At 30.7% G+C, this 72,089-nt stretch overlaps 2 protein-coding genes and 1 long non-coding RNA gene across 4 annotated transcripts in view; 2 read left to right on the forward strand and 1 right to left on the reverse strand.

The window, feature by feature from the left end:
* Window positions 1-13,325: 13,325 nt before the first annotated feature.
* Window positions 13,326-34,010, reverse strand: LOC18106204 (tRNA ligase 1). 2 transcript variants are annotated; one of them, XM_024587739.2, is made up of 27 exons: window positions 33,622-34,010; window positions 33,198-33,545; window positions 33,027-33,077; window positions 32,650-32,732; window positions 32,300-32,399; window positions 31,784-31,862; window positions 31,206-31,329; window positions 29,268-29,374; window positions 28,761-28,889; window positions 28,304-28,368; window positions 28,020-28,184; window positions 27,657-27,817; window positions 27,508-27,539; window positions 26,803-26,963; window positions 25,855-25,934; window positions 25,610-25,675; window positions 25,224-25,513; window positions 23,469-23,576; window positions 22,335-22,432; window positions 21,243-21,303; window positions 20,127-20,203; window positions 19,949-20,020; window positions 19,782-19,858; window positions 16,449-16,529; window positions 15,537-15,639; window positions 15,218-15,376; window positions 13,326-13,901 (listed from the first exon to the last, which is right to left on the reverse strand). In XM_024587739.2, exons 1-27 carry the CDS (start codon window positions 33,766-33,768, stop codon window positions 13,509-13,511), a joined length of 3,417 nt encoding a protein of 1,138 aa, XP_024443507.1. In that variant the 5' UTR covers window positions 33,769-34,010; the 3' UTR covers window positions 13,326-13,508. The 2 variants fall into 2 exon arrangements, with proteins under 2 accessions (XP_024443507.1, XP_052303944.1); XM_052447984.1 differs by lacking the exons at window positions 32,650-32,732; window positions 33,622-34,010 and having other exon boundaries at window positions 33,198-33,263.
* Window positions 34,011-64,300: 30,290 nt separating this feature from the next.
* LOC127904454 (uncharacterized) lies at window positions 64,301-69,082 on the forward strand. Its single transcript, XR_008057654.1, has 3 exons — window positions 64,301-64,351; window positions 66,683-66,721; window positions 69,052-69,082. It is a non-coding gene; the product is annotated as an uncharacterized LOC127904454 (long non-coding RNA).
* Window positions 69,083-71,400: 2,318 nt separating this feature from the next.
* The window catches only part of LOC7467597 (glutathione S-transferase L3), a 2,859-nt gene continuing 2,170 nt past the window's right edge, over window positions 71,401-72,089 (forward strand). The window contains exons 1-4 of the mRNA XM_024587517.2: window positions 71,401-71,562; window positions 71,662-71,745; window positions 71,839-71,899; window positions 71,980-72,066. Coding sequence (XP_024443285.1) covers window positions 71,549-71,562; window positions 71,662-71,745; window positions 71,839-71,899; window positions 71,980-72,066 — 246 coding nt within the window. The 5' untranslated portion in view covers window positions 71,401-71,548. The remainder of the gene's footprint in view (window positions 71,563-71,661; window positions 71,746-71,838; window positions 71,900-71,979; window positions 72,067-72,089) is intronic.

Consider the following 72,089-nt stretch of genomic DNA (forward strand, 5'->3'; position numbering starts at 1 on the left):
GGCTAGTCCTGGACACTACTAGGTTAGTTTTGTCGTTACTTTGATTGGTTCTAAAATTTTACAAGTCAACTTTTATTTTTTTTCTTATTTTTTTCAAGTTTTCCTATCCAACTAGATGCGTATGACTCTGGTGTTTGTGTGTGTTCACGCGTGCGCTCATGATCATTTTAAGATTTTTTTCTAATAAGTATACATAGCATTATTATTATCTTCAAACATACTAATCCATTTTAAAATTATAATGCAAGAATTAAACTAAAGTTTTTTTTTATCACTTGAAGCTCAATACTTTTACACTTCAATAAATAATATTTTAAGATATTCTCTTTTCATGCTTGTTCAATATTATGCTCCATACTTAGGCTGCGTTTATGTGTTTGTTTGTCATTAAAAAAGTTGGTCAATGAAAAACACTTTCCAGTCAAATAAAAAATTAGCTTAGTTTCCAGAAAAGTGTTTTCCTTTGATTTTGAGCGGAAAACACTTTTCGAAAATTATAAAAAATTTAGAAATATCATATTATTTGCTGATTATATCAAATTTGGTCCTCAAACTTTTGATTGCTATATATATATATATATATATATATTGTTTTGAATAGTTGTTTTTCAATTTCATCCCTTAGAATTTAATTTTTATATTAACTTTAGTCCTCATTTTTATAATTGTTATTTGCTTTTCCATTATCATTTTTTAATTAAAATTTTTTATTTATTAAATTTGATCCTTATTTTTTTGATTGTTACTTATTTTATTTGAAATAATTTATGAAATGTTAATTATTATTATTTTAATTTCTTCATCTTTCAATTTTTTTATTTTTTAGATTTGATCTCTATTATTTTGATTATTATTTATTTTATTTGAGAGAATTTATGAAATTATATTTTTTTTCAATTTCATTCTCATTCAACTTTTTAATTTGTAAGATTTGTTCCTCATTATTTTAATAAACTTGAAAAAAAATAAAGCATTAATAAATTATTTTCCAGCTCATTTTCCATGACATAACCCAACACTGGAAATTGTTTTTCAACTTATTTTTCATTACACTACCAAACATCGAAAAATAATTCACTTTCCTAAAGGAAACTACTTTCCAGCAAACAAACAAAGCCTTAAAGTCTGCCCACTTGTATTGCGCTAGCTCTAAAACCGCAATCAAACATGTAATCAAGCTATACACATATAACAATAAATCAGGCTTGAGTTATGCAAATATTTTTAAAAAATATAGGATTTATGAAAAAATCATTATTGATAGGATGAAGGATTTTTAACAAATATCATTATAACTATTATTTATATGGTGAGTAATAATTGATAATATAGTTAAGAATATCAATCATTAATGATTTGTTTCCTTTATTAAATATAGGTTTATGATTTTACATCTTGATACATGAGAAGTTAATGAAAATTCATCATACCATCATGAATAAATCCCAAGAGGATGGTACGGTAGTTAGAATGATATGCTCCCTTTCGTAACTTTCTAGGCTCAAACCTTGGGTTAACACTTTGTAAATTCCTAGTCTCACTCTCGTTTTATTTATCTTGAGTTTTAAGTTAAATCATGTTTTTTACATGATTTTATCAATTAGACAAGTCAAAGAAAAAATATAAAAAAAAAAACAAAAATAAATAAATTAGGTTCACCCTAATCAATATGTCAAACTCGTGATCCTCCATATAAATTCTATTAGGTTTGAATTAATTTTTTTTATGGGATAAAAAATATAAAAATCAATTTATAATTAATTTAATATTAAATAATAAAATTTAATAAAAACCTAACATTATACAATTAAATTAAAAAAATAAAAAAACCAAAAGTACAACAAAAAATAATATTGACAATCTTGAATGATACACAAAATTAATAAAAAAAATAATAATTTGACAAATCCTGCAATTTTCCTCTATTATTCCAAGAATGATTTTTAAAATATAAAAAAATATAAAAAATATTAAATTATGCTTCTTTTATTTGTTTTTATAAAAGCTAAATAAAAAAACACTTTTAATTTACTTCAAGTGAACAATAAATATAGAAATAAGTTTCAGGTTCATGCGGTACCTTTTTAGACTTCAGTAATTAAGAAATAAGAATGGACTGTCTGTGTTTTCCTTGGCTTTTAACGTCAACTAAAGTCCTGCGATAGGGTGAGAAAAAACATGCTTGATTTTTAAGAAAATAATTAGGAGAGTAATAGCTGTTGTTTTTTTATTTAGAAATATATTAAAATAATATATTTTTGATATGAATACATCAAAATAATTTAAAAATATCAAAAAAACTTTATTTAAAATAAAATAAATAAAATAAAATAAATTTTTTTTAATAATATTTTTAAAATATAAAAACAAACAAGACTAAAAAAATATATTCAACGAACAAGATTATAACCTGCGTGGTGAGTTCCATAGCTTTTTAGTTTGTCTCTTTAACCACTTATACAAACTGGCATTCATTGATCATTTCCGCCCAAAAGGAATTGAATCTAAACCTCAAGAATCAACTCTCGCACTTTAATCAACTTAGTTATGAAACAAATTTGTTAACAAATACTTACATAATATATGAATTTAATTCATTATTCATATAAACAATTAAACAAACTCCATGCTTTTTAGTTGTTTTAGTAATACTTTCTAAATTTGAATTTTAAAATCATCATTTAAAATAATTTACTTTTTAAAATGTAGTTTGTTGCTGCAAGGAATAGGGCATTCTTAAAATCTTTCAAAATGAACTTAGTTATTGATATATTTTTTAAATAAAGGGAACCATACACATCAATTGAAACTAAATCCGTTTTTTTTTTATGAAATCTTAAAGACATGCCCCATTAATCTTGTTGATCTACGATAGAAAATGATTTATCATTACTAAATCTATTATTGGTGGATATATTTACTTAAATTTAAAAACATTGTCACACGTTTGTGTATGTATTCTAGAATGGACTAATACGAGGGTTGTCACAAATTACAAGTCGTTTAAGTGTTCAACCTCATAATAATTCTCTTTGAAATTTTTTTTTTAAGAAACTTTAATAGTAAAATTAATATATTAAAATTCTTATTAAGATCCTAATGTTTTTAGAAACAATTAAATAAAACTTTTTGACATAAAAACTCTATTTAGAAAAACCATTTTTCTAAAATATTTTTATTAAACAATTTAATTAAAATTGAATCCAATTATGATAATGAAAAATCAAATTCATGAATTAAATACTTTAATTCAATCATAATCCAATTAGAAAAATTAATTCTACAATTAATTTAATTTAGGTTTCAATTTTAAAATATAAAATCAACATTTTATAAATGGAGAGGTGAAATTGTAATTCTTCCTAAATATACCTATTGTAATAAAGAATAAGTGGTAGGGGTAACGATGTATTTTTAGACCCTAAAGCCATAATGTAATTAGGTATAAGGTGTAGGGATAAAATTATAATTGCACCCTCAAAAAACCATAAAGGAAGCTCTAGAGGCAGAATTGTACTTCTTCCCCTCTCCTTTCTTCTTGCTACCGAAAGTGGACCTATTACCCGTTGTTGTTGGTTATAATAGCAGAAGCACTGTCACTACTAAAAACAACACAAGGGGTACCCCTTGCACTACACAACCACCAACATGAGGCAGAAGCCTCGCGCTGGGATGCCAGTGACACCATTAACGCCTAGCGTTATTAGTGCGAGGCAGCAAGCCATGGCTGTTATCTCTACTTGATGGGTGTGTTGGCTATGCAAGCAGCACAACCAGGTGTGCCAACACTGCTGGTGCAGCCACCTAAACTTTTTTTAGTTTTAGTTTCCTACTAGATTTGCATATTCTAGCCAAATCTGGCTGGAACAATAGCCAAGATCTTTTTAAAAACAATCACGAGAGAAATTATTTTTTGCATAATTAATATCCAGTCTTAATAGAGCATTGATATGAATCTCATAATTATAACAACTTTATAATTTTCTTTGCAAAACATTTTTGTTCCATAGACTTTATCGTTACTATGGACTCATTAATTAAACATTAGATTCATAAATAAAATATAAATGAATATTAAAGATAAAGAAAGCTTTTATTAACAATAAATATGTTCTACATGAATAAAATCAGTGTTACGTGTAACTAACTGATTGGTTACAAGGCATATACACTAACTCTTTTATCAAATCCATTTTTTTTTAACCAATAACAATGCAGGTATGTACCCTAAACATTCGATAAAATGTTTAGTATAAACATGATGCTTATAAGGAGTTTGTTATCGAGTTTAATCCCTTTTACCATAAACTTTTCAAGGACAACCTTGCCTCTATGAAAGGTTCTGAAAAATAAAGACACGTTACAGAAATCAAGGATATTAAAAAATGAGGATGTTATTGAATATTTTAAGGTGAGTCTTGATTCCAATCCCTTACATTTTTATTCTAAATTTTTCTAGAATGTCGGATTTGAGGATCGACTTGTCCATGAATGTTGATTGCAACTTTATTTCCTCGGATTATTGCATCCTATTTTGTAAGTCATGACTCCTTCCTTTTTTTTTTAATTTTTATCTTTTGAGTTTAAAGTTATTTGTTTCTTCATTCTTCAATTGATAGAAAATGTTAAAGATTGCAAAAATTTTATAGCCTGAAGCAATATATGTTTCTTAGAACTTACATTTTAAAAGCCCCGTGTATATTGAGGATGAATTTGTTGTAGAGGTACAAGCTACTATGGTGAGAGAAAACAAAAGCAGATACATGTAAGCTACATTACTATTTTTGTTTATATACTGAAGCTATAAAGCAAAATAACATTATTCTACTTGGTATCTAGTTGTTGATTTATCAGAGTGAAATTCTTGACTAAATGCTTCAAGAACGATAATCTTCTTGTTATTGATAGAGAGGCTATGATGATTTTACCAACTCTAGCTATGGAAAATGTGGATTTTGTAGAGTGATAGAACCTACAGTACAACAAAGGGTAAAACTAGATATTGTCAGCCTTAAGAATTTTGAAGGTGTTTTACGTAGATTATTTTTTAGCTTATGAGTCTTGGTTGATAAGCAATTTTATGTCTATAGGTTTGATAAACTATTTTAGTTTATTTTATTTAAAGCCAACTATTTCCCTTTATCTCCCATCCCATGTATTTGTCGTAGGACCAGTAAGGTGTCTGGGTTTTTGATTAAGAGAGAGCAAGTTTACAGATTTGATGAGAAAAGCAATTTGATTGCAATGGAATTAGCGAAGTTACCTGAAATTTGCCTTTTTCTCTAGTCTTTTACTTGTATACTTGATGGATTAACATGTTTTATACATGTTATTTTTTTTTCCCTAAAACTCATGTTTAAAAAAGAATCAAAGGCAAGGTGATGACCCAACATTCCTAGGTTCAGTTATGCATTTAGCCTAAGTACATGTGGGCCTAGCAAGCTATCAGGCTCAACATCCCTAGGATCAACAACGTATTGAGCCCAATTACATGTTGGTTTGGAAGACTACCAGACCTGACATCCCTAGGCTCAACATCTCACCGAGCCTAGATGAATGTAAAACTGATGATTTTTTTAGGCCCTCTATTGGGTCATAATACTCTGTTTGTTTGTTTTCTTGTAACCCTTAACATAAAATGTTAAGGTTAAGGGTATTCGTCTCTCTACACCTCTAGGTGTATAAAAATCTTCAAAAAGACCTACCACTTATCCATTATTAATGATGTGTAAATGATATTTATCCCTCTTTAATATGTGTGTCAATGATTTTTTTCCTCCGTTAATCCCATCACGGTAAGATGATGTTTCAGCTCCTCTTCTCCACAAAATAACAAGACTCATGGGCTATAAAAACCTTATGAGTCCTTCAATGAAGGTAGGTTCACAATCTCATTTTTTACTGCATATTTATTTTCAGAATCTCTCTAAAAAATATCATTTCCTTTTTTCTCAAAAAGATACTTACATAAGCATCAAATAATCCTCAAATCCATAAAATAGAACCTTTTACAGATACCAGCCGCCAACCACCTTGGTTTACCATGCATCAAGCATCAGGCACTAGCCACCTTGGTTAAGAAGAATGGATCATATTGCTAAAACCAAAAGATTAACCAATTACCAACATATAAGCCTTATTCTTAAGTTACTTGGACTTTTTATGACATCATCACCGACATTGTCTGTGGGAAATTGATAAAAAAAAACCATCAATTGTTCTTTTATAACTAGTTTATTGACTCCCTAATCACAATCAAAGACAGATAATCAAGACACTCTTGGAATGATACGTGTCATAGACCTTCTTACAATTATAGGCTCATCTGTTCTAACAGATCTTCAGCAAATCTTCAATAAAGAGTAGGAAAGGTTATGTAGTAATTTGATCGCTCTTAGTTAGAGTATGATTTCTTCTGCTTGCCCTAAACTTAGTTATATGAGCAAATTTAAGCTATGTGTTTTCCAACTTCATGAATGCAGTTAGAGCCTCGAGATTTTAGAAAGCTTACAAGTGGAAATGTTAGTTAAAACTATAAAACGTGAAGTATCTTTGACAACCATCCAAGAGAAAGGAAAAAATCTCCCTCACACCTAGCACTCTAATGAAATGAAAATTTACTATGGCCAATGAGAATAAGAATGTGAGTTTCTTATATATGAATGACTTATTCAAAATGACTTTTATTTTTCCCAAGAGATGTTTGAAGGTCTCTTGATAACTCTCATTGGAAGGGATAAAACTGAAACCTTCATTGTGCGATTGCACAACTTACCTTAGAAGGGTTTGACATGGTTTTTCTAATACGATTACACAACTCTCCAATGATAGGATTAACATGACATCTCTCTTAGGTCAATAGCCCTGTAACCTTCCAAGGATGTGATTGACTTAGTCTTCCTAGTGCAATTGCATAGTTTACCTTGGAATGGATTAACTCAGTCTCCCTAATACGATTGCACAACTTACCTTGGAAGGTATTGACATGATATCCCTAATACGATTTCATAACTCTTCAAGGATGAGATTGACACATCATCTCTCTAAGGTAAATTGACTTAGTCTCTCTATTGTGATTACACAGTTTATCTTGGAAAGGATTAACTCAATCTCCTTAATGCGATTATATAATTTACATTAGAAAGGATTGACATGGTCTTCCTAATACGATTGCACAATTCTCCAAGGATATGATAGGCACTGCCTCAACAATAGGGATTAACATAGTCTCCCTAGGGCAACACCCTAGAACCTTCCAAGAATAGGATGGGCTTAATCTTCTTAGTGTGATTGCATAATTTACCTTAAAAGAATCAGTTTAGTCTTTCTAATGTAATTGCATAACTTACCTTGGAAGGAATTGATATAGTCTCCCTAGTGTGATTGCACACTCTTCAAGGATGAGATTAACAAGACCTCAACAACTCTAAAGGATTTTACTTTATCTCCATAATGTAATAGCACCAATCTTCATGTGATCCTAGGGGCATCTCAATGATCTGTTGGTAATATACATACTTGCAACCCAGATCTCTTCTTGGTTCCAAGCAAAGGGCAAATCCTACTAAGGTTAGACAAAACTCAAAGCTCAATTCCTGTTAAAATTTGATAAATATTTTTTTAAATATGGGCGTTAAACCTATACAAAATTTTCAACAATTTCCTAAGGGCTTTTGGATCTTGCATGGAATTTTTTACTGTAAGCGTAGGACTCAAACAAATTGTTTAGGGAATTCCCTCAACATTTTTCTAAGTATAGGTGTAGGATCCATATAAAATTTCAAAACTTTTTCTAAGGGCCTCAAACCCTTTTTTTACTATAGATGTTAGATTCATATAAACTGAACAAGTCAACGTAGAAATGGAATGTAAAAATCATATTTATAATGAGAAGTATTACATAGATAAACCCTACAGGACCGAGGTTGTCTTCATGAGAGGAGATGAGAAGTGAAGGCTTAAATATCTAGCATGGACTTTTCAACTAGATATTCTCTATGTTGGGCAGTAACAATCCTAACAAGGAACACATCTACCAAATCAGGCACCAAAATTGGATGGAAGGCAGCATTAAAGTCCACTTACATTTCCCTTAATTGGTTGAAGAAATACAAGTTGGACATGACAAGAAAGATCTTGTCCCCAATTGTCTCGGATAAAGATGCAAATCCTCCAAACAATTCCTAGAACTCCCTGAGACGGTTCCTTTAGCTACACCCAAAAAATATAGGCCTCTTTCCTAGCAATAAGAAGCTCAACCCTTAGACCGTATTGGGTGGTCTTCGCCTAAAAAATCTCTTGTTTCAAGCTATCCACTTGGTTATAAGTGGCTTGAAGCAGTTTATCAATGGAGCCCAATTGAATAACAATGCCTTGTATTTGTTCTTTCAGTGATTAATAAGCCACATTGAGGCTTCTTAGTTCGGCCTTCACAACAATTTTCTCCTTTTTTAACAGTTGAAAGACAACCTGGTTTGCTTTATTTTTTGCAATGGTCTCTCTTACGTTGTTCCTCTCGGTTATTCGTGCTTTTTGGAATAGGCACAAAACATGAAAGTCTATAAAAAACAAGTGTTAGGAACAATGGTCATAAAAACCAAACTAAAAAAAGAAATGAGAAAGTTCTTTACATTAAAAGTTATTTATCCAGTTAAGGCCAAATAACAATTATAGTTCTCATCAGACATCATTGAGATAACTAATGGAATGGTGAGGATCCTCTCCAGCAGTCTCACCACCTCAAGGACAATATCTCCAAGGCCTAACCTTCTACCATCATCAACCTTCATGAATTGCATCTCCTCATCAGTTAAGGTGAGGAAACTAAAGAGAGCTCAACCAAAAATGAGGTCGACTAAAGCATCATCAAATTTAGCCTCCTCAAGAAAAGCCTAGGTAGAGGGCCTAGTTGCTGCAACCTCTACAGGCAAAGTTGGAAGTCAGAGTAGAGGGAATGCCATCATAGGAGCCTTTATAGTCGAGGCTAGAACACTAGGCCTAGTAGTGCTCTCTGGCCATCATATTGATTTCATACTCAATTGAGGTTGATGCCAATACAACACATGTTTTCTCCTCATTCGAACTCAAATGAAGTTTACTATCAACTTCAGGGGGAGGTGCCCTCTAATAGTAAGAACAACCCCATATCTGTTGTATCCTACACTATCAATCGCTTGCCTACTCCTCTACTTGATGGTAAGTCACCCTTTGAAATTTTGTTTGGTAGATCTGCTAATTATGCTAATATTTATCCTTTTGGTTGTCGAGTATATCATTGTTTACATGATTATATGGCTTATAAATTTTCACCTCACAGTGTTCCTTGTATTTTTCTAGGTTATAATCCATTTCATAAAGGCTTTTGTTGCTTAAATCCTTTTACTTCTAGGATCTACATCACTCATCATTCATAATTTGATTAATTATATTTTCCATGCAACTCTACCTTTCAAGCTAAGCCCCTCACCTCTTCAGACTATTATAGTTTTCTATAACCGAGTGTTTCTTTAACTACACTTCCACTTCTGTCCCCTAAAGACCCGAGTTCCACAATTACCCAGTCCTCTACCAATCCATATGCTATTTATATTGATCCATTTAATGAGTTTTTACGGGTCACTGACCCCCTTGCAAGTTCTTTTTCATCCATTTCAGCATCTAATTCACATCCTCATGTAGTAGCAACAGACTCTTCAACAGAATCGTTATCTTCTAGTTCAAATCCACTCAGTTCTCATCCAATGGTTACGCGTGCTAAGACTAGTATTTTTAGGACTCGTCATCCTACAAATCATACTGCCTTATGCTTTTCCAGTCTTATTACAACTCTATTAGCCTCCACTGAACACAAAGGGTTCAAATTTGCTGTTAAGAATCTCGTCTGGCTTACTATCATGATTGAGAAATATGAGCTCTGCAAAATAATCAAACTTGGGTCTTGGTCCCTCATCCTGCCAACACCAATATTGTGGGCTCTAAATGGGTATTCCGAACCAAATATCATTTTGATGGCTACATTGACAGACTCAAGGTACGTCTTGTCGTAAAGGGTTATACGCAGGTACCTGGTCTTGACTACACGTATACCTTCAATCCTGTTATGAAGGTTGTTATTGTTCTTGTTTCTCTTGTTGTCACCCATCAATGGCCAATTCATCAACTTGATGCCAAAAATATCTTCATCAATGTCACTCTCAATGAAAATGTCTATTTGAAGCAGCCTCTTGGCTATGTCAATCCTTGCTTCCCTAATCATATCTTTCATCTCAAAAAATCCATTTATGGTCTCAAGCAAGCATCTTGTGCATGATTTCACTAGTTCAGCTCCTTTCTTATCTGAATTGGGTTCACTTACAGTCGTGTTGACACCTCTTTATTTGTTTTTCATAAGCAATCTGCCATTATTTATCTATTTCTTTATGTTGATGACATTATTATTACTGGAAACAACATGTCTCTTCTTGAGAGTTTCACTCGTAAACTTCATTTTGAGTTTTCTACTAAAGATTTGGGCTCTCTTAACTACTTTCTTAGACTTGAGGCCATACCTATTACTGATAAACTTTTTCTCAACCACCTCAAATATATGCGTGATATCCTGAGTTGAGCTAAGATGCATGACAACAAACCTGTTGCTACACTTATGGTTGTCTCTCAATATCTCTTTGCCAATAATCCTTTATTTTCTGACCCCACCTTGTACAGATCTCTTATTGGTGCTCTTTAATATTTCATTATCGCGCGACCAAATATTTCTCATGTTGTTAACTCTGTCATCCAATTTCTACATGCTCCCACTACTAACCATTTTCAAGTTGTCAAATGCGTTCTTCGATATGTTAAAGGCACTTTTTATTTTAACATTAGTTTTCAACGCTCTACCGCATCTACAACTCTCACTGTCTACTTTGATGTCGACTGGGCTGGTTGTCCTAATACTCGTCGTTCAACTTCCGGGTATTCTATTTTCCTTGGTGATAATTTAGTTTCTTGAAATGATAAAAAAATGACCAACTGTCTCCCATTCCATTTGTGAATTTGAATATCATGCACTTGTACATACTACTGCTGAACTCCTTTGGCTTACTCATTTGTTGTGAGATCTTTGGGTTTCTATCTCTAACCCACCTCTTCTTTTATGTGAATTACTTTTTTTGACTATTTTCGTACCAAGCTTCACGTGCAATCAAATCCCACACTTAGCTTGATAAGGGTGTTAACATTAAGAAATATGTCAAAGATATAATTGCAGATTATGTTGAAGCTAATTAATTCAATTACAAATTATCTTGATGACAATGTAGTCTTACCATTGTTAGAAGCATTGACCCTTGATTGATTCTAAAAGATTATTTTCATTCTTTTAAAGATTACAATTAATTTACATGTAATTTTGTAACTATAAATAGAATATTTCACCCACGTTAAAGGTGTGGTGGTTTGTAAACACTCTCACCACCCCCTCTATTCTGAGACCCAGTCGAATGAGCCTTTGTCCCTACCTTTTCCTTTGGTCTCATGTTGAAACCTTAACTCCTTTTTAAAGGCAACAACATCCTTGTTTTTATGGATAGGTTCGAGCCTTTTCAAATCCATTTCTGTTTAGAGTAAAAAAGAAGAAAAAAAGAAGTTTTTGGTGGGAAATACCTAGAATGAGAGTTTCTTCACAGATTAAGACAAAGGTGGCTCGGGATTTTCAGTAAAACTGTTTTTCAGAAATTATAAAAAGTGAAAGTAAAAGAAAAGATATAAGCAAAAACAACTAAGGTTATAAAGGAAACAACTTTTTATCATCACTATTAGTTGAATGACCTTTCATATCATCTCAGATCTCCATAAGTCTATTTAATTGTTGCATTAAATGCACGTCGTCGTTTTGTTTCCTAATGGACACCCCATTTTAAAGAAGATAGATCAACCTGTCATCTCCTTCAAATAAAGACAAAACACATGGTTGCAAAAAACCCTAACAATTTTGCAAAGACAAATCTCATGGGGAAAGTAAATGATCTTTTATTAATGGGAAAAACAACTCAAGTAAAAAGACTTTCATTAAAGCTAATAACTTTTCAAAGTCTTTGCGTATTAAATACGCAAAGACTTGGAGGGTTATTGATGGATTATCGTGTTTTATACACGTTTCTGCCTAAATTCATGTTTTAAAAAGGATCCAACATCTCTAGTCTCAGCTACACGCGAAGCCCAAATACATGTAAGTCCGAGGAGTTGTCAGACCCAACATCATTTAGCTTAATTACACGCTAAGCCCAAGTACATGTGGGTTCGATGAACTGTCAGATTCAATATCTCTGGGCTCATCATTACACTGACCCAATTACACATGGATTTAGTAGACTGCCAAACTCGACATCCCTAGGCTTAGCATCTCATCGAGCCAGATAGATGTAAAATTGATGATCTTTCTAAGCCCCCTATTGGGCCTTACTACTTAGTTTGTTTTCTTTCCCATAACCATTGACATAAAATATTAAAATCAAGAGTATTCATCTCTCTACACCCCTAAGTAGAACCTGACATTCATCCTTTATTAATGATGTGTAGAAAATATTTATCCTTATTTAATGCATGTGTCAGGAATATTTTCTCTCGTTAGTCTCATAAGAGCAAGATAACACTTCAGCCCCTTATTTTCACAAAAAAACAAGACTTATAGGCTATAAAATCCCTATGAATCCTTCAATAAAAACAAGTTCACAATCTCAATTTTTACTACATATTTATTTTCAATCTCTAAAAAATAGAATTATTCTCTCTCAAAAAAATACTTGAGCATAAAAGTCAAATCCATCAAAATAAATTTTTTACGGGTTTCAATCCCTTACAGACATCAAGTACCAGCCATCTTAACAAGAAAAAATAAAAACAAAAAAAATTAACCAACTATCCAATATATAAACAATTTTTTTAATTACTTGAATTTTTTAGAATATCATTAACTCTCTTATTTACACGCTCTTAGTGCTTTGTGAGAGTACTCCTCTTTTAGTTTATAGTTAATTATTTTTTGGTGACAAAGCATTGGTGCGAGTTGTCGCATTCAAGGCTTCTCATAATGTTCAGAGTTCGCTCCTAGCATGACCAACTCTGCCTAAAGAGTCGGATTCACTTGAGGCAAAAAAGAGCTGCAATAAAATGAATTGTTAGTCTATATACATCACCTTGTCTAAGTTAATGGACTTGCCGCAGTATACATTATTTTGCTCTCGGAAATACCCGACTAGTTGTGTTTGTTGAGACTGAACCAGGAAATAGCGAACATAATAACAAAACTAATCATCATGATCCGGAGAATGGCTTAGCAAGCATAAAGAAGTCGAGAAATGGCACGACACATAAATAACAAATTCTATTACACTGTTATTCTTACAAATTCTATAACCCTTATTTCCTACAAAATTTTGTGAGAACTTTTGCACTCATTTTTTACAGAAATGCAATCAAAACCTTACCACGACCAGTATACTTCAGGAAAAGAATGATCAAAGAACTCAATAAAATTCTAGTTCACCAGATATGATGATGGGTGGATTGATTTCAATACGAATTGCTTTCCCCTCCAGAAGCAATTGAGGCAATCTGTTCGCCTCCTTGGCCGCAATTTTCTCTCCAGTCCATAAGGTAACATGCGGCCACTCATTTTTGGGTATAACTTTTTCGCCATCAACAGAACCAACTTCCGCTTCTAGAGCAGCCATTTCATCAGTGAAAAGAAGGGCAGTCAATTCCACAGGGACCTTCTGATGGAGTAAATGCCCATATCTAGCTACAGCCGTAACGCCATGACTTCGCTTGTGGGCAAGAGTGAGATGAGCCTTCTTCAAGTTGTGTTCCATGTCCTTGTCCTTGAGAAAGCTTTTGACCTTGGGGTTGTTCTCAACCAACTATTTCAATAGACACAAGTCAATGTTAGACCAGAAACTATAGCTTCTACAGCCATAAAACAAAGAAAGAGAATGCCCATTTCCAGATAGAAATAGTCTAAATATGACTTGTACAATGGCAGGTTTTTTTTTTCATTAAGGAAAGCCTTCATGGATGAATAAGGGGAAAGAGAAGAAACACAGGGGAAATAAGGAGGAAGTTATATGAGCTTCCAAATTTAGCTTTTGTTATGTTTATTATTACCTACCGACAGAAATATGGACTGAAGTTGGGAACCCATCTGATTTGTCTCACTACGCAGCATATCAAGCCTTACTTCATTTTTAAACTTGATTCGGCATATACTTGGACAATGAGATTCTCACAGGCTTGATTTATTAAAAAACTACTCCCTCCAGCCTCTCGTACAAGCATCTAAAATTCTAATTACAAAGTCTGAACCTTAACAGATACCAGTCCCTGAATGTCAATGCTCACACATTAAACTAACTCCCTCCAGTAGAACTAGTGAATTTTCACTTTAACATCCTTTTTCTAGTTCTGTCCAATTTTTCCAACTTCATTGCAAATTTTATATATATATATATATATTCCTTTCTGCATCGTGGAACTAAATAAAACTCTGGTTTCCTTTATTTTTTTTCAGAGATCACTAGAGGGGAGAGGCGTAACAGGTTTTAGCAGTGTGATTTTTACAACAGCAATTGGGTAGAGAAAAAATTCTTCTGGTATATTTTTTTGGCTTTTCAATTAGCCCTACAAAGGGTGTTTTAGGTTTACATGGTAAATAACCGACACACATCACCACAGTTTTATGGAACGCATAGCACCTATTTTGTAAACTAGCTTCGGATGATAAAAAAAACTAAAGTTTCACTCCCGCACAATTATTGGTGAATATTTAAGCTGAAGAAAAGGATGGAATGATGAAAAAATTTGTCATGAAACTAGAGTTCAAGATCTAATTATGCATTCCTAACAGGTATCATGAGTGCACATTGTCTAATTGTAGGAACTAAAAATGTCATTTAAACCACAAACCCAGTGCCCTTAATATTTAAGCTGAAGAAAAAGGATGGAATGATGAAAAAATTTGTCATGAAACTAGAGTTCAAGATCTAATTATGCATTCCTAACAGGTATCATGAGTGCACATTGTCTAATCGTAGGAACTAAAAATGCCATTTAAACCACAAACCCAGTGCAAGAGTGAGCGTTGTCTAATTTTAGGAACTAAAAATGTCATTTAAACCACAAACCCAGTGCCCTTAACAGAGAGACTCGGAAGAAAATAATAACACAACATTATGCTTGCCTTATCTAGGAGACTGGAGATTTCTGTAGCAGGCAAACTGACAGCAGCAAAAATAATTGTGCCAAGTTTCCTCATCTCTGTGCTCGGTGGAGTGTATTCTCCCTTGATGATATTCTGTAGCTGTTCTGACACTTGCTTTACTGCAGACTCAAATGGAACCTGGATGGATATAAATTATGAAGAAATTAATTAGTGCTCTAGGTATTTCATTGGAGCTTGAGTTCTGTCCTAGAAAGGTGAGGCGGATGGTGATTTCCAGTCAATAATATTTGGCGACCCAACAAAGATAACAAGCACAGACGAAATAGAAGATGCAAACCTGAATGGAATTCAGGTGCTCAGCACTACCAATTAAAACCTCACGCAATTGTTTCTCCCACTTAACCCACTCCTTTCCATATGAACCCTTGGTGGATTCCAATCTAAGCACAGAACAAACAACAAAAATGTAACTATCCTCACTCAAAATGAGATAACTGTTGAAAATATTTTTGAATAGAGGCTTATTATGTACTTTCTATTGCACGTTAGATACACTAAAAAGTAGAGTCTAATTGAGGTCACCTGTCATTATTATAATGATGACAACTAATAATGATGCTAGAAGCCCTTTGGTAATTATTGACAGAAGTAGTGACGTGAATGCTGTGATAACTACAGCATCAGGCAAAAATAGGAACTCTTCACCAGAGAATGAAAGACAGTTTTTACTCTTACGTAGTTTATTAATTCTGTTTATTGATAATGGAGTATTGGTCAACACTAAGTCTTCCGGATAAAATAGTGATAACTCATTGTAATCAACAACAAATAAGAGTTCAATGCGATGACTGTCTAAATTGGTGCAAGAGGAGTTGCTAGAATAGATGAGACAACACCGCATAAGATTCTGAAAAAGTGGTGTTGGGGAACGAGGGTGGGGTGCTAACAACTAGAAGAAACTAATTTGCAGAAAAGATTTATTGGTGTTTAAGTATTACACATGTAAAAATCAAATGAATTTATACTTTGTTTTTAATTCATTATTCTATTCCAAGCAACTTGGCAAAAAGAAGAGTTCTGTCTCTTAATGCTCAGTTTTTCTTATTATAGGTTTCAGTTAGAAATTCCATGATGCATGCATCTAAGAGGAGCAATGAGTAACATAAATGCATGCCATGCCTCAAATAGATCCTACTATGCATAACATAAAGCAAACTATCTGGGCATTATACAAATTATAGATGCACACCTTCCATGTGCATTAGTATGCAGTCTGTATAAATTTATCCCCTCTTCTAGAATCAATCTCACTGGATCTGGCAGAGAACTCCTGCAAATGAAAAGGCAAAAAACCAAACAAAAGATTCAACATTCAAAGTACAGGAAGTAAATGAAACTAAAATAACTGTAAAACAAACGCAAACACAGGGGAACACAAAAATGGGGAAAACAATAAAAAGAGCCTGCATCTGTAATTGTCTTACGAAAAAATATGAAATCATTAATGTATTGAAAACCCACTCTTGGAGATGTCACGAAGCTGGGCTACTTGTGAAAATCTTATGCCAACTCCAATCCATCTTATGACCTCTGATTGAGACATTGCATTCCAGTGCAAAATTGTATTTCACCATTTTGCTATTTCCACGGTTCCATTAGTTTCAAATGTCAACATGCTACATAGACATGAAACTACTGCACTCTTCATGCTTATGGATATTTAGCTTTCTAATTCATTTAAGTTTGTGCAATTAGATTTCTTCTCGTTCACAATTTACTGTTAAATATAGACAGAGGTACAATCAAAGGACAGTTTGTTTTCTGGTGTTGTTATTCAAGGCTTGTCAAGATTGGGTCAAATATAATTCGGTCAGCACATACCAGGCATTGTCCACAATGCTAGCATGATAGTAGTTCACATATCCATGTTATACTGTAGGTCGGATTAAAATTTATTTTGAAAATAACAAAAAATGTTTAAGACATAGAGAACTATTTGGTATTGTTATTAAATTCGGCCCAACCTTGCAAGCTCCTCGCCCGATTCATTGCTTAACCCGGGTTTAAAATTAAATCGTGTTGGAGTTTTTCTAATGTGACCTAGTTAACTTGGCCGATCCAAAAATATCCCGACTAGTAAAAAAATCCAAGGGTGAAATTGAAGGGAAAAAAACAAAATTGACAGAAAAAACCCTATCACCTAGCTCGAGTTTAAAATTAAACTGTGTGGGAGTCTTCTTGACGTTACCCAACTGACTTGACTAGTCTAAAAACAACTCAGTTGACTAGTAAAAAGATTGAGGATAAAATTTTTAATTGGGTGCAAAGCACCTACTTTAATTGGGTGCAATGCACCTACTTTATTGTTCATCTAAATGTAAAGCAAGTTCTTTTATATGGACCTACTTTATGCTGCAAGGCTCGATAATATTTTTTGCTTAAAACATGAAGTTTAAGAGTCGCAAACGCTTTTGAAAAAGGAAGAAAAATTGTGACTCAAGTCATAGACCCGACTAGGTCAAATAAGTTGGTTTTATTTTAATTATATAATAAAATAATAGACAACGACACCAAATAGATAAATTGAAAAAAATAATCACGATAACTTCGAAAAAGGATGTAACTCAACTTCCAGCCAATTAAATACGGAAAAACAAAAATGAGTAAACCCGAGTTAGCATAACAAATTTGTAACCTGAGCAACAAAAGTCGAGCCAACCCGGGTTAATCATCCAAACTTGAAATCCAAATCATGAGAACATGATAGCCTAATAGAAAAGGAAATGAGAAAAATCACAAAGCTCGTTCTTTTCATAAAATCAATGCTGAATAATGAAATCAAAAATGAAAATTGGTAAAACAAAAAAACAAAAAAAAAAGGGATATCAACCCTAATTAACTCTTTAAATCCATGACACGGCTTATTAGACTGGAAGTCACCTATCTGGAAAAACCATGAAGTTCAATTCTTAACTAATCAAATATTGAAGGAAGAAATTGAAAAAAAAAATCAATAATACAAAAGAACCCAAAAAAAAAAGAGCAATTAAAAGGATAGGGATCAAATTGAAATAAAAATAAATAAATTGGAAGACAAGTATAAATGTTTTATTGGACAGTGAAATTGAAAAGAAAAATCAATTTGATAAAGACCCAAAAAATAATCAAAAGAATGAGAACTAAATTGAAAAAAAAATAACATCACAAATTAGAATTAAATGATGAAATTGAATACAAATTTTGAATGTCCAGCACAAATTTCAAGGGTAGAGACGAGGGAAAAAGAAAAGCACCTCCAACAATAAACCGTTCCACCACTGCTTTCACGCACCATCCCAATAGGAATAAGACTCTACGACAATTCTAATGACATAACAAAAGGAAGTTTTTGCTGCTGGTTAACACCGCATGCGCCACCATAAAACCATGGGGGCCTCCCACATGCTAGCATATAGGTTATACACGCCATCCACTTTTGATTGTTTAATTATATTTTATATTTATTAAAATATTAAATCACCCCTCAATCAACTTGATTATAAATTACCCCTCAAACAGGTTGAAAATACAAAAAAGCCTCTTTTTCTAGTTTTAAAAATTTTGCTTTCAATAATATTTTAGTCATTTTACTATACTTTAGAATTGTGAAAAGACCAAGTAATCTCCCAATCTAATAATGATTAATGAACCTTGTGAAAAGACAACACTATCCACAATAGCCAATTCAATGATTTTTTGTGTGAAGAGCAAAACCATCATTAAACTATTACACTGAACGTTAATCTCTCTCAATGTGAACAGTGTTTTTCCCTCCCAAATTAGTTTTTGTTAATTTAGAATTCTAGACTCTTTACTTCAACTGCAAGTATAGAGGACTCTGCTTATGCATCACAAGAGGAAAGTGAAACATTTGCATGTTTGATACGAGTATAGAGATAGGCTACATAGGTACTGCAAGATATTAATATGTAATTTTGTTAGTGCTTTTTTCCAACAAGAGAAGTATATGCTTGATATTTGTGTACTCTAGTGCATAGAGGTCACCTGGTCTGTAAAGAATTTTCTGCATTTATCAAGGCACTTAGTTTTTCTGTTATTGTACTAAACTAGCTAGCTATCTGCCATTGAGATGTAAATTGTAATGGATTTTTAACTTCTTGGGCAAACCTTGAAAATGATGATCACTTACCACATGAAAGACAAATGAATTAAAGCACATGCTTTGAGCTGGAGTTGCTGATTCTTTATAAAAATAATGCAATTTTTACAAGAACAGATTATTTTTAACGTGAAAATTATGTGAGAATCATATGTCTGATTCTTATCATGAGGATGATAACTTAGAAGAATGAAACCACTGGACATTCATTATAGGAAGATGGTGCATGCCTAAGGGCACAAGACATTGAGTTATGAACAAACTGGGAGAACCTCACTTCTAAAAAGAAAATACTTGAGATTAGAGCAGTGACCTTAATAATAGAAGTGAGATACAGAAAAGAAAAGAAAGAACCAGAATTTGAAAGATGAGATAATTAACAATATAGGAGAATCCAAATATCTCACATTCAAGTTTTCTTACCTATCTGGTCTCAGCAATGGCATCTTGACAAGAGAGCCAAAACGTTCTATTAGTTCACTCTCAAACTCTGTGCGGTTCTGAAAAAGAGAAAGGAGAAGACGATAAAAAAAAGATGATTCAAATGCTGGAACACCCGGAGGCCAGACCACGCCAACATAAAACAGTACCTTGCCATCATAAAGGTGATAAAACATAAGCAGCACAAAACCAGCATTTGGAGATGATTTGTCCAAATTCCCCTTTAAAAGTCCAAAGCAAAGAGGAACGTGTTAAAAAGATGAGAGACAATATTTTACATTTGGGTCTGGTAAATTTACCAACCAAAGGAGTATAAATGGCATGTACCGGATGATTAACACGTTGAAGTACACGGAACATGAAAACAGCTAATGCATCAAGAGAAAATGGATTTGAATCCGTCCCTGAAAAGTAAACAGTGAGGAAAAAGCATTAATCACTGACAAAAAGAAATTATTAGTTAAATACAAACAATATGAAAAATAAATCACAATGAAAAATCAAAAGCAAAGATTACAACTTTCAATCTGATTGCTTAGGTTTATATGTAAAGTGAGGAGAGATTTGAGAGGATGTGATAGCCGAGTAATCTAAGTTGGTGCCTTCCAGCTTATATAAAGTATAAGCTTATAAACATGAAAATTACATTAAAGTCCCTGACTGATATACTTTCATTCCTGATCAAGTTGAATCGACCATTTGAAAGTAATACTCGAAGAAGATTAGGAGTATTGAAGCACTTGAATGTCCAAGTTTATTGAAAACATGTATGACAGTGAAGTATTGTAGCTGATACACAGAGCAAAGATAAAGGTGCAGAGCCCATTTTACATGAACTTGATGGGATTCACTGCAATTTGTATTTCTAGGTAAATGGCTAGCACACATATTGAAAATTTTATTATCTTCAAAAGAAAAATTTATAAGTTTGAGCAAGCACTCGTTATAAAAGAACTAAAAGCTATGAAGAATGAAAAAACAAGACTAGTTTTTATTTTCTTTCATAGTAGGCTAGAGCACAAGATGCTCCACTCAATAAAACAACAAACCAAAAACACAAAAAAATGCTTCTGCAGGCCATACCAGAGCATTCAATCAGTTGCAATGATTTATCCTAGACATGAAGGCATTTAACGTTCTAAAAACTAAATCTATCTAAAAGGAAGAACATGCATATAACCATATCAGTGGAGAGCTTTCTAAATGTGGGGTTTTAACCAAGAATTCAATGCGCATTCTGATTTCACAGCTTTGTAGTCTTAAAAATGAAATTCACCAAACCATCATGAGAAACAATAGCAGCCCACTAAGAATACAATTACAAATAAGCATCCAGCTAAATCTTTACCAGTGAATAATGACAGAGAAATGCTTTGAAGTCTTACTATTCACTACAGATGGAATGCAAAAATTAAGATAATTGGTACAAGAGGGAACGGTAACCTTCTGAATCAGGTATGACCGGAACAGCAGAGGCTTGGGTGCTCCGGCACATGCCTTCGATCTGAACAATAGAAAAGCCGATCATAAGACATGCATGTCATTTGAAATTCAATTAACAAAGAATCCAGTCATTGGTTCAGCAACTCTCTCTCTCAGAGGCGCAAAAATATACTAATATAGGATAAACAAGATACTGCCCATCTATGGAGGAAAAGAACAGGCAGTAAGATCACTAACTAAAGATTATCTGAACTAAATGCAATGTAAATTATCTATGAAGTCTAAGCACTCTCCGTAACAGAGTTGAGCAAACTCTTCCTCAAATGTTCTTCTTTTGCCCATCCAACACAACTCAAGGTATTGTTTTGCTAAAAATGCACAGCTTGGCGTGTCTTTTTTCCTGTACAAAAAGCACGACCACTCCAAGCACTAACTCTCAATCAACTGACTCTGCCGTACCCAATGAGAACTCAGTAGTCCCATATACCACAACTTATACAAGCTTATGTACTTCGCAGAGTAAAAGCAAATGATTAACAAATGAACTTGGTGCATAAAATACTTATTCACATATATGTTAGTACTTTGAATATTATCTAGACTCAAGAGTTCTCCCTAAGTTGTAGATTATCTAAATGGAGCTTTAGTCCTCCATATAGAATTCCAAGGAAAGTTGGGTCCTTCATAAACACCTTCAAATATCAACAAAGCCTGTAACAAAATTTAACACTGGACTTTGCCACCTTCAGTAAAGTTGCAAATCACCTTCTTATTCTATTCCACATTACCCCTGGTGCTAATGATTAATTCAAAGAATTTCTACAAAAGATTCCATCTCTAAACATGGTGCAATCCTGCCAAAAGCTACTTTTAAAGAGGCAAAGCCACAATCTCAAAAGAAAAACTCCATATAACATCTTTGTCTCCAGCCAACTGAAATGTTCAGGAAACTACATCTTCAAAGATTCTTCCCACACCATCGTGCATGCCAAAACAAAATAGCACCCTCTTTGCCAGCTCAAAAATAACAAAGGATGAAACTGCTTCCATCCTTTTCCACTAAATTTTTGTAATCAAGTTAAATCAGATTACCTGTCTCCAAACCTCTTCATTGGGTGCATTTTTGTCTGCAAGTATTACAGAGTATGGTTTTTTCCGCCGCTCATCAGCAATCTTCTGCCAGTACTTTCCTGTTGAAAGCAATGAAATATAAATTAATAAGTATACAAGTAAAAAAGCAAACCTTTAAGAATGATGGTTAAAATATTGGAAATTAAAGAGAATGCTATAACCATGAACAAAGAGAAGCAACCATAGCAATCAACTAAAGGTTAAGATATTGTATTCTTATTAGGAAATTCAAGCTCATTTCCCTCCATAATCATCCATTTGGAAAACTAATGTTCAAAGAGCAATTTTTCCTTCAGACATCTTGACCTTTAATAATTCCATAATAACAAAGAATACTTTTAGTAAAATAAAGTATTGGTCATTTAATTTATGAAAGTATGCTTCTTTTGCAGTAGTTTTGAAGAATATAGACTGGAACTCTTGTATCTTGGAATGCCTCTCTGAAAGCAACTATTGTGGACAGGATGGACTTTTGACCTATTTGCATGGTTCTGCTTTCAGGGCATTTAGATTAAGCTCTTTAATGTATCTTCTGTCAGATGGGTTTACCCTGTTGTATTGATTGTCTTGTTTTTTCCTTATCTGATTTCTTTTTCCCTGTTCTAGATAATATATTATCTTACACATAATTGATGCTTCCTTCCATAATATTAACTTACTGTTATCCAAACTAAAACTCACCACCTCTCAAATTTTTGAAACTTTGAAAAAAAAAAGGAATCACAAATAATATCAGATTTTTGGGGTATAAATTTACATTAACGCATTCATGCTAGAAGGATTTCCAAGCAGCTGTGACAGAAGTTTTGAAATCAAGAAGATCTTACCACATGATCTCTCCCCATGATTGGGGATCCACCTAAGGGAGGATTCAATTGATGCTAAATTCTGGTTAGTTTACAAAAATTATAATGTAGAACAATTAATTGCAATGTTTTAAGATAAAAGAAAATTGTATTAATAGAGAAAGGAATTGCAAAATCTTGATGGAGAATAAGCCATCCTTCCAAATAAAAAAGCAAAGCAAATATCATAAACAAACAGCTCAATCCCACTGAATATCAACTGAAGGAAAATTTGCTCAAAATCAAATACCTTTAATAAGGTCACCCATCAAACTATGAACCGGGCGATCATCTCCAAGACCTCCAGGGGCATTTAGTAATTCCTTGCAAAGTACAGACTTAGCGCATCCTGGAATTCCTGGAGACGGAAATTCAAAAGCATACAACAAAGTGAACCCTCACTATGAGAGAATAAAGAAGCAATCTCAATAGAAGTTACAGAGTACAAATGAAAGGGATTGCATGCAATGAAGGTAAACATCAAGTTTCATTCAAAAGATTGTCAATGAAAGACATTGGTTTTGAATTGCAGACACAATGTCGCGAATGAGTCATTAACAAATTTTAGCAATAGTCTCTAAAATAAGGATTTAAAAGAAATTTCACTAAAGAATGTATGATAATTTAGACAAGCTTGCAGTATAATTTGCAAGAAAAACATGCACTCCTTAACTTATTACATGAACAATAATTTAACAATTAATACATTAAAAGCTGGGTATCTTAGGCAACAGTGATGGAGGTGCCCAGCTGTCAACAAAGGACTGGGTGAAAGAAGAGCACAACAGCTGGATAACACCTATTTCATGAAAAATTACAATTTGATCCCTATACCTTCATATTTATTACATTCAGGTTACTATGTTTGTAATTTCTTCAATAAGAATCTTAAAATTAAAAAAAATAAATATGACCCTAGCGATTGAATAGTTATAAATTAATGGAATTCCTATTTTTAATTCAAATACAAAAAAATGTATTCATAATTTTTTATTCAAGTGCAGCTAAAGTCAAGTTAATGAAATTTTTAAAACCTAAAAATTAAACATTAGCCCATGCACTTCATAAACTTGCTCTTGGAATCCTTGCATTCAAAAACAGAAAATTGTATTCATAATTTTTTATTCAAGTGCAGCTAAAGTTGAGTTCATGAAATTTTTAAGACTTAAAAATTAAACAATAGCCCATGCACTTCATAAACTTGCTCCAGAATCCTTGAACTCAAAACTAAGGTCCTTCTTCAAGAACACAAGTTTCAAATTCTCAAAAAATGTCTGAGGTTCTTATGTGGGATTCAAATAGGACTACAGTTCTGGAAAAATTAAACTGTTTGGCGCCCGAGTTTAGGTTCTAGAAGCATCAGATTTAAAATTTAACCATATGCCAAAACATCAGGTACTAAGAAAATAATTTACTGATAATAACAATAATTGTACATAAATCCCAACAACCTAAGACAGTAAGATTTTACAACTATGATGCACAGAACATAAACTGTAACTGTAAGAAAATGATAAAATGATTGAGACATTTAAGTGTAACAGCAATGAAGCATGTCAACAGCTAGAAATGTATACCAGGTTCTAATGTAACAGGATTGCAAAATCCTCACACATAACAATGTTAATTACTATCAAATTCCACATATACAATACAATTACTTCTATATTTGAAAGTTGAATTTTCTAAAGTATACAGTTTTCTAACATGAAATGGAAATTAAAACACCAAGAACTTCAGTGAAATTGCTTAGTTCCTGACATGTAACTTAAAGAGCTACACAAGGATAGCTCCATATTGAAAAAATATAGAGAGACGTAAAACTAGAAAACTAACAATATCATGATAAATTTCTTTTAATTGCCTCCAAGATATTCAAAACTATAAAGTTGTGAAAAATCAGTGGAGATCCCATTGACCTCCTATTAGCTAAATAAGTGGTCCCCATAAGTTACCACAAAAAATTGTACTGCATGCTAAACATCTAATAGGGAGGTATGTTTACCTGGAAAGAAGACAATCAAACCCTTATCCTTTTGAACAGTTTCCTTGAATGAGGAAATAGGACTTGGGGACACCACCTCCTTATCCATCTCAAGATCACCCTCTTCGTCCCTACCTCCTTCTATGATGGCCATGAAATCTTCCGCCCTAACAAAGCTTCCAGCAGATCCTATCAAAACTTGGTTCTCTGGACTTCGACTTGCGTATTGTTCAAGGAAAGATTCAGCCTCAGTCAGGTATATTGAAGATGACAACTGCTTCTTTCCACATTTTCTTCGTATGTGTACAGCCCTGAACATTGAGGGAGAGATTCTATTCACCAATCATGTATACCAGGTATGAAAAGAATAAGCTGCATCAGGGATTACAGGGTACTTCTCACAGTACCATTCATCTAGCATCTTGCTGAGTTCTTGCTGTTTTCCTGCTGAAGTTCCCCAGATTTTCATCTGCCTGTAAAATAAATAGAATAGATTTTTGGTGAACAATCTGGGGATGAAACTTTAAAATTTAAATTTATGGCAGTACAAACAGAAGCAGCAACAAAAACAACCAAGCCCAAATTACATATGGGAGCATATGCACTTGCAAAGTTTCCAGCACAAATTACAGCAAATTAGAACAAAACTAACCTTAGATAGTATGCCTTGTAGGCAGATGGGCCATCCTTGAAAAGAGTTGACAAGCCATTGCGGATCAAAAAGGTTCTCAACTGCATTAAAGGAAAGAAAGAAAACAAGATTCAGATGCACATCACAATTGAGATCACATTAAGCCAATAGAACTCTAAATCATTATTGAGTTCTCCTCCAGTCAGTACCATATTGCTTAAATAAGCTTACAAATTCTACATGAATCCACATGTCCACAAATATAGCAGATTTACATTTACTTGTGGAAAATTTAATTATCAAGAACATAATTTTTTTTCAGTATAGCTTAGAAAAGTTTGATTCTTCAAGTTTTACTGAAAAAATATTAAAAGAGATTTTCCATATATCCCTTTTTTTAAGGACACGCTGAGCCTGTTTGGTTCATCTTTCCTAATCTCTCTTCATCTTTTCTTATTTTCAATGCAGATTTAAATGGGGGCACTGTTTCCTAAATTGGAAAAACATTCATTAATAATGTTTTCTTATATTTTTTTATGCTTGAATAAATTTAAAGTAGAGATGAAAGGTACAAAATTGTTCTTGAAAAGTAAAGGCACCATATTAGTATTAAGCCAATTTAAAAAAGAAAAGCAACTTCATAAAATACAAAGAAAATAACCAGAAAGGAAAAGTGCATTGAGGAGAAAGGGGGAAAATTACTAAAATTGAATTGATAAATTCTACGATTTTTGTAGAGGAATAATTGAGCTATTCTGTAAGTTTTATAAATTAAAAAAAAATGTTTGTAGAAATCCTCGTGATAATCTATCTGTTTTAAAAAATTAAACAAACAAATGCAGCACTTAACAAAAATATATAATTAAAAGCATCATTGCTTTGCAAGTTTCTAACCTCCAAACATGAACAAAACTTTTATACTTTCTGATACAATTTAAATCAAATAAAAATATGTTGAAGAGCACATACCTTGTATGTAAGAAATTTCAGTTTGATCATCAAATTTGCATCATCATCAGCTAAACCATCTTTTGCTCTATCATTAACATTTCCATCTATGTTGTTGTTTTTTGCAATTTCAGCAGCTCTCTCCTTATTAGCCTTGAATAAGTTAATGTCAACAAAAAACCCTACACCCATAAAAAGGTGTTAGAAGTAATGTGCATAACTCATAAGCTCCCGCTTCCCATTTTCCCCCAATCCTCTAAAAACCCAACAAATCCACATGAGAAATAGAGTGTGTGTGTGTGTGTGATAACATTTCATATAATATAGAGATTTTTATAAGTATCAACCAAACATTTGTCCCCTTTCATTGATTCATTTCAGTTATTGAGCATAACAAATGGGCAATGGGGCTTATAAATATAAAATTGCATCTTGATTAACTCATGTATTTCTCGGCCTTTATACTGTTTGGAACATCCAAGTTTGCACCGTCAATTATGTTATATTCTCTAATATGTCTTGGGAAACATTTGAGTACTTTGCTTCACATCCAAACAATGCTTAAATCACTATCAGATAGCATTTTTACAAAAAAGCAACTCATCAAACATTTCCAAATACAAGACTTCATATAAGCATAATAATAAAAGATATGTATTACAACTGAAATTTTGGAATGCAACCTAAAGTTAAATCGTCCTTGTTCACAAGATTCAAGAGTTTTACCTCGGTATAATGGCCATAATCCCGGCTTGTACCTACAGCATGGAAATCGTTTAATTAGGCAGCATGGATAATAAGATAAAAGCAAACATTATTTGTGAAAAACTAATGATCTTAAAACAAGAATTTAGATTGTATGTTCAAACAAAAACCTCATCTCTTTTTGATATCGCCGAAAAGCAGAGTCACTGTGGACATGAATGACCAATTTATAGAAAAGATTGTCAACAGATACAGAACCGATTTTGTGGAAGTTATGATAGCATTTAAAAGCAGCTGGTAAACGCCTTTCTCTCATCAAACGAATCATTTCCTAGATCAATCAAGAATTAAAATTACAACTTCAGAAACCAGTACCATATGCAGCTTTTTAACACTATATTGGCTCCACAAAAAAGTTCAATTAATTCACAAACCATGATAGCAGTCAACAATGTCCCGAAGGATTGCATTATTTTGAGAGCATGAAAATTAATTATGAAGCAACATTTTATAATAATATTGAATGGCCTCACCTGCAACTTTGTGGTAGAAAAATCAGAAGGGTGAGCTTGTAAAAATTTTGAGACAACAGATCTGTCGGCATTTTTTGAATGACTATCACCAGATTCAACCCCAAACCAGTCTGAAAAGTTAGGGCAAAATGAAGAGCCAACACTCTGAAGGAGGGCTTTTATTTGCTGCAGCAGTGTTTCACAAATCAAATAGCAATGCATTCAATTAAGTTACTTTTACAATCTAATTTTCTAAAGCAAATATAATGCTTTTTTTTGTCAGGTTGAATATAACTCTGACTCACCTGTTTTTCATCTGACCTATTTGCAGCACAGATTTCCCTTAGACTTGGCCCCAGGTCAAGGCCAGCTGGAGTATAAAACCAAATTAGATGTAATTCCGAAATATCAAAAAGTGAGTTTCATTTATTGTGTCTGTGCAGTGATCACAAGGGTAGAGAAGGGGAAGGGAGGGCATTGCATTGACCTTTCAACAAAGACACAAAAAATGGTGAACCAATAAATGAGGATAGGCATGGGTCCATTACAAGCATTTTATGTCTATACACGTCTCCAAATGCACATCAAAAACTGTAGGGACCATAGTAGGATACACAAGTATCATCTAAATGAAAAATATTATGGGCTCGTCAACTTCAAAAAGTAGAACAGTAAGTAAATCAAAAGATGACTAAGAGTCTCCAAATGACCATAAAAAATAAAAAGAGATGTGAACACAGTACACAAGGCAAAGCATCATACCTCCCTCAACTGGTGGAGGAGGATATTCTCTCAATACCTCCTCCATGTGCTTTGAGCTCTCATGACCAACAATACGAGCCACAAGACCCTCCAAAATTTCACCCTGCACTTTTATATGGTCTATTGAACCTGGATAACCATAAAAGCTGATTACTGCTATCAATATCTTAAGTTAGTTAAATTACATTTTCAACTCTCATTGATTATGACGTAACTTAAAAGCATGAAAATAAATGTTTGTTCTGAATTATCAATAATTGATTCTGAGCACGAGCACAAGCACACCTCACCCTTCCATCCCAACAGTGCATAGATTTTATGTATACCATTCACCTTTTCATCTGTTGTTAAAAAATTATGTTGTTTCCCACAACCATCCCTCATGCACAATTTCATGACAGTCGAAAACAGAGAAATTTCAAAAATCCCTGACTTTATTAGTTCACATATAATTCAATAATCTAAAATCACAACATAATTGAAGCACATTCTACTTTAAAACTCCACCTGGCACAGATATATCAGCAACTTCATCAAGAGCCCTACATACAGTTGTTGCCAATCCTTCCTCACACAATGCATCATAGGCCGCAAAAAAGGATGTCACTGATTTCCTTGATTAACAAAGTAAATATATAAATTAAAAAATGTATCTCAATTAGTTTTCATGACATATAAGATCACACACTGAGTAGTTCAAAAGTCACTTGTAATAAAAATTTCTTCAAGTGAGTTACCTTTTATCAAACATTAATTGGGGCTTAAAAAATAAAGTACTCAACAATTTCTTTCAATGACTGTTCCAACAGTAGCCATTTATAACATTAGTGGATTTAATGATACCAAGACTAGTGGTGCATAAAAATTTCCATTATCCTTCCAGTGTACCATAATAGTTATATTGCTAAATTACGATGATTTGAACTTTCTTCCAGAAAGAAAATATGATTACAAAAAGATTATAAATAGATTTTCCTTTGGTTTCTTGTGTCAGATGCACCCTAAATAGGAAAGAAGAAAAGTATTTTGTTGGTCTTCAAAACAAATGTCAATGGCATTTCTATACTGGCGAGAACTTAATTCTTCTTTGAGAAGATGAAAAATAAGAAGTCTGCCAAGAAAAAAAAATTGAAACGTACATTCCTAGATTACAAGATCTGATTTTAAACTTCATTTCTGGAGAAAAATAAGAACCAAACAAGTATAAAGAGATTATTTTTTGCTTTCTTTTTACCATGTGCAATAAAAGAAAAGAAGTGTAATTCTGGTACTCAAGACAAGATATTATATGGCATTTCTACACTGAAGAAACCTAATTCCCTCTTTGAGAAGAAAGAAAGAAAAAAAAGTTAGCCTAGAAGATAAGATTAAAAGTAAATTGGAAAACTTGGAAATCCTTCCAGCCTACAATTCCCTTTTCCAGGAAATCTCTTTATTGTAATTTCCTTAATCTTAAACTTCTCTTTATTGTAATTTCCTTAATCTTAAACATAACTTGAAAGAAAAGGAAAGGAACAAAGAAAATAGAAACAGAAGATAATGAAAATATTGTGGCATAACCAGAAAATAAAATGAATGCCTGATTTAGCAATCATAAAAGGGCAGACAAAAAGTTTCCTCTTTGTACCAAGTCTTCCATTGCAGAAACCAGCCAGGCAGCTACATAGAAGAAAAAGGTCTGATGCAGCCATCTGGTTGTATGTTTCAGCATTTTACACAATGTCTAGCCATATTTCTAAAATTTTCAGCCATCAACTGTCAAAATTTCTTCCAGCAAGGAAAATTTAAGTTTACCACTTAGAATGCAGTGCTTTAGGATTTCTTTCAGTTCTCAATTAAGAGCTCAATTTTGAGGCTTTTGTGAAAATTTCCTATACACAAGATGAAAAGCTTCCCAATGAAGGAAATTCTCAGTTAAGAAAACCCGTGCTGGCTTACAGCTCATCCTTAGCAACATTGCAGGGACCTCAAAAGTGGAGGGACAGGTGAAGTTTCTTGACCAAAATCAACCAGTCATACAAAAGAAAGTTTTGTAATTTTCTTTTTTTATGGACATTATATTGGTCAAATTAATCGTATTTTGTATTGCTGGAGTCCTAGTGCCCCATCCTTGCTCAGTGTTAGTTTCTTTCTAATCTTTCTACTCTTTTGATCGATAAGAGTTTCATCTATAATTCTCCCTTGGTGATATCTCATGTAAATCCTCTTTGAACTCTATTCCAAAATCTGATTCCCTTCCTTCCACCCAGATTAATCAGATGACATTTCTTAATTCTGACCCTTCCTCAATTGTTCCAACCGCTTTGAAATTGTAAGACAGACACATCTCAGAATTCCAGAGACTATCTTCTATCAAAGCTATAACAACCATTATTTGAGAGATAAATCACTAAATTAAACCAATTCTTACAACAGACTAAAACAATACAGATTCCAGACCATTACCTTGTTGAGAACAACCAAACATGATTTGTTGGAAGGCGCCATTTCCGACAAAAGGCAATCACTTCAGGAGTTGAGTAGAACTTTGGCTTTCCATTGCCCAGTTCTGTGACTGCCGTCACCACCACTGCAGCAAGAACACAGGACATAAGCATTAGTAAAGAAATTCCACAAGCCCAAAGGAGTTAGTTAAATGTAGCCAACATACTGGAGAAGGGAAAATATGTGTCCTCACAATAATCTGACTTGTCAATTCAATTTTAAAGTACACATCATACTGCCAATTCCATAATAATGACAAAGTCACAATTATTTGCACCCACTATTCATCTTCTTTTGAAGTTCCTTGCCAAAATCTGAGGCATAATAAAACCATGAATACCAAATTTTGACCATCCAATCAACACCATAAAACTTATGCTCTCACTCCAAACCAGATCAATCAAATAATAACTTCCTAATAAAAGTTCAAACTTGCAATGAATTCTATAAAAGAATAATGATGGGAAGTAGGTGTCTTAAAGATCATGTGAAGTATTCTTGGAAATTCTAAGTCAAAAAAATCGGAAGAAGCACACTACCATAATCTTCTCGAGGGCGTTGCCCATGGTCTCCTAGAACAGCAGTAACTAGTTCCATTGATATGCACATGCGGTTTATCTGAATGGAGGAAATGATACTGTTAGTTCTGACAGGTGCACCTTAATGTTACTGTTTTGATGGTGAGCCACAATATAATGATAAGATAATAGGAATTATGCTCAAATAGTAGAAAGATGATGCACTAGGAAAAACGTTGAACCAGATGAGGAATCAGAAATCAGCAAGCAAACCAGCATTGTAATTAGATAAGGAAAGCTGGAAAGAAATGGAGCCTTAAAATTGTTGATATAAGCATTGTTCATAAACATAAATGCCACAGACAAAAGGGAACATAAATGATGAGAAGAAGAGAGAGAAACAGAAACTGTGTAATTATCATCAAACAACGTAGGATTGACTAAAAAAATGTTTTTTTTTAACAGGTCAAAAAGGGGCGTGAAGAATCTATTCTCTTTTCCATTTTTAGCTCATTCTAAATCTTTTTCCAATATTACCTCAAGAAAATCATTGAACTCCACTTGCTTCTTTCCAGCTGCAGTTCCCCATGCCTCTTGAAACATCCGTCCAAGAACAAAGACACCAACAGCAGTGTATCTACATTAGAAAACTATGTTCAGCAAGCTACATCTTATGCAATTAGTAAAAGTAACCATTGACGATGGAGTATGAAAAATGTGGTAAAGTCAGTGCATGAAACACACCTGCCCACCAATTAAGCAAAAGCAGATAATAAGATGAGCAATCGAGTAATAAACAGCACCAGTATAAAATTGATAAAACAGTACACTAGAACCGCTAGACATGGGGAGAGAGGAGAAGAGGGTGAAGGATATTTTGCACATACACATTCCCAAAACTATTTTTGGCATACGCTCCACCTTCATGACCCGCATACATAAAAAGTGACCCAGAATGTTTAAGAGTTACCTGTGGAAAAGGCCATTACTAACAAAGCCAAGCAGTCAAGCATATCACTAAACTAGAAGAAAACATCCAAAGAACAATAAGCCAAAATTCTGGATTAAGATAACATCTACGAAAGACTGGAAAAATCTAACTGTAGTTTGAAGGATTTTCACTTCATGACCAATCCAAAGTGCCGAATGTTGTCAATTCCATAATGTGTGGGTTTTGTGGGTTTTGCTAAAACAGACAAAAGAGGCAGAAAATAGCGTGTAAAGTCAACAGCTTTTTAATACAAAGGTTTTACAGACCCTTTACCTCCAAGGTTCCCAACCCTTTAGACACCACCTCTATCATCCTGGCCCTAATCTGCGCATATCAAAGTGGAAGAAATAAATTGGTTAAAGCTGCGACGAACAAGCAACAAATTATCTAAATCATAAAAAAAATGAAAACAAAGAATCAAAAGAGAGAAATCAGCAAGAGTACCTCTTGATCAGACTTTTCATTTTCAAATTTAGGATAGAAAGTGGCTCTTATTTGAGCAAGTGAATAGGTCGAATCGTCCAATGTAAAATTCTCCAACAAATTACCCTTGAATATTTTGCTCAAACTTGCACTGCTTTTTGGAGTTGTTTCGGACACATTTTCAACATCAGCATTGGCAATTGTTTGATAAGACTTAGGCTTCGAAATAGTTTTATGTACTTCGTTTTCAGCTATTATACTCAACCCACCCATTCTGTTAGTGACTGCTTCAGCCACCGCACTTGGCATCGATGAAGAAGAAGCCGCCTTATCGGTATCTGCCTCGGCTTTACACTTTTGTTGTCCTCTCTGCAAAAACCCCAATTCATCCAACAAGTATAAACAAAACACTATCAATTATTATAGAATTGGGATTTGTGTGTACCTGAGGCATGATTATATTGGGGTGAGAAAGAGAAAGGGAAGGGAGAGTGAAAAGGCGAGCTATGGATATGGAGGCTCGAACAGGAATGAAGTTTGTAGAATAAAAAGGGAGAGTGAAAATGCGAGAGCAGAGGATCCTCTGCTTCATCAGCCGCTTAAACGAACTCAAAGCAGACCGAGTGGATGTGATTGATTGGCGCGGTGAAAGAGTTGAATGTGCCGGCGGAGCGTGGTGGAGGGTTTTAATAGTAAGAGCGGCTGAAGCGGCGCTGTATTTTTGTTTACAAGACCTTCTCCTCGTGAGCTAAGGTAATCGGTTTTGCGATCGGTAGCAACTTCATAACTTTGACAATTGGCGTTCCATTTTTCTTATTATTCTGGTTTCTGGTTTCAGGGCATCCGTTGCAGGGTTATATATATAATTTTAAATTTTAAAATATTATACACTTTATTAACAATACTCTCGTTTTGGAAAATACGGTAGCTTTCTCCACGTCTTTTAAACTTATCCCATTAATTATTAATTAAAAAACTTTAAAACGTGTGGGATATTCTGTAGTAGATTTTTTTTTTTTGTTATTTTTTTTTACATGTTTTTTTTTTGCTTTTTTTTTTACCCAAAATTGATTTCTTCTTTTTCTTTTTCTTTTTTTTAAATTTTTTTGTTTCAAAATTATCTTTGCTAATTTTTTTAAATTTTTAAATATTGAGCTGGTTAAAAATTTAACTATGTAATTTTTTTATTTAAAACATTGTGGATTGCTATAATATTCTCATACATTGTTTTTTATTTATGATTTCTTTATTCTTTTTTTTTTCAAAATAATCTTTGTAGATTTTATTTTTTTATATTAAGTTGGTTGAGAATTTAGCTTTGTAGTTTTTTTATAAAAAAAAACAATATGGATTGCTACAGTGTTTCCCCTACATAGTTTTTGTTTTGCTGCAGTGTTTCCCCATATATTTTTTAAAACAATTATCTTTATCGAATTTATTTTTTCAATATTGAGTTGGCTGATAATCTAGCTTTAGCTTTCCCCATATGTTTTTTTTATTTTTTTATTTTTCTTTTTTTCCAAAATTGTCATTTTTTACATATTTTCTTTTTTTTTTGTTTTGTTTTTTTTAGAATTATTTTTTTTATTTTATTTTTTTACTATTGAGTTGGTTGAAATTTTAGTTTTTTTGTCTTTTTCTTTAAAACACTATAGCTTTCCCTACGTGTTTTTTTTTCCGCTTTTGTTTCCTTTTTTCTACTTTTTTTTTCATTTCTTTTACCTAAAATTGCCTTTTTTGTTTTTTTAGATAGTTTTTGTCGGGTTTTTTTATATATTGAGCTGGTTGAGAGATTAGCTTTGTAGCTTTTTTAAAAAAAAAAATACTATGGATTACTACAGTGTTTCCCTTACATGGTTTTTGTTTGGCTACAGTGTTTCCCCCACATGTTTTTTTTAAATTATCTTTGTTAAATTTATTTTTTCAATATTGAGTTGGTTGAGAATTTAGCTTTAGCTTTAGCTTTACCAACTTTTTTTTTTTCATTTTTTTAAATTTTCCCCATGTTTTTTCATTATAATTATAATTATAATTATTATTATATTGTATTATATTATATAACTGTTTTTTTCTTTTTATTTTTTTTAATGAATTTTTTTTGTTTGATTTAGTTTGTTAATGTTAATTTTTTTTTTTTTAGTTATCAGATTTTCATGATACAAATCTCGGGTTTGATGGGTTAACCTGATTTGACGAGTTATTTTTTTCATTTAGTTTAGTTTGTTAAAGTTAATTTTCTTTCTATTTAATTATCAGACTTTCATACTTTAATGACACGTATCCTGGGTTTGACGGGTTAACTTGGTTTGATAGGTTAACCCGGTTAATTCTAGGTAAACCCGTCATTTTTTTTTTCTATTTAGTTATCAAACTTTCATGACGCAAATATCAGGTTTTACGGGATAATCTGGTTTAAAAGGTTGACCCAATTAATTAAATGTTTTTTTTTTCTTTTTCTTCATTAGTTTTTTCCTTCTTGTTGATTTTTTTCTTTGTTTTTTTAATTAATCTATTTAATTATCACACTTTTATGACACGACCTTATAGCCAGACCCACATCCAGTATTCTTGGGTCCGGTGTTACAGCCAGACTCACTTAAACTTGGGTCGTGCAAGTTTAATTTTATTATTAATATTATAAATATTACTCTTAGGCCAGGCGTTGCAGCCAAACCCAAGATTCTTGGGTATAACTTTACAGAAAAACCCAAGATTTTTAAATTTTTATCTTTTTTAATATTTTTTATGCAAAAAAAATGACCCGCGGCATCGCGCAGGTATCAAAGCTAGTTAAAGAACTCTAAAACGCGTGGGATATTCACTGTAGCAGGGTTTTTTTTTTTTACATGTTTTTTTTTGCTTTTTTTTTTTACCCAAAATTGATTTCTTCTTCTTTTTTTTGTTTCTTTTTTTAAAAAAAAAATTTTGTTTCAAAATTATCTTTGCTAATTTTTTTAAATATTGAGCTGGTTGAAAATTTAACTATGTAGTTTTTTTCTTTAAAACATTGTGGATTGATATAATATTCTCATACATTGTTTTTTTTTTTTATGATTTCTTTATTCTTTATTTTTCAAAATGGTCTTTGTAGATTTTATTTTTTTTATATTAAGTTGGTTGAGAATTTAGCTTTGTAGTTTTTTTAAAAAAAAAAACAATATGGATTGCTACAGTGTTTCCCCTACATAGTTTTTGTTTTGCTGCAGTGTTTCCCCATATATTTTTTTAAAAAATTATCTTTATCAAATTTATTTTTTCAATATTGAGCTGGCTGATAATCTAGCTTTAGCTTTCCCCATATGTTTTTTTTTATTTTTTTTTATTTTTCTTTTTTTCCAAAATTGTCATTTTTTACATATTTTCTTTTTTTTTTGTTTTGTTTTTTTCAGAATTATTTTTGTTGATTTTATTTTTTTACTATTGATCTGGTTGAAAATTTAGTTTTTTTGTCTTTTTCTTTAAAACACTATGGCTTTCCCCACGTGTTTTTTTTCGCTTTTGTTTCCTTTTTTGTACATTTTTTTTTCATTTCTTTTACCCAAAGTTGACTTCTTTTTTTTTTTTAGATAGCCTTTGTCGGTTTTTTTTATATATTGAGCTGGTTGAGAGATTAGCTTTGTAGCTTTTTTTTTAAAAAAAAATACTATGGATTACTACAGTGTTTCCCTTAGATGGTTTTTATTTGGCTACAGTGTTTCCCCCACATGTTTTTTCTTTAAAATTATCTTTGTTAAATTTATTTTTTCAATATTGAGTTAGTTGAGAATTTAGCTTTAGCTTTCCCCACTTTTTTTTTTCTTTTTTTTAAATTTTCCCCACGTTTTTTCATTATAATTATAATTATAATTATTATTATATTGTATTATATTATATAACTGTTTTTTTCTTTTGTTTTTTCTTTTTATTTTTTTTAATGAATTTTTTTGTTTGATTTAGTTTGTTAATGTTAAATTATTTTTATTTAGTTATCATATTTTCATGATACGAATCTCAGGTTTGATGGGTTAACCTGATTTGACGAGTTAGTTTTTTTCATTTAGTTTAGTTTGTTAAAGTTAATTTTCTTTCTATTTAATTATCAGACTTTCATTCTTTCATGACACATATCCTGGGCTTGACGGGTTAACTTGGTTTGATGGGTTAACCCGGTTAATTCTAGGTAAACCCGTCATTTCTTTTTCTATTTAGTTATCAAACTTTCATGACGCAAATCCCAGGTTTTACAGAATAACCTGGTTTAAAAGGTTGACCCAATTAATTAAATGTTTTTTTTCTTCTTTTTCTTCATTAGTTTTTTCCTTCTTGTTGATTTTTTTCTTTGTTTTTTTAATTAATCTATTTAATTATCACACTTTTATGACACGACCTTATAGCCAGACCCACATCTAGTATTCTTGGGTCCGGTGTTACAGCCAGACTCACTTAAACTTGGGTCATGCAAGTTTAATTTTATTATTAATATTATAAATATTACTCTTAGGTCAGGCGTTACAGCCAAACCCAAGATTCTTGGGTATAACTTTACAGAAAAACCCAAGATTTTTAAATTTTTATTTTTTTTAATATTTTTTATGTAAAAAAAATAACTCGCGGCATCGCGCGGGTATCAAAGCTAGTAATACTCTAAAAGGTGTGGCGTGGAGGAAATATTGTAGCTTTCCCCACGCCTTTTAGACTTGCTCCATTATTAATATATTATATTATTATTATTATTTTTTATAATTATGAAATGCTGACTTGTTTTTTTTAATCAATTTTTTTGTTTAATTTAACTTGTTAATGTTAAATTTTTTTTTTATTTCTTGCCCCATTATTAATATATTATATTATTATAATTATAATTATTATTATATTATATTATAACATATACTAAAAAGTAAATGAAACGCTGAGCTGTTTTTTTTTTTCTTTTTAATTTCTTTTTTGTTTTTTTCTTTTAATGAATTTTTTTTGTTTAATTTAGTTTGTTAATGTTAAATTTTTTTTATTTAGTTATCAGACTTTCATGACACGGATCCCGAGTTTGATGGGTTAACCTGGTTTGACGAGTTAACCTTGAATTTTTTTTTTTAATTAATTTTTTTCATTTAGTTTAGTTTGTTAATATTAAATTTCTTTCTATTTAATTATCAGACTTTCATGACACGTATCACGGGGTTGACGGTTTAACCTGATTTGACGGGTTAACCCTGTTAATTCTGGGTAAACCCGTCAATTTTTTTTTTCTATTTAGTTATCAAACTTTCATGACGCGAATCCCAGGTTTGACGGGTTAACCTGGTTTGAAGGGTTAACCCAGTTAATTCAGTTTTTTTTTCTTTTTCTTCATTAGTTTTTTTCTTCCTATTCGTTTTTTTCTTTTTAATTAATTTATTTAATTATCACACTTTTATAACACAACCTTATAGTCAGACCCACATCCAATGCTCTTGGGTTCGGTGTTGCAACCATACTCACTTAAACTTAAGTCATGTAAGTTTAATATTATTATTAATATTATAAATATTACTCTTGGGTCAAGCGTTGCAGGTAGACCCAAGGCTTTTAGGTATATCTTTGCAGAAAGACCTAAAACTCTTAGATCTTAGTCTTTTTTTATATTTTTTATGAAAGAAAAAAAAATTAACCCGTGGCGTATGCCTTTGTTTTTTTTTTCTTTTCCTTTTTAAGCCTTTTACTGTGGACTATACGGTGCAGTCCACAGTGAAAAAACTTATGCCTTTAGTTTACTTTTTTTTATCTATAGTTTCTTAATATTAAATTTTTTATGTTTAATTATCAGACTTTCATGACACAGATCCCAGGTTTGATGTTTTAACCCAGTTGATTCAGATTTTTTTTCTTTTTCTTCATTAGTTTTTTTTCTTCCTGTAGGTTTTTTTCTCTTTGCTTTTTTCTTTTTAATTAATTTTTTTTAAATTTAGTTCATTAATATTAAATCTTTTTTCTATTTAGTTATAACACTTTCATGACATGAATCTCAGGTTTGATGGGTTAACTCAGTTGGTTCAGATTTTTTTTCTTTTTCCTCATTAGTTTTTTTCTTTCGATTTCATCTTTTAATATTGTAAGCAGTCTACAGTGAAAAGAATGATGCCTTTAGTTTTTTTTTTTGCTTTTTTTTATGCCTTTCACTGTGGACTGCACAGTGCAGTCTACGGTGAAAAGGCTGATGCCTTCTTTTTTTTTCTTTTTAATTAATTTTTTATATTTAGTTTGTTGATATTAAATTTTTTTCTATTTAGTTATCAAACTTTCATGACACGAATCTTAGGTTTGACGGGTTAACTCAGTTAATTTAGATTTTTTTTCTTTTTCTTCATTAGTTTTTTTCTTCTTATAAGGTTTTTTTTCTGATATTTTTTCTTTTGAATTAATATTTTTTTATTTAATTTAGTTCATTAATATGAAATTGTTTTCTATTTAGTTATTGGTTGATGCCTTTTTTCTATTTAGTTATCTTAGGTTTGGCAAATTAGAGAATTTTTTTTTCTTTTTGCTTTTTTGCTGTTTTTATGCTTTTGACTGTGGACTGCACAGTACAGTCCACAGTGAAAAGGCTAATGCATTTTGTTTGTTTTGGTTTTTTTTCCTTTTTAATTAATTTTTTTCATTTAATTTAGTTTGTTAATGTTCAATTTTTTTCTATTTAGTTATCAAATTTTCATGACACGGATTTCAGGTTTGACGGGTTAACCTGATTTGACGGGTTAGCCCAATTAATTCTGGGTAACCCGTCAATTTTTTTTCTATTTAGTTATCAAACTTTCATGACACGAATCAAAGGTTTGACGGGTTAACCTGTTTTGAAGAGTTAACCCAGTAAATTCAGATTTTTTTTCTTTTTCTTCATTAGTTTTTTCTTTCTGTTGGTTTTTTTTGTTTTTTTAATTAATCTATTTAATTATCACACTTTTATAACACAACCTTACAGCCAGACCCACATCCAAGGCTATTGGGTCTGGTATTGCAGTCAAACCCACTTAAACTTGGCAAGTTTAATGTTATTATTAATATTATAAATATTACTCTTAGGTCAGGCGTTGCAGCTAAACCCAAGACTCTTGAGTATAGTTTTGCAGAAAGACCTAACACTTTTAGATCTTAGCTTTTTTAATATTTTTTATGCAAAAAAAATTAACCCGCGGCATCACGCGGGTCATGTAACTATTACATAGAGCTAAAATGTGTGATATTTTTACTGTTTATATAAACACTATTCACTCTTTTACATTTTATTGTTGATTACAATAATGCAATTTTTTAAAAATTTTATGTTAGTTCTTAAATTTGTTTTTTCTTTGCACAATTGAGTCATTTTAAGATCAAATTAGAGTCAAATTGCATGTTTTTTTTATTCAAGGGATGGTTGAATTGAAAGAAAGATGGATTGAAAATTTCAGTCAAAAATTCATTTAAGTCCCCGTCTTTTGAGATATTAGGTGACGGATCCCTTGAATTTTATAAAATTTAATTTTGGTATCAAATTTCAGTTTACTCATTGTTTAGTCCTTTTTTGATTGGGGGGAGTTAAAGGAGGTTGTTGAATTTTGGCTTTGAGATAAAAAGTGTCCGTTAGTGAGAAATCTGGCCATCAAGATGGTTGTTTTGTGTGTCAAATGATTTCATATAATGAAAGGAGTTAAGATTACGTGTTTTTCACCTTGAAAACACCTAAAAAAATCAAACATAAGCTCAGGAAGTTTTTTTGTTTTGGGTGGATTTCGGGTTTTAGGGTGGTTTTTTATGTTTTTTGTGGTCATGAATTGGTTTAACAAGGTCTCTACGGTGTTTCCTAGGTGTTTTGGGCAAAAATTGAGTTGAAAATGAGTTTTGAGGTAAAAAAACAAAAGACCTTGTTTTTCCGGTGACTATCGGGTGAATTCTAGAGATAAACAAACAACGCTTATTTTAATTAGTTTTTCAAATAAATTTTGGGTTTGTATTTTAATTAGTTTGTGATGATTTTTTAATGATATTGAGTATGTTTAGTTTTTAAAGAGGTAGATATGATTTATCTGTAATTTTTTTTAATTTTATATAAATTAATTTTTTTATAAATATTGATTTTTTTATAAGATTTTTCATGTATGTGTAACCTTGCATTTTTTTTATTCAATAAATTTAATGTGTGTGTTGGTTTCTAATACAAATTTTATGTGTTTTTCTATTATAAATTTATTTTGATAGAGTAATTCATTAAACACAACAAGATAAATAACCTATGTTGCGATATTAAATATTTTGATCTTTATTTGTCACTTATTTTTTTACAATATCTCAATATTGATTGGTGTTTTATTTTGTGATTGTATCTTTTTTTATCATGTAGTTAAATAAAAATAATTTTGGAAAAAAAAATAATAATCCCACTGGAGTTCATAACTTGGTTCATAAGTTTGACGTACTAGCCTGAGTTACCCAGTTCATAGGTTTGACGAGTTTACCCACTTTTTTGAATTTTGGTTTGTTAATTGTTTTTAATAGTTTTTTTCTCGATTTTATCCTTCAATATTGGATTAGTTTGGAAATAAACTGCATGATTTTATTATTTATTTATTTTGCTTTTTTTAGGGTTATTACTATCTCAAATAAGTTTTTATTTAGGTTGGTGCTCAATTTTGTGACCATATATTTTTATCATATATATATATATATATATATATATATATATATATATATATTATAAAAAATAAATTATTAAACACAATGAAGTCCATAACACGGTTTACTTAGGGACTAAAATCGATATAATTTGTCATTGTCTTAATAGTTTTTGTGAAAAGTTATCATTTTGAAGTTTTGTTAAAAGCTAAGTCATGTTTTTACTAGTCATCAAGATTGCATTTTGATCCATAAAATCAATCAATTTAATTCGGCTCAACTCCCACGCAATTTGATTTGAAACTCGAGTTAGATAAAGAGCTAGCTTGCAAAATTTCAAAATTGATCCATTAAACCACATTTAATAACACAATTAAAATATTCTTCGTGCTCTTAATATTTTTTTATATATTTAAAAAATTTATCTGACCCACAGCGAAGTGTGGAACAATGAACTAGTTCTCCCTATATCATATCTACTGTACTCTCATCATTTCAGCGTTGATACCAAGTGAAACTTCCAGTTGATATACTTACAATCAACCAAGATGCTTGCTATCCCCTTCCTGGTAGCAATCCATACCAGACCAGCTTCTAAAATATTTAAGCTTTTTCATAGAACTATCTATTTCCTTGGGAAGCTTTGTTATGACTTTTACACCATTAGCTAGAGCATTGATAAAATGATCTTCATCAAATACATCTGAAAAGTTGCTGTAACAAAAAAAATCAAAAGAAAGAAAGAACTATGGCATCATTACACGAGAGGGGCCAACAGCTTGAAATTTTTACTGGTCTAAAATTACCTAAATCCTGCCAATACGACTTTTTATCTAGTTTTGGAACAACAAGAGTGGCATTTATGATATGTGCAGTAGCTACCATTACCCTTGGGTCCTGACGCGAGACTCAAGAGAATTAGGACAAGATGTCGGACCCATTAACTTTACGTCCTGACACAGGACCCAAGAGAATTGGATTTTTACACCGGATCTATTAGCCTTGGTCCGAACACGGATGCATTACCTATGGGTCTAGACGTCGGACCCAACAACATTGGATCCGGACTCTGTACCCCAGATCATTGGGTCAGGCGGGGCTGTAAGACCTAAGTGATTTTAATCTGCGCCCTTGACACACTCAAGCAACTTGGCTTAGGCGCCTCTTTCCGACCCTAATTTTCTTGGGTCTAGAAGGGGACGCCTAACACAATTTAATAATAATAATAATAATAATAATAATAATAATAATAATAATAATATTATTATTATTATTTTACCCTTAAAATCAAATCTATGTTTTTTTTATATTAATAATATTTATTTTAATTTTAATAACTTTAATAATAATATTTAACTTGTTTGCCCAAATTCTTATATTTTTTAATCTTTTAAAAAAAAATTACGGTTTTTCTTCAATGGTAATAATAATATATTTTTTAATTTACTAATGATAATAACAATACAATAATAGTAGTAATAACAATAATTCTTAATTTCACCTTTCAAATCAAATCTATTATTATTTTTCAATATTAATAATATTTTTTATAAATTTATTAATTATTATATTAATAATATTAATTATAATCAAAATAATAATATTTATAATAAAAATAATGATATTTTTAATATTAATTATAATAAAAATCATAATACTTATAACACAAATAATAATATTTTCAGTATCAATACTTTTAATTATAATAAAAATAATAAAAATATTTAGAATACAAATAATAATGTTTATCATAATAATAATAATAATAATAATAATAAACTTTTCTGGCCCAGGTTTTTATAGTAATAATTTTTTTTAAAAAAATTATTAACGATAATAACAACAACAACAACAATAATTATTATTATATTTATTTTTCATTTTTCTTCTCTGCAAGGTCTGCAGACCCAGCCGCACGAGTTTGCGACCTCTCGGGGGTCTGTAGACCCCTGGCACAAGTCAGAAGAGACTCAGGCGTGCGGGTCTGGCCCAAGGCATGACAGCCCTAGTGCTAGGTGTCTACAACCCTACCATGCTCTACCAAAATTTGCACCGACCGTTTTCTTCCAAATCATTCATTCAATACCAAATGCATCCAAATAAAAAGACAACTCCACCCTCCCCCTGCAGTCTTTGCAACTCTCTGTGGCAAGAGCAATTCTGTCATTACACTGTTCCAATCAACAATGTTTTGTGTCTAGGTAAACAATAACAGGGCACTAAGCTCTTTTAATATATTGTATAATAAGTTTTTTTAACATAAAAATAAAATGTACTATTGATGTTTTTTCAAGTAGGAGATTTTAGTCGATTTGATAGCTTCAAAAATAATTTAGATAATCGATAAAAATATAATTTGATTCAAAATAAATATTCAAGATAATGTTTTTATATATATATATTGAGAAGACAACATATTGAATCGATTTAGGTCAACTCAACTTAACTTGTCAATCTGTATGTCGGGTTATAAGACTATGATAACTTGTAGAAAGTAAATCAAAACAAATTATGAAGCTCAATTTCCAATAAATCCAATGTTGAATGATGAAATTGAAAAAAATCAATTAAAAAAAGGACTAAAAAAATAACCTTAGTCAACGTGAGTTAATTTATCAAACTCGCTAACCAGGTCACGAGACCGAGATAACCCAATAGAAAATAAATTGAAACAAATTATGAAGTTAATCCCCAATAAATCTAATGTTGAAGGATGTAATTGAAATTAAAAGATCAATTACAAAAAAAAAACACAAAAAACAACTTGAGTCAGGTTAGGTTAATCTATCAAACATGTGACCTGAGTTATGAAATGAAGATAAATTTATAAAATACAAATTGAAACAGATCATGAAACTTTTATTCTCAATCAACCAAATATTGAAGGATAAAATTAAAAAAAATCAATTAGAAAAATAAAAAAAAATTGAGCCAACCTAGTTAAGTAGTCAAACATGCTGCTAGATTATGAAATTATAATAACCTCATAAAAAATAAATTAAAAAGAATAATAAAAATTATATTAAAGAATGAAATTGAAATTTTAAAAACAAAACACAATTTAAAAATAAAATTAAAACAAGCAAAGAAAGAAAAATACTATTCAAGTAAATAGTATTTTATAAGAAGAGGTATTAATAATATCTCATATCTGGAATTTCAAAACGAAAGTGTTTCTCAACCCTAGTACAAAAACCCAAGAATCAATTAAAAAAATACAAATTATTACTGCCTTAATAAATTGTACCATGGAGCACAACACAAACCGGAACATTATGAAAGTAATGATTTTTCCCCTCATTTGTTTTCACAATTAAACAAAGTTGATACTGTTGGTGACAGGAAGCATAATTATTAAACCTGGTGTAATCTGGTGGGTCAATCTGGAACTTGGTTGACCTGGTGATTGAACATATTTGGATTTGTTACCCGCCGAAATCTCCTCATTTTCACCTGTTCCTCCATACAATGGAACACAGGCATAAGCAGTTTCGGAGTCCAGTTAAAGCCCACGTTCCACAAAAAGTTGACACTCGTTTGCTCTTTACCATATCTGTCAACCTCCTTAACTGCAGTACTGATAAACCTTGCGCGGGTCCCTTTGGTAAGAGGTTTGCAGCTAGTATGAATAGCATTAGCTTTGTAACTCCTCCATCTTTGGATATCCTTCAAGCTTACTATTATGGGGTTGCTGGTGTTTTTGAAAGGAATTTTCCTCATAAGCCTCCTAATGAGTTCAATTACACTGCTGAGAATCTCCCAGCCAACCTTTTGACACCAAGTTTGGGTACTGAGGTGAGGGTTTTGGAGTACAATGCAAGTGTTGAGATCATTCTTCAAGGGACAGATGTATTAGCTGCTGATAACCATCCCATCCATTTACATGGCTAAAGCTTTTACGTGGTTGGATGGGGATCTGGGAATTTTGACCCCAATAATGATCCTTCAAGATATAATCTTGTTGATCCACTAAAGGAGACTACAGTTGAAGTTCCTCATAATGGATGGGCAGCGATCAGATTCAGAGCAGATAATTTTTTTTTCCGGGTTGACCATAAAACTTGAGATCCAATTTCTTAGCCAGGTCAATCCTCTGGTCGGGTCTGATAATTTAATTACGTGGTTTATGCCTGGGTTTTTGGTGTGTCAATCAACTTCGAGCGATACTCAAACAGCGATGACAAAAACTTCGGTAGCTTTAAAAATAATCGGAACAAAACGCATGGAATACATCTAGAATATCTTTGTCGGCAAGCTGGAAATACGGAATAACTTGAGATTACGTAGGAAATAAAATTTGTTCCACTTTATTTCAATTTTGAATTGGTATAAGATATACTAGCTATTCCAGCATGAACAAAACAAAACTGACAATCTTGCTTCATGAAAACTAAAAAATAAAATATTAATCTAAAAGAAGCGCAAGTTGATTTTCTCACAGAAAATCCATAAAAAAATTTATGTACCATCTTATTAGCTACTCTTTGGATTCATCTTAAAAAAGAAACCAACACAAAGAGAAGATAGAGAAAATACAACTCATGAGCTTGAGATCAAGAAATTTGTTTTCCTTGTTGTTTTAAGTTTGAATCATGTGGTTACTAATATAATAGCCACTGGAGGCTTACATAGTCGTTAACTTCATGACCCATGAGATTAGTTGAGGTACGCGCAAGCTTACCCGGACACCCATGTTAATAAAAAAAAGAATAAATCTTAACTTCAGGGCCCGTGGGATTAGTCGAGGTGCGCGCAAGCTGGCCCGAACATCCACGTTAAAAAAAAAAAGAATAAATCTCAACCTAAAATTTCTCTCCTACCTATATCTATTTTTTTCTTCTAAATGAGCTCATAGAATAACTGATAGAATGTCATTAGTTACTCACTTAACACCATAAAATTTCTCTAGGAAATCTTGAAAGTGACTAATTATTAAATTAAATTAAATTAAAAATAAATTATAAATGCTCAGGTTTTAACAAATTAAGGACCAATAGATTATAATAATGAATTGATAATTTTTCCCTTCACTCCGGAATCATTGAGCTTTGCATTGGAGGCAGAAAGTCCTTTTCAAGTTGCCAAAGAGTCATTTAGGAATTAGACGTGAGTAATAAAGTCTTTGTACTTTTATTCAACATAGTAAAATTATTTAATCTCTCTTTAAAGCAAAGTTTCTAAACTTGAATCCAGCGGCTTTATCATCTTTTTATTTATATTTTTTTTTCTAAACAATTAAATGACACATTTGCCTTTAAAGTCAAAATTTTTATAGCTTTGGTCTCGTGGTCTTTGCTTCTTTTCATGATTGGTTATTTTTGTAATAATGTAGTTTTTAGAGGGGATATTCAGCAATTCACTTTATATATATATATATATATATATATATATATATATATATATATATATATTATACAATACTCTAAAACGCGTGGGATATTCACTGTAGTAGCAGTTTTTTTTTTTTTTTTGCTTTTGTTTTTTTTTTGCTTTTTTTTTACCCAAAATTGATTTCTTCTTCTTTTTTTTGTTTCTTTTTTTTAAAATTTTTTTGTTTCAAAATTATCTTTGCTAATTTTTTTAAATATTGAGCTGGTTGAAAATTTAACTATGTAGTTTTTTTCTTTAAAACATTGTGGATTGCTATAATATTCTCATACATTGTTTTTTTTTTTAATGACTTCTTGATTCTTTTTTTTTTCAAAATGGTCTTTGTAGATTTTATTTTTTTATATTAAGTTGGTTGAGAATTTAGCTTTGTAGTTTTTTTTTTTAAAAAACAATATGGATTGCTACAGTGTTTCTCCATATTTTTTTTTCCAAAATTGTCATTTTTTACATATATTTTTTTTTCAGAATTATTTTTTTTATTTTATTTTTTTACTATTGAGCTGGTTGAAAATTTAGTTTTTTTGTCTTTTTCTTTAAAACACTGTAGCTTTCCCCACGTGGTTTTTTTTTAGCTTTTGTTTCCTTTTTTGTACATTTTTTTTTCATTTCTTTTACCCAAAATTGACTTCTTGTTTTTTTTTAGATAGCCTTTGTCGGTTTTTTTATATATATTGAGCTGGTTGAGAGATTAGCTTTGTAGCTTTTAAAAAAAAAAAAATATGGATTACTACAGTGTTTCCCTTACATGGTTTTTGTTTGGCTACAGTGTTTCCCCCACATGGTTTTTCTTTAAAATTATCTTTGTTAAATTTATTTTTTCAATATTGAGTTGGTTGAGAATTTAGCTTTAGCTTTAGCTTTTTCCACTTTTTTTTTTTAAATTTTCCCCATGTTTTTTCATTATAATTATAATTATAATTATTATTATATTGTATTATATTATATAACTGTTTTTTTCTTTTGTTTTTTCTTTTTATTTTTTTTTATGAATTGTTTTTGCTTGATTTAGTTTGTTAATGTTAATTTTTTTTTTATTTAGTTATCAGATTTTCATGATACGAATCTCGGGTTTGACGGGTTAACCTGATTTGACGAGTTATTTTTTTTCATTTAGTTTAGTTTGTTAAAGTTAATTTTCTTTCTATTTAATTATCAGACTTTCATACTTTCATGACACGTATCCTGGGCTTGACGGGTTAACTTGGTTTGATGGGTTAACCCGGTTAATTCTAGGTAAACCCGTCATTTTTTTTATATTTAGTTATTAAACTTTCATGACGCAAATCTCAGGTTTTACGGGATAACCTGGTTTAAAAGGTTGACCCAATTAATTCAATGTTTTTTTTTCTTTTTTTTTCATTAGTTTTTTCCTTCATGTTGATTTTTTTTTGTTTTTTTTAATTAATCTATTTAATTATCACACTTTTATGACACGACCTTATAGCCAGACCCACATCCAGTATTCGTGGGTCCGGTGTTACAGCCAGACTCACTTAAACTTGGGTCATGTAAGTTTAATTTTATTATTAATATTATAAATATTACTCTTAGATCAGGCGTTGCAGCCAAGCCCAAGATTATTGGGTATAACTTTGCAGAAAAACCCAAGATTTTTATTTTTTTATTTTTTTTAATATGTTTTATGCAAAAAATATGACCCGCGGCATCGCGCGGGTATCAAAGCTAGTATATATATATATATATATATATAAGATGGCTTGCTTGTGACGCACACGTGTTAGCAAGTGAAATGTCCTTCTGAGTGACACATGAGATGTCTTGTAGTGGTCAAGCATTGGATTCCAGAGCAACATTAGATTTTTCTTGGCTTTCCTTCCATCCAGGTACGGCACGTGTTCCAAATTGACGTTGTTTGGCCCATATGACTTTTTTTGTTTTTTCTTCTCTTTCTTATTTTTTTCTTGAATTTTGTGTTTGACCTTGAAAAAATAAAAACAGCCCTTCATTTTGTTATTTTTTCATATTTGAATTTTATTTGAGATGACTTATTCAATTAGTTTTTTTTTTAATTTTATCTCCTTTCACTTTTTATATCTTTCAAATTTGGTCTCATTTTTTTAATTGATTTTTATTATTTGAGATGATTTTTAAAACTTTATTTTTTTATATATAATTTCATCATTTTAAAGTTTTTTTTTCTACCAATTTGATCCTCATTATTTTAATTGTTATTTTTTCTATCTTGGCAACTTTTTTAGATTGATATTTTTTTTTAAATTTCATACTTCAACATTTAATTTGTTGGAAATCAACCTTCTTGATTGAGCCTGGGTCTAGGATTTCACAGGTTAGGAGTAAAGGTTTTAAACCCAACCCGGTGGCCGGCCCGGGTTCCGGGTTTTAACCGGGTCATCGGGTCAATTCTAATTTTTTTTAAAAAATCAAAACAACATTATTTTAGTAAAAAAAAATCAACGGGTTGCAACCGGGTTTTTGATCAGGTCTTGTCGGGTCACCCCAAGTTTTGACTTTTCCTATTTTTTCTTAAACCGGCTGGGTTGGGCCAGGTTTCAAAACTATGGTTGGGAGTTTGGAAGATTACTCAGGTTTAGAAAATTCATTTAGGTTTGCTTAGTTTTTTTTTTGTTTTTTTAAGCTCATGTTTTTCAATTTCGTCCCTTAACATTTATTTAATTTAAGATTGGACTTTGTTCTTTTCTTATTTGCTTTCTATAGATTTTTTCACTAATTTTGATAATGACGTAAGTTATCTTGGATTTTTTTATTTATTGTTGTCTGTTCGATTTATCTTTTATTTGAAAATTTTGTTTTTAAATTAAATTATTAAATATAAGCATGAGATGTTCATCATATTTTGAATAGCTGGCTTTCTAGTTTGTTGCTATAACAATGCACGCAGCCTCTCTTGATGTCTACATGGAGCCTTTCACAATGACATTTGAATCATCTCGATAAGTTATTTCTGGTGGTTGAGCAATGTCCATGACTGAGCGATGGTAAGACCTCGACAAACTTTTCTTTCTTCTCCTCTCAAGTATGATTAATTATTGAGTTTTTTTTCATGTTACTTATGATGTCTTTTTTTAAATCATGTTATTAAATTAATCGGGCTTATTGAACTCAGTTGTTCTATTAAACTTATTCGTGAAAGTATTCTAAACTTATATATTGATACCAGTATAGTAAGAATTAAACTTGGTGCCTATGCTCCGCTGCATGACTAAACTATTTTTCTTACAAAAAATGATGTTCAACTGCTGCAAGCGTGTTTTAAAAAAGAAAGAAAAACACGTGACTCAAGTCATAGATGTATCTGGGTAAAATAAGCTGTCTTTAATTCAACTAAACAAAAAAAATATAGAAAATGACAGTAGATAAATCAAATTTAAAAAGAAAAATATAATTTTTGCAAAATGGAACAAACAATGCATCTCAATTCACAACTCATTAAATATAGACGAACAAATCAGGATAAAAAAATGTCAAAAAATAATTGAACTTGGTTAACTTGAATTAGCATGACAAACATATAATCCTTGTAATCACGATCGAGCCAACTAGGATATCTCGAAAAATCTGTGGCCTAGATCATAAGATTGGAATAAGCTGATAAAAAAATAAAAAAGAATTATAAAGCCATTTTAAAAAAAATCATGTTAACTTTTCAAACGCATGACCCAAGTCATTAGACCCGAAGCATCCTATTTGAAACAAATCATGAAGTCCAATTCTCAATCAATAAAATATTGAAAGATGAAATTTAAAAAAGAATTTTAATTTTATAAGAGGATTACAAAAACAACAATTAAAAGAATGAAGATCAAAATTTAAGTACCAAATAAGTTTTATATTTGATTTAAGGGTGAAATTGAAAAGAAAAATTAATTTAGCAAAAAGACCCATAAAATCAAATAATTAGGATCAAGATTGACATAAAAAATAAAAATAAATTTATGATTGAAGGGTGAAATTGAAAAGAATAATAATTTTTCCAAAAAAGCCAAGAAAAGAAATTAGAAATTAATACAATGAGGACCAAGTTGGAAAACATAATATCGTCAATTTGGATTGAATGATGAAATTAAAAACAAATAAAACTTTTGCGAAAGACCAACAAGAAAAATTGAAAATCAAAATAATAAGGACCAAATTAGAAAAAAAAACTATGACAAATCAGACCACCACCAAAGATACACGTCATACCAAAAGGAAAATGACATGACATTGCTTTTAATGACACGGTGTTGCATAAGCCACCTAAAGTGCACAGATACCTCCCATATGCCTCTGGTGTCATATATGCACCTACTCTTTTTTATTTATTTAGGAAAATATCAAATTTTCTCCGAGTTGACTTAATAATAATGCAAAAGCCATTGTAAAAATACCAAAAAAACCCTTGACTCTAGTTTAATTTTTTTTCTTTCAAGGACATTTTATTCATTTCACCATGCATTTTATTTTATTTTATATATTTGTGCAAATACCAAATTACCTCGTAGTTGACATTATAATAACGAAAAACCATTGTGAAAATACAAAAATACCCCTCGATGATAGGTTTAAATTTGTCACTTCCAAGAAAATTTTAGTCGTTTCACTGTGCAATTAAAATGAGAAAAAAATTATTTATCCCCGGTTAATTTTATAATGATAAATGAGTCAGTGAAAAAAATTTCAATGCCTTTGATAGCTATTGTTAGGTTTTTTAGGTGTAGGGGCAAAATTTTCGTTACACTGTTCTACTAAACAATATTTTTAAATGTGGAGTTACGATGTTTTTCTAAAGAGTTTTAGCTTCTTTTAATACTTCTAAGACGCTGTTTGGTAATGTGGCTACGGGTGAGGTTCACCCGCAGCCACACATATCAGTGTTTGGTAAAGCAAACAAAACTGATTTTGCTTGGTAGGACCCACTAATTTTTGCTGCCCAGCCGCAGGATTGGAGAAGCAGCATTTTGCTGCTTCTCGTGGGTATTTTTAAGGAACACTGGAGCCAGGCTCCACTGTCGCACTGTTCAGTTTTTTTTTTTTTTTGAAAAACTAGTGAGAAAAGTTTAGTTTTTTTTTCCCCGAAAAACCAGTGCAGTTAATCGTGAACAATATTTTGTTTTTTTTTTAAATTAGTTTAAGGTGAATTAAATTTACTCGTACTGTAATCTCAATTTTATTCCTGATAATATTTTACCTAATTTTATTGCACGCTCAAAAAATCATCGAAACTGTAGTTCTTGTCGAATGACTTTTGTACGTAATGAAATTGTAAATTTTTTTTTAAAAATTGTTTTTTACTCGAAAAACTAGTATTTAATTGTTGGATAGTACGTAATGGAATAATAAAAAATATTTGATATCAATATTATTTATTTCATGATGTAATAACAGCAGTTAAATCTACAATATTTAAATTAAAAATCATTAATATTAATATATATATATATATTTTTTAATTATTTTATAACCTTAATTTGAAAAACATTTTTTAACCAAACACATTAAACTACTTTTTGTTCAACCTCAATTTCAACCACAGTTTTAACCAAATATATATTTTTTCAAACCAACCGCAACTAAAAATACTTTTTATAAAACAACTTTTTTAAAATCACAACCACAACAGCAACCGCAATACCACACACACTTAAATATGCAAAGGTGAGAAAGATGTAATGGCATTGTTCAGTGTATGCTAGAGTATGCCTACTTTTTATAAAAAAATAATTGAAATTGAAATTTATTTTATATTAATAAAAGAGAAACTGCATACAAGCTTTCTAATGCGAACACAATTCTCGAACCAATGGATATAAAGGTTTTGTAACCCGTATTCAAGATAAACACAATTCTAGAAATTTAAAAATCAAGTTTGATAAAAGTATAACATATAAAATTACCCAAAATAAAACACCAATATTATTGGAATAAATCTCCACCAATAATTAGCAAATCACAAATGAGAAGTATAATAAAGATGTCACAAATACAATTGTTATTCGATAAGTTCAATTCAGTTCGTTAGAGAAGTAAAAAATGTGAGTATACTCTCACACACAAGTAATAAACCAGGTAAAAAAAAAACCTAAATACAAGCTAAATAACTTTATTTATAATAGGTAAAACATTTATTAAATAATTGTGAAAAAAATAACAAAAACTTCTAAATAAAATAAAATAAAATTCTAAATCAAGTAGAAAACTATTATAAATTTTGCAGAATAGTTTCTGAACCTTATTTCAATACCTTCCAGATGTTTGGTTGACAATAATGTTTGATGCAGAACAGAAAATTTAATCGATAAAAAAGAAAACCAATCGATAGATAGGGATGAGAAACAAGGTGTTTGCAATGGCGGAGCCATGACACAGCCATTATTCAACCATGCAAACAACAAATCATTGACTTGCGAACCGATCGCAGTTCATGAATCACCCATGGTCCAACCATTGCAAAATATTCGTCTTGCAGTCCCGCAAATATGTTGCTTCTTTTCTTCCACAAATAATCTCAAAAAAATTAATTTGGTTAAATCGATCTGGGGTTTTTTTCACTTTAATTTGTTTTGTGAAGAGAATGTCTTGGAGAGAGAAAGATAGAGTGAGAGTGAGTTTTTTTTTATTTATTTTTTATGGTTCCTCATTTGTAATATATTACATTGGAGAGTTTGCAATTGAGAATATATAGTGTAATTCTGGAGACAACAATAAAATAATCAATTCCATGTAATTTTTATATTTTATAAGTATATTTAAAAATATGATAGAGGCTGCGGTTTATACCCCAAAAAACATGAAAAAAAAAGAAGAAAAAATAATTTTTGTGAGTAACATTTATACACAGTTTAATCTTAATTTCTGCTGTATTTTCAAACACATTCTATATTTTGTACGCACATGTGACCTGAGTTATGAAATGGAGATAAATTTATAAAATACAAATTGAAACAGATCATGAAACTTTTATTCTCAATCAACCAAATATTAAAGGATAAAATTAAAAAAAATCAATTAGAAAAATAAAAAAAAAATTAAGCCAACCTAGTTAAGTAGTCAAACATGCTGCTAGATTATGAAATTATAATAATCTCATAAAAATTAAATTGAAAAGAATAATAAAAATTATATTAAAGAATGAAATTGAAATTTGAAAAACAAAACATAATTTTAAAAAAATAAAAACAAGCAAAGAAAAATAAATACTATTCAAGTAAATAATATTTTATAAGAAGAGGTATTAATAATATCACATATCTGGAATTTCAAAACGAAAGTGTTTCTCAACCCTAGTACAAAAACCCAAGAATCAATTAAAAAAATACAAATTATTATTGCCTTAATAAATTGTACCATGGAGCACAACACAAAACGGAACATTATGAAAGTAATGATTTTTTCCCCTCATTTGTTTTCACAATTAAACAAAGTTGATACTGTTGGTGACTGGAAGCATAATTATTAAACCTGGTGTAATCTAGTGGGTTAATCTGGAACCTGGTTGACCTGGTGATTAAACATGTTTGGATTTGTTAAAAGACTAACAGTGTAATAATTCGGCAAAACCTGATTGATCTGGTGAGTTGATCCACTATTTGGGCAAACCGGAAAAGACCCTGTGTTATATATATATATATATATATATATATATATATATATATATATAAAATACCATGGCATTTATCACCCGCCGAAATCTCCTCATTTTCACCTGTTTCTCCATACAATGGAACACAGGCATAAGCAGTTTCGGAGTCCAGTTAAAGCCCACGTTCCACAAAAAGTTGACACTCGTTTGCTCTTTACCATATCTGTCAACCTCCTTAACTGCAGTACTGATAAACCTTGCGCGGGTCCCTTTGGTAAGAGGTTTGCAGCTAGTATGAATAGCATTAGCTTTGTAACTCCTCCATCTTTGGATATCCTTCAAGCTTACTATTATGGGGTTGCTGGTGTTTTTGAAAGGAATTTTCCTCATAAGCCTCCTAATGAGTTCAATTACACTGCTGAGAATCTCCCAGCCAACCTTTTGACACCAAGTTTGGGTACTGAGGTGAGGGTTTTGGAGTACAATGCAAGTGTTGAGATCATGGTTGTTAAAATCGCGATTCAAGTCGTAAAATCGTACGTTTTTACGATTTAATATAGACTTTACGTGCTAAATCGTTCATAAAAATCGGAAATGAGTAAAATCGGGTCAAAAACAGTTAAAATCGTTAAAATCGGGTGAAATCGCATAAAATCGCGATTTTACCACCGATTGAACGAGTTTGCCCGCAGGAGAACAAAATTCAGTGTATCTGCCACGTGTCACCCGCCTATTGGCTTGAACAGATCAAAGGCAATTTATTTAGTAACTGTGACTCACCGAATCAGTCTTCCGCCACACCAAAAAAAAGATTCTATCTAGCAACCCAACCCCGAGAAATATATATATATTAATTTCCTGCATCGATGGAGCGTTCAACTGTTTCTTGAAACACGAATAATATTGTTTGAGACCGCCCACTATACCCAAGGGTTAAGCTTTTTCTCCAGCAAGCTAATGAAACTGCCACGTCAGATGTAAATATTCGCATGGTTGGTTAATAAGTGTATGGTTGCTATTGAGATTGAATAGCCAAGACTTTTATATAAATAAATGGAATTAATTAATGCTTCTCTTAATTAATTAATAAGTCTAAAACTCTCACGCTTGAGATCATGCATGATCTCTTGGAAATAATTCTAATGGTTCTCGTTAAATAATAATTCTAAATTAAATCACAGTTAAAAAATTAAAATATCTTAGAATCAAATCAATAAAAAAATAATTTAAATATAAAATCAATATAATTTAAATTTAATGTATGAATTTTTATTTGAAGCATGAATTTTTTTTAATGTATTTTAAAATTCCTTACGATTTTTTTACGATTTTACGATCCGTTTTTACGATCCGATTTTGCGTGCGGCTTTCCGTGCCGTGTTAAAATCACGATTTTAACAACCTTGGTTGAGATCATTCTTCAAGGGACAGATGTATTAGCTGCTGATAACCATCCCATCCATTTACATGGCTAAAGCTTTTACGTGGTTGGATGGGGATCTGGGAATTTTGACCCCAATAATGATCCTTCAAGATATAATCTTGTTGATCCACTAAAGGAGACTACAGTTGAAGTTCCTCATAATGGATGGGCAGCGATCAGATTCAGAGCAGATAATTTTTTTTTCCGGGTTGACCATAAAACTTGAGATCCAATTTCTTAGCCAGGTCAATCCTCTGGTCGGGTCTGATAATTTAATTACGTGGTTTATGCCTGGGTTTTTGGTGTGTCAATCAACTTCGAGCGATACTCAAACAGCGATGACAAAAACTTCGGTAGCTTTAAAAATAATCGGAACAAAACGCATGGAATACATCTAGAATATCTTTGTCGGCAAGCTGGAAATACGGAATAACTTGAGATTACGTAGGAAATAAAATTTGTTCCACTTTATTTCAATTTTGAATTGGTATAAGATATACTAGCTATTCCAGCATGAACAAAACAAAACTGACAATCTTGCTTCATGAAAACTAAAAAATAAAATATTAATCTAAAAGAAGCGCAAGTTGATTTTCTCACAGAAAATCCATAAAAAAATTTATGTACCATCTTATTAGCTACTCTTTGGATTCATCTTAAAAAAGAAACCAACACAAAGAGAAGATAGAGAAAATACAACTCATGAGCTTGAGATCAAGAAATTTGTTTTCCTTGTTGTTTTAAGTTTGAATCATGTGGTTACTAATATAATAGCCACTGGAGGCTTACATAGTCGTTAACTTCATGACCCATGAGATTAGTTGAGGTACGCGCAAGCTTACCCGGACACCCATGTTAATAAAAAAAAGAATAAATCTTAACTTCAGGGCCCGTGGGATTAGTCGAGGTGCGCGCAAGCTGGCCCGAACATCCACGTTAAAAAAAAAAAGAATAAATCTCAACCTAAAATTTCTCTCCTACCTATATCTATTTTTTTCTTCTAAATGAGCTCATAGAATAACTGATAGAATGTCATTAGTTACTCACTTAACACCATAAAATTTCTCTAGGAAATCTTGAAAGTGACTAATTATTAAATTAAATTAAATTAAAAATAAATTATAAATGCTCAGGTTTTAACAAATTAAGGACCAATAGATTATAATAATGAATTGATAATTTTTCCCTTCACTCCGGAATCATTGAGCTTTGCATTGGAGGCAGAAAGTCCTTTTCAAGTTGCCAAAGAGTCATTTAGGAATTAGACGTGAGTAATAAAGTCTTTGTACTTTTATTCAACATAGTAAAATTATTTAATCTCTCTTTAAAGCAAAGTTTCTAAACTTGAATCCAGCGGCTTTATCATCTTTTTATTTATATTTTTTTTTCTAAACAATTAAATGACACATTTGCCTTTAAAGTCAAAATTTTTATAGCTTTGGTCTCGTGGTCTTTGCTTCTTTTCATGATTGGTTATTTTTGTAATAATGTAGTTTTTAGAGGGGATATTCAGCAATTCACTTTATATATATATATATATATATATATATATATATATATTATACAATACTCTAAAACGCGTGGGATATTCACTGTAGTAGCAGTTTTTTTTTTTTTTTGCTTTTGTTTTTTTTTTTGCTTTTTTTTTACCCAAAATTGATTTCTTCTTCTTTTTTTTGTTTCTTTTTTTTAAAATTTTTTTGTTTCAAAATTATCTTTGCTAATTTTTTTAAATATTGAGCTGGTTGAAAATTTAACTATGTAGTTTTTTTCTTTAAAACATTGTGGATTGCTATAATATTCTCATACATTGTTTTTTTTTTTTAATGACTTCTTGATTCTTTTTTTTTTCAAAATGGTCTTTGTAGATTTTATTTTTTTATATTAAGTTGGTTGAGAATTTAGCTTTGTAGTTTTTTTTTAAAAAAAACAATATGGATTGCTACAGTGTTTCTCCATATTTTTTTTCCAAAATTGTCATTTTTTACATATATTTTTTTTCAGAATTATTTTTTTTATTTTATTTTTTTACTATTGAGCTGGTTGAAAATTTAGTTTTTTTGTCTTTTTCTTTAAAACACTGTAGCTTTCCCCACGTGGTTTTTTTTAGCTTTTGTTTCCTTTTTTGTACATTTTTTTTTCATTTCTTTTACCCAAAATTGACTTCTTGTTTTTTTTTAGATAGCCTTTGTCGGTTTTTTTATATATATTGAGCTGGTTGAGAGATTAGCTTTGTAGCTTTTAAAAAAAAAATAATATGGATTACTACAGTGTTTCCCTTACATGGTTTTTGTTTGGCTACAGTGTTTCCCCCACATGGTTTTTCTTTAAAATTATCTTTGTTAAATTTATTTTTTCAATATTGAGTTGGTTGAGAATTTAGCTTTAGCTTTAGCTTTTTCCACTTTTTTTTTTTAAATTTTCCCCATGTTTTTTCATTATAATTATAATTATAATTATTATTATATTGTATTATATTATATAACTGTTTTTTTCTTTTGTTTTTTCTTTTTATTTTTTTTTATGAATTTTTTTTGCTTGATTTAGTTTGTTAATGTTAATTTTTTTTTATTTAGTTATTAGATTTTCATGATACGAATCTCGGGTTTGACGGGTTAACCTGATTTGACGAGTTATTTTTTTTCATTTAGTTTAGTTTGTTAAAGTTAATTTTCTTTCTATTTAATTATCAGACTTTCATACTTTCATGACACGTATCCTGGGCTTGACGGGTTAACTTGGTTTGATGGGTTAACCCGGTTAATTCTAGGTAAACCCGTCATTTTTTTTATATTTAGTTATTAAACTTTCATGACGCAAATCTCAGGTTTTACGGGATAACCTGGTTTAAAAGGTTGACCCAATTAATTCAATGTTTTTTTTTCTTTTTTTTTCATTAGTTTTTTCCTTCATGTTGATTTTTTTTTGTTTTTTTAATTAATCTATTTAATTATCACACTTTTATGACACGACCTTATAGCCAGACCCACATCCAGTATTCGTGGGTCCGGTGTTACAGCCAGACTCACTTAAACTTGGGTCATGTAAGTTTAATTTTATTATTAATATTATAAATATTACTCTTAGATCAGGCGTTGCAGCCAAACCCAAGATTATTGGGTATAACTTTGCAGAAAAACCCAAGATTTTTATTTTTTTATTTTTTTTAATATGTTTTATGCAAAAAATATGACCCGCGGCATCGCGCGGGTATCAAAGCTAGTATATATATATATATATATATATATATATATATATATATATATATATATATATATATATAAGATGGCTTGCTTGTGACGCACACGTGTTAGCAAGTGAAATGTCCTTCTGAGTGACACATGAGATGTCTTGTAGTGGTCAAGCATTGGATTCCATAGCAACATTAGATTTTTCTTGGCTTTCCTTCCATCCAGGTACGACACGTGTTCCAAATTGACGTTGTTTGGCCCATATGATTTTTTTTGTTTTTTCTTCTCTTTCTTATTTTTTTCTTGAATTTTGTGTTTGACCTTGAAAAAATAAAAACAGCCCTTCATTTTGTTATTTTTTCATATTTGAATTTTATTTGAGATGACTTATTCAATTAGTTTTTTTTTTAATTTTATCTCCTTTCACTTTTTATATCTTTCAAATTTGGTCTCATTTTTTTAATTGATTTTTATTATTTGAGATGATTTTTAAAACTTTATTTTTTTATATATAATTTCATCATTTTAAAGTTTTTTTTTTCTACCAATTTGATCCTCATTATTTTAATTGTTATTTTTTCTATCTTGGCAACTTTTTTAGATTGATATTTTTTTTAAATTTCATACTTCAACATTTAATTTGTTGGAAATCAACCTTCTTGATTGAGCCTGGGTCTAGGATTTCACAGGTTAGGAGTAAAGGTTTTAAACCCGACCCGGTGGCCGGCCCGGGTTCCGGGTTTTAACCGGGTCATCGGGTCAATTCTAATTTTTTTTAAAAAATCAAAACAACATTGTTTTAGTAAAAAAAAATCAACGGGTTGCAACCGGGTTTTTGATTAGGTCTTGTCGGGTCACCCCAAGTTTTGACTTTTCCTATTTTTTCTTAAACCGGCCGGGTTGGGCCAGGTTTCAAAACTATGGTCGGGAGTTTGGAAGATTACTCAGGTTTAGAAAATTCATTTAGGTTTGCTTAGTTTTTTTTTTGTTTTTTTAAGCTCATGTTTTTCAATTTCGTCCCTTAACATTTATTTAATTTAAGATTGGACTTTGTTCTTTTCTTATTTGCTTTCTATAGATTTTTTCACTAATTTTGATAATGACGTAAGTTATCTTGGATTTTTTTATTTATTGTTGTCTGTTCGATTTATCTTTTATTTGAAAATTTTGTTTTTAAATTAAATTATTAAATATAAGCATGAGATGTTCATCATATTTTGAATAGCTGGCTTTCTAGTTTGTTGCTATAACAATGCACGCAGCCTCTCTTGATGTCTACATGGAGCCTTTCACAATGACATTTGAATCATCTCGATAAGTTATTTCTGGTGGTTGAGCAATGTCCATGACTGAGCGATGGTAAGACCTCGACAAACTTTTCTTTCTTCTCCTCTCAAGTATGATTAATTATTGAGTTTTTTTTCATTTTACTTATGATGTCTTTTTTTAAATCATGTTATTAAATTAATCGGGCTTATTGAACTCAGTTGTTCTATTAAACTTATTCGTGAAAGTATTCTAAACTTATATATTGATACCAGTATAGTAAGAATTAAACTTGGTGCCTATGCTCCGCTGCATGACTAAACTATTTTTCTTACAAAAAATGATGTTCAACTGCTGCAAGCGTGTTTTAAAAAAGAAAGAAAAACACGTGACTCAAGTCATAGATGTATCTGGGTAAAATAAGCTGTCTTTAATTCAACTAAACAAAAAAAATATAGAAAATGACAGTAGATAAATCAAATTTAAAAAGAAAAATATAATTTTTGCAAAATGGAACAAACAATGCATCTCAATTCACAACTCATTAAATATAGACGAACAAATCAGGATAAAAAAATGTCAAAAAATAATTGAACTTGGTTAACTTGAATTAGCATGACAAACATATAATCCTTGTAATCACGATCGAGCCAACTAGGATATCTCGAAAAATCTGTGGCCTAGATCATAAGATTGGAATAAGCTGATAAAAAAATAAAAAAGAATTATAAAGCCATTTTAAAAAAAATCATGTTAACTTTTCAAACGCATGACCCAAGTCATTAGACCCGAAGCATCCTATTTGAAACAAATCATGAAGTCCAATTCTCAATCAATAAAATATTGAAAGATGAAATTTAAAAAAGAATTTTAATTTTATAAGAGGATTACAAAAACAACAATTAAAAGAATGAAGATCAAAATTTAAGTACCAAATAAGTTTTATATTTGATTTAAGGGTGAAATTGAAAAGAAAAATTAATTTAGCAAAAAGACCCATAAAATCAAATAATTAGGATCAAGATTGACATAAAAAATAAAAATAAATTTATGATTGAAGGGTGAAATTGAAAAGAATAATAATTTTTCCAAAAAAGCCAAGAAAAGAAATTAGAAATTAATACAATGAGGACCAAGTTGGAAAACATAATATCGTCAATTTGGATTGAATGATGAAATTAAAAACAAATAAAACTTTTGCGAAAGACCAACAAGAAAAATTGAAAATCAAAATAATAAGGACCAAATTAGAAAAAAACTATGACAAATCAGACCACCACCAAAGATACACGTCATACCAAAAGGAAAATGACATGACATTGCTTTTAATGACACGGTGTTGCATAAGCCACCTAAAGTGCACAGATACCTCCCATATGCCTCTGGTGTCATATATGCACCTACTCTTTTTTATTTATTTAGGAAAATATCAAATTTTCTCCGAGTTGACTTAATAATAATGCAAAAGCCATTGCAAAAATACCAAAAAAACCCTTGACTCTAGTTTAATTTTTTTTCTTTCAAGGACATTTTATTCATTTCACCATGCATTTTATTTTATTTTATATATTTGTGCAAATACCAAATTACCTCGTAGTTGACATTATAATAACGAAAAACCATTGTGAAAATACAAAAATACCCCTCGATGATAGGTTTAAATTTGTCACTTCCAAGAAAATTTTAGTCGTTTCACTGTGCAATTAAAATGAGAAAAAAATTATTTATCCCCGGTTAATTTTATAATGATAAATGAGTCAGTGAAAAAAATTTCAATGCCTTTGATAGCTATTGTTAGGTTTTTTAGGTGTAGGGGCAAAATTTTCGTTACACTGTTCTACTAAACAATATTTTTAAATGTGGAGTTACGATGTTTTTCTAAAGAGTTTTAGCTTCTTTTAATACTTCTAAGACGCTGTTTGGTAATGTGGCTACGGGTGAGGTTCACCCGCAGCCACACATATCAGTGTTTGGTAAAGCAAACAAAACTGATTTTGCTTGGTAGGACCCACTAATTTTTGCTGCCCAGCCGCAGGATTGGAGAAGCAGCATTTTGCTGCTTCTCGTGGGTATTTTTAAGGAACACTGGAGCCAGGCTCCACTGTCGCACTGTTCAGTTTTTTTTTTTTTTTGAAAAACTAGTGAGAAAAGTTTAGTTTTTTTTCCCCAAAAAACCAGTGCAGTTAATCGTGAACAATATTTTGTTTTTTTTTTAAAATTAGTTTAAGGTGAATTAAATTTACTCGTACTGTAATCTCAATTTTATTCCTGATAATATTTTACCTAATTTTATTGCACGCTCAAAAAATCATCGAAACTGTAGTTCTTGTCGAATGACTTTTGTACGTAATGAAATTGTAAATTTTTTTTAAAAAATTGTTTTTTACTCGAAAAACTAGTATTTAATTGTTGGATAGTACGTAATGGAATAATAAAAAAATATTTGATATCAATATTATTTATTTCATGATGTAATAACAGCAGTTAAATCTACAATATTTAAATTAAAAATCATTAATATTAATATATATATATATTTTTTAATTATTTTATAACCTTAATTTGAAAAACATTTTTTAACCAAACACATTAAACTACTTTTTGTTCAACCTCAATTTCAACCACAGTTTTAACCAAATATATATTTTTTCAAACCAACCGCAACTAAAAATACTTTTTATAAAACAACTTTTTTAAAATCACAACCACAACAGCAACCGTAATACCACACACACTTAAATATGCAAAGGTGAGAAAGATGTAATGGCATTGTTCAGTGTATGCTAGAGTATGCCTACTTTTTATAAAAAAATAATTGAAATTGAAATTTATTTTATATTAATAAAAGAGAAACTGCATACAAGCTTTCTAATGCGAACACAATTCTCGAACCAATGGATATAAAGGTTTTGTAACCCGTATTCAAGATAAACACAATTCTAGAAATTTAAAAATCAAGTTTGATAAAAGTATAACATATAAAATTACCCAAAATAAAACACCAATATTATTGGAATAAATCTCCACCAATAATTAGCAAATCACAAATGAGAAGTATAATAAAGATGTCACAAATACAATTGTTATTCGATAAGTTCAATTCAGTTCGTTAGAGAAGTAAAAAATGTGAGTATACTCTCACACACAAGTAATAAACCAGGTAAAAAAAAAACCTAAATACAAGCTAAATAACTTTATTTATAATAGGTAAAATATTTATTAAATAATTGTGAAAAAAAATAACAAAAACTTCTAAATAAAATAAAATAAAATTCTAAATCAAGTAGAAAACTATTATAAATTTTGCAGAATAGTTTCTGAACCTTATTTCAATACCTTCCAGATGTTTGGTTGGCAATAATGTTTGATGCAGAACAGAAAATTTAATCGATAAAAAAGAAAACCAATCGATAGATAGGGATGAGAAACAAGGTGTTTGCAATGGCGGAGCCATGACACAGCCATTATTCAACCATGCAAACAACAAATCATTCACTTGCGAACCGATCGCAGTTCATGAATCACCCATGGTCCAACCATTGCAAAATATTCGTCTTGCAGTCCCGCAAATATGTTGCTTCTTTTCTTCCACAAATAATCTCAAAAAAATTAATTTGGTTAAATCGATCTGGGGTTTTTTTCACTTTAATTTGTTTTGTGAAGAGAATGTCTTGGAGAGAGAAAGATAGAGTGAGAGTGAGTTTTTTTTTTTTTTTTTTTTTTTTTTTTTTTTTTTATGGTTCCTCATTTGTAATATATTACATTGGAGAGTTTGCAATTGAGAATATATAGTGTAATTCTGGAGACAACAATAAAATAATCAATTCCATGTAATTTTTATATTTTATAAGTATATTTAAAAATATGATAGAGGCTGCGGTTTATACCCCAAAAAACATGAAAAAAAAAGAAGAAAAAATAATTTTTGTGAGTAACATTTATACACAGTTTAATCTTAATTTCTGCTGTATTTTCAAATTAGAAATTAATACAATGAGAACCAAGTTGGAAAACATAATATCGTCAATTTGGATTGAAAGATAAAATTAAAAACAAATAAAACTTTTGCGAAAGACCAACAAGAAAAATTAGAAATCAAAATAATAAGGACCAAATTAGAAAATATAATATTTGTAAATTGGGATTGAAGAATAAAATTAGAAATAAATAAAACTTCTACAAAATGATTATGAACAAAAAATAGAAATCAAACTGTAATTTGTTTGGGAGGAAAGAGAAAAGAAGAAAAATAAAGAAAAGCCCACTATGACAAATCAGACCACTACCAAAGATACACGTCATACTAAAAAGAAAAGGACACGACATTGCTTTTAATGACACGGTGTTGCATAAGCCACCTAAAGTGCACAGATACCTCCCATATACCTGTGGTGTCATATACACACCTACTCTTTTTTATTTATTTAGGAAAATATCAAATTTTCTCCGAGTTGACTTAATAATATTGCAAAAGCCATTGTAAAAATATCAAAAAAAACCCTTGACTCTAGTTTAATTTTTTTTCTTTCAAGGACATTTTATTCATTTCACCGTGCATTTTATTTTATTTTATATATTTGTAAAAATACCAAATTACCCCGTAATTGACATTATAATAACAAAAAACCATTGTGAAAATACAAAAATACCCCTTGATGATAGGTTTAAATTTGTCATTTCCAAGAAAATTTTAGTCGTTTCACTGTGCAATTAAGATGAGAAAAAATTTATTTATCCCCAATCAATTTTATAATGATAAATGAGCCAAGTGAAAAAACCTTCAATGCCTTTGATAGCTATTGTTAGGTTTTTGGCAAAATTTCCGTTACATTGTTCTACTAAACAATATTTTTAAGTGTGGAGCTACGATGTTTTCGTAAAGAGTTTTAGCTTCTTTTAATACTTTTAAATATGCATAGGTGAGAAAGATGTAATGACATTGTTCAGTGTATGCTAGAGTATGCCTACTTTTTATAAAAAAATAATTGAAATTTATTTTTATTTTATATTAATAAAAGAGAAACTGCATACAAGCTTTCTAATGCGAACTCATGGATATAAAGGTTTTGTAACCCGTAATCAAGATAAACACAATCATCGAAAGCTAAAAATCAAGTTTGATAAAAGCATAACACATAAATTACTCAAAACAAAGCACCAACATTATTGGAATAAATCTCCACCAACAATTAGCGAATCACAAACGAGAAGTATAATAAAGATGTCACAAAGACAATTGTTATTCGATAAGTTCAATTCAGTTCGTTAGAGAACTAAAAAATGTGAGTATCCTCTCACACACAAGCAATATACCAGGTGAAACAAAAAACTAAATACAAGCTAAATAACCTTATTTATAATAGGTAAAACATTTTTTAAGTTCAATTCAGTTCGTTAGAGAACTAAAAAATATGAGTATCCTCTCACACACAAGCAATATACCAAGTAAAAAAAAAAAAACTAAATACAAGCTAAATAACCTTATTTATAATAGACAAAACATTTCTTAAACAATTGTGAAAAAAATAACAAAAAATTCTAAATAAAATAAAATAAAATAAAATTCTAAATCAAGTAAAAAACTATTATAAATTTTGGAGAATAGTTTCTAACCTTCTCTCAATACCTTCCCGATGTTTGGTTGCCCATAATGTTTGAGGCAGAACAGAAAATTTAATTGATATAAAAGAAAACCAATCGATAGATAGATAGGGATGAGAAACAAGTTAGAGCTAAATCTTATGTGAATGAACCGTAGTTTGTTTAAATCCAAAACTGAATTAACCATTGTTAGAAACAAGGTGTTTGCAATGGCGGAGCCATGGCACAACCATTATTCAACCATGCAAACAACAAATCATTCACTTGCGAACCGATCGCAGTTCATAAATCACCCATGGTCCAACCATTGCAAAATATTCGTCTTGCAGTCCCGCAAATATGTTGCTTCTTTTCTTCCACAAATAATCTCAAAAAAATTAATTTGGTTAAATCGATCTGGGGTTTTTTTCACTTTAATTTGTTTTGTGAAGAGAATGTCTTGGAGAGAGAAAGATAGAGTGAGAGTGAGTTTTTTTTTTTTTTTTTTTTTTTTTTTTTTTTTTTTATGGTTCCTCATTTGTAATATATTACATTGGAGAGTTTGCAATTGAGAATATATAGTGTAATTCTGGAGACAACAATAAAATAATCAATTCCATGTAATTTTTATATTTTATAAGTATATTTAAAAATATGATAGAGGCTGCGGTTTATACCCCAAAAAACATGAAAAAAAAAGAAGAAAAAATAATTTTTGTGAGTAACATTTATACACAGTTTAATCTTAATTTCTGCTGTATTTTCAAATTAGAAATTAATACAATGAGAACCAAGTTGGAAAACATAATATCGTCAATTTGGATTGAAAGATAAAATTAAAAACAAATAAAACTTTTGCGAAAGACCAACAAGAAAAATTAGAAATCAAAATAATAAGGACCAAATTAGAAAATATAATATTTGTAAATTGGGATTGAAGAATAAAATTAGAAATAAATAAAACTTCTACAAAATGATTATGAACAAAAAATAGAAATCAAACTGTAATTTGTTTGGGAGGAAAGAGAAAAGAAGAAAAATAAAGAAAAGCCCACTATGACAAATCAGACCACTACCAAAGATACACGTCATACTAAAAAGAAAAGGACACGACATTGCTTTTAATGACACGGTGTTGCATAAGCCACCTAAAGTGCACAGATACCTCCCATATACCTGTGGTGTCATATACACACCTACTCTTTTTTATTTATTTAGGAAAATATCAAATTTTCTCCGAGTTGACTTAATAATATTGCAAAAGCCATTGTAAAAATATCAAAAAAAACCCTTGACTCTAGTTTAATTTTTTTTCTTTCAAGGACATTTTATTCATTTCACCGTGCATTTTATTTTATTTTATATATTTGTAAAAATACCAAATTACCCCGTAATTGACATTATAATAACAAAAAACCATTGTGAAAATACAAAAATACCCCTTGATGATAGGTTTAAATTTGTCATTTCCAAGAAAATTTTAGTCGTTTCACTGTGCAATTAAGATGAGAAAAAATTTATTTATCCCCAATCAATTTTATAATGATAAATGAGCCAAGTGAAAAAACCTTCAATGCCTTTGATAGCTATTGTTAGGTTTTTGGCAAAATTTCCGTTACATTGTTCTACTAAACAATATTTTTAAGTGTGGAGCTACGATGTTTTCGTAAAGAGTTTTAGCTTCTTTTAATACTTTTAAATATGCATAGGTGAGAAAGATGTAATGACATTGTTCAGTGTATGCTAGAGTATGCCTACTTTTTATAAAAAAATAATTGAAATTTATTTTTATTTTATATTAATAAAAGAGAAACTGCATACAAGCTTTCTAATGCGAACTCATGGATATAAAGGTTTTGTAACCCGTAATCAAGATAAACACAATCATCGAAAGCTAAAAATCAAGTTTGATAAAAGCATAACACATAAATTACTCAAAACAAAGCACCAACATTATTGGAATAAATCTCCACCAACAATTAGCGAATCACAAACGAGAAGTATAATAAAGATGTCACAAAGACAATTGTTATTCGATAAGTTCAATTCAGTTCGTTAGAGAACTAAAAAATGTGAGTATCCTCTCACACACAAGCAATATACCAGGTGAAACAAAAAACTAAATACAAGCTAAATAACCTTATTTATAATAGGTAAAACATTTTTTAAGTTCAATTCAGTTCGTTAGAGAACTAAAAAATATGAGTATCCTCTCACACACAAGCAATATACCAAGTAAAAAAAAAAAACTAAATACAAGCTAAATAACCTTATTTATAATAGACAAAACATTTCTTAAACAATTGTGAAAAAAATAACAAAAAATTCTAAATAAAATAAAATAAAATAAAATTCTAAATCAAGTAAAAAACTATTATAAATTTTGGAGAATAGTTTCTAACCTTCTCTCAATACCTTCCCGATGTTTGGTTGCCCATAATGTTTGAGGCAGAACAGAAAATTTAATTGATATAAAAGAAAACCAATCGATAGATAGATAGGGATGAGAAACAAGTTAGAGCTAAATCTTATGTGAATGAACCGTAGTTTGTTTAAATCCAAAACTGAATTAACCATTGTTAGAAACAAGGTGTTTGCAATGGCGGAGCCATGGCACAACCATTATTCAACCATGCAAACAACAAATCATTCACTTGCGAACCGATCGCAGTTCATAAATCACCCATGGTCCAACCATTGCAAAATATTCGTCTTGCAGTCCCGCAAATATGTTGCTTCTTTTCTTCCACAAATAATCTCAAAAAAATTAATTTGGTTAAATCGATCTGGGGTTTTTTTCACTTTAATTTGTTTTGTGAAGAGAATGTCTTGGAGAGAGAAAGATAGAGTGAGAGTGAGTTTTTTTTTTTTTTTTTTTTTTTTTTTTTTTATGGTTCCTCATTTGTAATATATTACATTGGAGAGTTTGCAATTGAGAATATATAGTGTAATTCTGGAGACAACAATAAAATAATCAATTCCATGTAATTTTTATATTTTATAAGTATATTTAAAAATATGATAGAGGCCGCGGTTTATACCCCAAAAAACATGAAAAAAAAGAAGAAAAAATAATTTTTATTTTTTAAAAAATATTCAAATGTTTGTCGTTCCATGCATGCAAGGTAAAAGAACAAATAATTTTTATTTTTTTATTCAAATGTTTGTCGTTCCATGCATGCAAGGTAATAAAGACACGTCAGCTATCAGAAAAAAAAAAACAATAACCATAAATGTGTGTAAAGGTGGCATTTATTACCCAGTTGATCGATTAATTTTGAATTTAAATAGATATGAATTATGAAATCAATTAAAATTTTGATTATAATATTTAATTAAATGTCACGGTTTTATCCGCGACATTCAAAACTGTGTCATTTCGATTTTTTTTTTTTATAGCTTTTGTGTTATTTATTTGTATTTTACACAGTAATTGCCTAATTTATCCCTCGATGTCCCTACAAAAGGACAAAATTATTACTTGAGCAATTTCAGCAACTTTCATATACTAAATGACTGTTTTTTTAAAAATAGCATTAAATATGAAAGAAATAGCATTAAAATAAAATAGCATTAAATATTAACAAGGGTAATATAGGAGACAAAATAAATTGAATTTTATTTTTTTAAAATATATGAACTCAATTTATTTATCAATTCAATTTAATTACAATAAAGAATTGATTTAAAAGTATTAATCTAGAATTTAAAATTTTCTTTTATGAATCTGTCACACTTGCTATTCCAATACACTTTGATATTTTGCCTCGTAGCTTAAATATCTTTAAGAACTCAATGCTAGAACTTCACCGAACTTAAGCCGCCTGGTATGTGTTCTTTTTTTTTTTTTTTATTTGTCATTATGTGTCAAATTATTATCCTTTTTCTCATCTTTCACGGATAAAACTAAAAGAAGATTTTTTTGAGCATGATCAGTGAGAATTAAAATTCTGTTTATTTTTATTTTTCAGAAGTGTTTTTTTTTTAATTAAAAATCTTTTATTTTTTTTATTTTAAATTATTTTTTGATATTTTCAGATCATTTTGATGTGTTGATGCTAAAAATATTTTTTTAAAAATAAAAAAAATTATTTTAATGTATTTTTAATAAAAAACACTTTACAAAACATCTTCTACGGACTCCCAAATATCCCAAAATATACTATAAGGAAAAAAAAATCATGTTTAACTCCTTTTTCATTGCTAATGTTATGGCTTACCTTTTTTTATCGTTAAACCTCTATGCCGTCCTTGTTATAATGAAATATTTCTGCTCGTACAATAATAATTTATAATAAAAAATTAAATTTTATTTTCAAGTTTCAAAAGATTCAAATGTTATTATCAGAACTCATGAGAAAATCAACTACAACGGATATATTTTTTAAACAAGACAATATGAGAACAATGCACAATCTCCAATGTCAAGTAAATCTCAACTCTTGAAAAGTCTCACAAAATCCAAAGAAACTGTATTAACACTTGCTTTGAGTTCCATACTAATAAAATATCAAGAGTTGAAATACGATACGTGCAATTAATGGGACGTGAGTGGGTGCCGTGGCTGCTGGTAACGTGTTGTTTTTCGTCACCTACTCCCCCTTCGTCTTACTTGAGGCTCTTCAATGATTATTTTTGTTTAATTAATATAAATTTTCGAATTAATTTGTATGTATTTTTATTAATTTTATGAATTAAAAAGTTAAAAACTATGTAAATATCTAATAATTCTATGATTTGTAAAATTTAATCTAATAATTTTTAAAATATAAATTTAAAATCTAATTAATTAAATTATATCCTTGAATTTTATGAAACTTGAGATCATGGAAGGATGTTCACAATGATGAAACTTGAGATAATGGATGAATGTGTTAGAGAATAATATAAATCATATTCTAAGACCTCACCTAACAGCTTAAACTATTGGGTTGAGATGATTTTTTGACATGGTATCAGAGCCTTGATGACTAAGTAGTCACGGGTTTGAATCTTATCATCCCCATTTATTTGATAAAAATCAAGCACAAGGTAATGTGGACATGTACAAGTTTTAAGTTTAAAGAGTTTTTACTTGAGGAAGTGTGTTAGAGAATAATATAAATAAAACTTTACCTAATAGTTTAAATTATTGAGTTGAGAATTTTTTTTTTTTTTTTTTAACAAATAAGCGTATTCCTTTCGTCATTGCTAAGGTCATCTGATCATGTATCCCTTTCGTCATTGCTAAGGTCATAAACGGCTATATAAACCCAACCCAGACCATTTTGTATCTAGACACGATTCTGTTCCAAATCACCGCTCTTTTGCACCTTTAAAAAAAGGCCACGCACACGCACCTCTAACTGTCACTGCCATGGCTGCTGCTGCGTAAGAAGCCGTAGCTTGCTTTCTCTCAATTCTTCAACTTGTGTTTTGCTGTTTGATTGATCTCTCTCTGTTTTTTTGTTTTGTATTCTGTATTTGAAGTTTGGATAAGAGCGTACCAGAGAAATTGCCCCCATCATTGGATGCGACTGCAGAGCAACCTCCACTATTTGATGGAACTACCAAGTTTGTTTTTTTTCTTTTTCTTTTTTTGTTGCTGTGATTGACAGTAGTAAGAATTTTGTTTCTAAATTAGTTGTTGTTTTTGTTGTGTCTAAGGTTGTATACATGCTACACTTGTCCATTTGCCCATCGAGTTTGGATCACCAGGAATTTCAAGGTCTCTTATCAATCCATTCTGTTCTTTGCTGTCACTTTCCTTTTTTTTTTATATTTATTTTTTCTTCTTGATGGGTGCAGGGATTACAGGACGAGATTAAGCTAGTCCCTCTAATCCTTCAAAATAGGCCTGCTTGGTATTCAGAGAAAGTTTACCCTCCAAACAAGGTCAATACTTCCTTTCTTTATGC

The sequence above is a fragment of the Populus trichocarpa genome, chromosome 16, assembly GCF_000002775.5.
Source record: "Populus trichocarpa isolate Nisqually-1 chromosome 16, P.trichocarpa_v4.1, whole genome shotgun sequence".
NCBI lineage: Eukaryota > Viridiplantae > Streptophyta > Magnoliopsida > Malpighiales > Salicaceae > Populus > Populus trichocarpa.

Coding starts and splice junctions, on each gene's coding strand:
- LOC18106204 (XM_024587739.2), bottom strand. CDS start 33,768: ATGAAGCAGAGGATCCTCTGCTCTCGCATTTTCACTCTCCCTTTTTAT. Junction 25,676..25,854: donor TACAAGGCATACTATCTAAG/GTTAGTTTTGTT, acceptor TTTATTTTACAG/GCAGATGAAAATCTGGGGAA. Junction 25,514..25,609: donor AGCAAGATGCTAGATGAATG/GTACTGTGAGAA, acceptor CTCAATGTTCAG/GGCTGTACACATACGAAGAA.